Consider the following 72,089-nt stretch of genomic DNA (forward strand, 5'->3'; position numbering starts at 1 on the left):
GGAACCATTTAGAATGTCATTGTCAAATTTTGCTCCGGATGGTGTGATGTCTATGGATTCCGCCAAGAGTAGTGTCTTGAACGAAGAGATGAGAAGAAAAACTCAAGGTTCCTGTTCGTCAGATGTCCTGATAACTGGCCCCAGGGGGAGAAATAAAACTCGGGTTCTCAGTATAGAGAATAAAATAGGAGAAAATCCAAAGTCAGACTTAAGGATATTCAGTGCTATCATTGTGGCATGAAAGGGCACACAAAGAAGTTCTGTAGGAAGTTGAAGAGGGAGAACAAAAACAAAGAGAAAACTAAAGAAGATGGTAATGAAAATTGCCTAGCCACCGTCACCACCGGAGATCTTGTTACCATTCTTGATGCAAACATGATAAATATTGCTTGTGATGAGTCAAGTTGGGTTGTGGACACTGGTGCCGCATATTATGTGACATCAAGGAAGGATTTTTTCTCTTCCTACACTTCTGGTGATTTTGGAACCTTGAGTATGGGTAATGAGACTGTTTCTAGGGTGGTTGGTATTGGTACAATTTGTTTGGAAACTAGTTTTAGAACTAAACTAGTTTTGAACAATGTGAAACATGCTCCTGATGTTCGTCTGCACCTAATTTATGTTGGTGTTTTAGATGATGAAGGATATATTAGTACCAATGGTGATGGAAAATGGAAGCTCATTAAGGGTTCCTTGGTTGTGGCTTGTGGTAACAAACGTCGTGGTCTATACTAGACTACGACCTTTATTTGTGTTGATATGGTGAATGCGGTTGAGAGAGATAGCTCTTCAACATTATGGCACAAGAGGCTTAGCCACATTAGCGAGAAAGGACTTAATGTTCTAGCCAAGAAGAAATTATTGTCAAATTTTCAAGGTGCTAAATTAGAAAAATGTGAGCACTGCTTGGCTGGTAAACAAAACAGAGTTTCCTTTAAGTCCTACCCTCCTTCGAGAAAGATATAGTTGCTTGAGTTAGTGCACTCTGATTTATGTGGTCCAATGAAGACAAAGACATTGGGTAGTGCACTTTACTTTGTCACTTTCATTGATGATTTTTCGAGAAAACTTTGGGTCTATGTTTTGAATACTAAAGACAAAGTTTTAGGTGTCTTTGAGCAGTTTCAGGCTTCAGTTGAAAGAGAAACTGGAAAGAAAGTGAAATGTATTCGTACTGATAATGGTGGTGAATATTGTGAACCATTTGATGAATACTACAAGCATCAAGGTATTAGACACCAAAAGACTCCTCCCAAGACTCCTTAGCTTAATGGTTTAGCTAAGAGGATGAACAGGACCTTGATGGAAAGAGTTAGATGTTTGCTTTCTGAAGCAAAGTTATCAAACTCATTTTGGGATGAGGATTTATTGACCGATGCACATGTTATTAATCTATCTACTACTGTTGCTTTGCAAAGTGATGTACCAAATAGTGTTTGGTATGGAAAGGATGTTTCCTATGACCATTTGAGAGTATTTGGTTGCAAAGCTTTTGTACATGTGCTGAAACATGAGAGATCAAAGTTAGATGCCAAGACAAGGCAATGCATCTTCATTGGATATGGTCTAGATGAATTTGGCTACAGGCTATATGATCCAATTGAAATGAAGCTTGTGAGAAGCCGTGATATTATTTTTATGAAGAATCAAACAATTGAAGATATTGACAAAGCGAAGAAGGTAGAATCTTCATGTTTTGATGGTATAGTTCATCATGATAAAGTTCCTCACACAAGTGTGCATGATGTTATTGGGTTTGATAATCATGGTGACGCCCAAAATCATGTATCGAATCAACATGTTAATGTTGATAATAATAATGATATTGTTATTGATGATCATGTTGCTCATGAAGTTGTGGACGAATCAAATATTCCGGTTTGGAGGTCCACAAGACAGCAGTTTCCTTCCTTCCGTTATTCACCCAATGAGTATGTGTTACTCATTGACGGGGGAGAACCTGAATGTTATAAGGAGACCATGGAAGATGAGCACAAGAATCAATGGATTGAAGCCATGCAAGACGAGATGAAGTCTTTATATGAGAACCACACTTATGAGTTGGTAAAATTGCCCAAGGGCATGAGAGCTTTGAAGAACAAGTGGGTGTTCAAAGTTGAAGTTGAAGAACACAACTTGAATCCCAGGTATAAAGCTAGATTGGTTGTTAAGGGATTCGGTCAAAGGAAAGGTATCGACTTTGACGAAATATTTTCTCTTGTTGTGAAAATGTCCTCGATTCGCACAGTTCTAGGTTTGGATGCTACTCTTAATTTAGAGATTGAGCAGACGGATGTGAAGACGGCTTTCCTTCATGGTTGTTGACACCCAATTTTAACCCACGTCGCTATAAATTAATTATCGAGCTGCGTTAATTTTCCAAATAATTTAAATTAATCAGTTTTATAAATTTTGCAAAAATATAATAATATATGTATGAACTTTATGTTACTCCAGATACTTTTGTTATAATTTTAGGATAATATATATATTACATAGTTATGAATTAATTAGTATATTTTATGATTACTCAAAAAAAATATGTTAATTTTAATAAGTATTCTATCTTAGTTTTAAATTACGGTTATTTTTTTCGAATTACTATTTTACAATTTTTATGTTTAAATTACTAAATAAAGAAGCTCGTTAATTAATTAATACAAATTCATTTTATTTAAGGTTTAGCCAAAATTAATCGTTTTAATTCAATTGGTCATTTATTAAATATACCCTTTCCCCTAAACTCATTTAAAGGATCAAATTTGGGCCTCTTCCCATTCAGCAGCCCATTTCATTATTTTCAGCCCATTAAATCGTTTCTCCTTCTTCCCCCTACCAGGCCCAAACACCCCAACCCACTTCGTCCTTGCCCAATTTCTTACCCATTACCAGCCCACTTCAATCCAAATCCCCTCCATTTTTCTAGTCAACAGCCCACCCGTTTTCCAGCAGCCCGGTTAATTCCCAAGCCCAAACGTCATCCTAATTCTCCCAACACCAAATTATTTCTCAGGCCCAATCGTCATCCCAATTATCCCAACACCAAATTATTTCCCAGGCCCAACCCCCCTTTTATTCGTTAACCCGACCCAATTCCCCCTTTCCTCTCCCCCTCTCCCTCACGATTTTTTTCAGAAGCAGAAAACGTCAAAAAGAAATCCCCAGAAACCCTCCCTTCCCCCAAGCGACGACACGCGTGCTGATAATGCGAAAGAATCAACCTGTGGGGGGGTTAGCTGTCCATTTTGTGGTTCTCTCGCAATGGCTCTCCCCCCCCCCCCCCTTCGTTCCGCCTCGTACGTTGTCCAGCTGCGACCCTGCAAAAATTGTCCTTGCTCACTTGGAGATGATGACACGAAGCTCGTAAGGACACCTCAATCAATCTGGAACTTCCACCTCGCCGGCCAATCCGTTGGAATTTGGCATCCAAATAGCATGTTCCCTCGGATTGGATAAGGATAGGATTTGGAATTGCAAACTTGGGTTTGGGCTTGAAAGGGTGACTTCCAGCCCTTTTTCCTTGAAAAACCCTAACGAATTTTCTATATAAACCCCCAGCTTTCTTCAGAAAAAGGGTTGGGAAATCTTGTTTTGAATTTCGTTGTGAAGGGTTTGTGGGAGTCAGATTTGTCTAGTTTCAACAACAAAGTAGAGAAAGGATTTCATTTAAGGAGAAACCTTTTTTTTAGTTAAAAAATCTTTACCTAGCATTAAATCATTAAGAAATTCGATAGAGTACCCCAAATATTCTGAAAACGATAGGCAGACGGGAAAGTTGATATTATTTTGTGTTTGGTTCTAAGTTCTTGATCAGATTCCGTGGCTTTGTCAGAAAGTCGAGTCTTTGTGTGAGGTGGGGAAGTCATTAGCTCGTTGTTGTTCCAATTTGCTTCTCTCAAAAAGGTAATCCTGCCTACTTCATACTATTTGCTCGTTTTCTTTCGTTTCAAAATGGTTCTTTCTATTACTTTAGTGATCTGTGTGAGCATATTTATTTGTTGGTATTCTAGAAAGCTTCCGATTCCTTTTTACCTGCAGATTAGTGATTAATTCCATCTCTCAGTCTGTTTAGTTGTTTGCATTCATGTCGTCTTGATGCCTCCCCTTTGGGTCTCGATTTCTTGTTTTATGAGTGTTATAGTTTACTGTAAAAAATGTGGCTTCATCGTAAAATTTTGGATTCCTTTCCTGTAGTTGATTCTAACTTCATTCTCCTGCATATGTTTTGTCTTCTAAGCTATGACTCGATGAAATTATTTAAGTCGTAGTGGTTCAAATATCTATAGGGAAGGTTGTGCTGCTCTATTTTCTTCTACTTACTGCTTTCCAGATGTTTCTAAGCAGCTTTTGACTTGAATTCTGTCGATTTTCAGCATGTTTTAGTTAGATTTTCCTTTACACTTAGTATCCTTTGGTAGTATGTCTCCCTATTGTGCGTATTCGAATCTCGTTTCAGCCATTATGTACTTGTGTTCCCACTTATTTAGTACATGATTTAGAATTTATGTGACGACAATCTAGTTAAAATTTTCATCTCCACCCTCATCATCTAGGTTCGGCTAAGCTTGCACAGCTAGTTTCTTTTTTTTCTGATTTCTTACTAGTGTTGTTTCATTTGCATTTACATTTCATAGTCTCAAGATTCACCCATGCCTATTTTAGTTTTCGCTTCAGCTTTAATGTTGCGTATATTCCCATATGTTCTTGACCTAGGACACGATCTCTTTATTTTTTCCTACTTATGTTCTTCTTATTCCTTGTTATTTGTTAAGCTCTGTGTATTTGTATCTTGGTCTCCAATATTAGTTTGGTCACTTGGTGTTCTATTAAATCATGGAGACTAGCAAGTTTATGCTTAAATCATGTCTTCTCCATAGCATATTGAAATATCTTTATCTTGGCAAGCCTTTGTGCCCTTTGGTTTGTTTCTTATAAGTTGAAGTGCTTCTCATAAGGATATAGGACATTTAAGTTTCAATTTCTTTAAATGCCTTATCATGAGTAGACGCAGCGATCGGAATGGACTTAGTAATTCATTTATTTATGTCTATTTGCATTTGTGCACAACCTGTTAACGAGGAATAATAAGTTTGTTTGGATTGGATTAATTATAGTCGTGTTTATGTGCCTTTAGGTCGATCTAGCAAAATTCTGCTAATTTATCTCTCTTTTTTTAAAGAACCATTTGGTACCGATGAATTTTCTCCATCTTATTTAAAAAAAATACCGTTCTTACTTTGGCATAAAGAGTTTGGTTTGACGGGGATGCAACATTGTCCTCTTTATTTTACGTCATGAATATATGCTTAGTGTCACTTTACCAACAAGCTTTGTCGCTAATAATTTGGCCCATTTGATCTTTAAGAATTATATGCCGCGGCATAATTTGATTTTTTAATAGGTTTTATTTTAATTGAATTCCATTTGGTTTACAATATATCTCACTCATTCTAATATTTCGCATACTAATTCCTACTATCATTTTGTATGTGAAATCCCTCCGAGCCCTCGGGATTCCATTCTTTTCTATGCATTCGGAAGAGATATAAAGGCTCAAAATTCTTTTTGTTCAAGTCAAACCATCGAGACCGACGTGCAAAATTTGAAATTCCGTGAAGATTGAAGAAAGTTGAAGAAATGGCTTAGAAGGATCTTTTATTTTTATGTTTCCATATTTCTGTATTTTCCTTGTGTAATGGGAATAAGCCCTTGCCATTTTTACTTTCTTGTATTTATTTCTTGTATGCTTAGATTAGGACAAGTGAAGTGGGTCGAAAACCCAAACATGAAATGGGTTACAAAACCCAAAACGCAGGTGGGTCCAAATTTTGGTCAAGGCGGAAAGAACCCGAAATCGGACCAGAATCTCTCTCTCTCTCTCTCTCCTTATTTACTATTGTTTACGTGCTTTATTTGAGTGCTGTTAGCTTAGGGTTAGGAAAACTCTAATCCCCAACGAACGTTATGCTATTTTATCAAGCTTAAAACTAAATTAAATTTTAAAATGACGAATGTTTCAAATTCGCTTAGATTTAAATTTTAGGAAGTTTAATTTCAAAAATATAAAATTCGCAAGTCTTAAAAAATTAGTCAAATGCTTAGTTGCCGGAAAGCCGTATTAAGCGGAACGTCTTAGGTGGCATCAAAACCTTCCTAAGACGTTAATAAGAATCCCGAACCCTTAAAAAACGTTTTCAAACGATTTTCCTGTTTATAATATTTGGAAACAAGTTTTCTTAATTTTTCTTAAAAAATTAAGTGGCGACTCCTAAAAGTCGAAATCTTTCAAAATAAAATAAACTCTTTTCGATTATTTTTGATAGAACAGAATGGCGACTCCGCTGAGAAGTAGAGGATTCTAACCCTAAGATTAACTTTATTTGACTACTTGTGATTAAGTGTTTAATTGTTTAGTTACTTTAGTTTTCGAAAATGTTGCATTTCATGGCATATTTCCGCCAAACGGCAGATAGTTTGCATTAGAATACGGAAGTTACGCGGCTTACCGCGGCTTTCATCAGATATACCCAAGAAATCGTTTGGGAGTATCAACCAAATAGTTGGAATGCGGTCATCCGACATTGTTTGGTAACTCCACCCCGAAGTTTGTCCGACTCAGGTAACCATCAATTTGAAAACAACTCTAGAAAGCTTAAGATAGAGCGAAACCAAAACCAAATTAAGCATCAGCCTAAGACGGCTTAATACCCAAGGCGTATTAAGTCCATTTTAGTATAATAACCTCCAAAATTGTGTCTAAGGTCTTCGACCTCACGACACATCATATTGTTTGACATTCGAATAAATGTATGTGTGAAAACCAACCTAGGGGTGGGGGAAAATCTAACGGTTTTCAATTTTACAGACATGGATCATTTCTCGAAATTTGATATGGTCGTCTCAGCGCCACCTCAGCTTACGATGTGGTACAACGATTTGGATGGGGACCATAGAAGAGCCCTTAACAAGTACATAGGTGCCTTAACGGAGCTGATCAACATGAATGGTTGGCCAGAACTAATTGAGGTGCTTACGGGGTATTGGGACAGTCAGAAGATGGTTTTTTGTTTCAGAACAGCTGAAATTTCCCCGACGCTGGAAGAAATAAGGGATTGTATAAACACCGTAGGCACTGGGATAGAGAGAAGAGCCCGAAGACAAGAGGATGTTTTCATCCCCAACAAACCTTCCGTAGAGAATATTGCGGATTGGTTTGGACTAAGAAAAGACTTTGCTTATTGGTGCCAGGATTCCCACGTGGCGTTCAGAGATCTCTAAATTCGATTTGGACACGCAAGTTTCTACGCCGCGTACAATCGGGAGTTCAAGATTTCCTACAGAGAGTGGAACGATATCCGTCCCTTAGCGTTTGCCGTGGCATTGTTGGGAACAATGGTCTTCCCGCACGGTCCGAGTTTAAGCATCAACACCAGAGTCATAACGCTCGTCCACACTTTATTCAAAGGATACGAAAATAAAGGAACAACAAAATACTACCCAGTAGCTCCATTCATATTATCTGACATATATCGGGCCTTAGGGAAGTGCAATGAAGGACACCGATATTTCCAAGGGTGTAACCTACTCCTCCAGTGGTGGATCCTCAGCTATTTGGCGAAGGGTGCTGGGACTCAGGAATTACACACCCTCGACAACAAAAACACTCTCAAGGACTTAAATGACTTACTATACTGGCAAATATGGACAATTGGAGAACAAGAGGGAGATGGGCCCAAATTTTCTCCGAATTGAGAGGAGAGGACCTCCAATAGATGCTCAACCATTTTATATCCAAAGAAGTTGTCATGGAGAGTCGCAGATATGTCGTGATCCCTCTACCAGGCATTCGGAGAATTCACCCTTACGCATTATTTTGAGTCTTGCGACAATTCGGACGAAAACAAACCATGCCCAGAGAAGCGTACTATGGCACTTATGTGTATGACATTGAGGATGACAGAGTGCATGACGCTTCGAAAATGTCCAGGGAATGGAAACACGCCAAACGCATGGGTAAAGACACTATCGCCCCGGACTGATTCAATGCTGGATATGACGAAGGTTACAAAGAATGGGTGAAGAAGGACATACAAAATATCTCCTTTCAGACTCCGCATAGCTTTCGCAGTGAGACGGACAGAGAGGCCAAAACAGTGGCCGAACTGCAAGAGATAAAGGAAGAGGCCAAGGAGGTCTACGCTAAGTTTGTAGAGAATAAGGACGCTCTTGAGAGGGCAACTTGAGAGGTTGAAAGACTGAGGCAGGGGTATGATGATTTTGACAACTGGATCCAGCATAAAATCGAGAGGATGCGATACGAGAGTCTGGAAGACAAAGCACGTTTGGGTGAAGGTTTTCTACTGATGCTGAGGTATATGTTTCATCAACACAAAATCCAGAAAGCCGACAACGGAGCAGGATCATCCGGAACAGCATAGTGGACATCACCCCTGCGTGGGTTTTTACATGTATTTACACTGTTTTAGCCCCTGCGTGGGCCTGATTTTGTTGCACTTCCGAATGGCCCCTGCGTGGGTTTGTCTTTATGTATATTTCCCTTTTTTGAACATTTTATTCATTAGTAAATGTTATTTTGGGGGGTAATTGTTTATTTGGTTTAAATTCACACATACATCATTCGAATGCGCTAGGCCTACCCTTGGCACAAAAGGGTCCCCATGTATCTTTTAGGACGCGATATATATGTGTGCTTAAACGCTTGTGTGTTATGTTGCTATGAATGAGGATATCGTAAAACCCACTCCAAGCCAGAAAATTCCAAATAATATACTAAAGCCACTATTACAAATGTCCGACCAAATTCCCAAGTCTCAAGTTTCTCACTCAAAGGCTATCTCCCATACCACAAATCCTAAATACTACTCTATCGTCTTAGGAAAGGTGAATCGCCGCTATAGACAAAGGCAAGAACGTCCAGACGGAGCTCACTGAAGAGGAATTACGAAGAAAGATCGAACGAGTCACTCGAGAAATTCAAAAGGTTGAGGAGGAAGGACTCAAAGTTGACATGACCACGGCAATCTACAAAGCTGCAGCCGTGACATTGGATGAAGATCCGGCATCGCAGATAAAAGAAAGAAAGAGGTTGAGATGGAAACCGAAAGCTTAAGGAAAAGGCTGAACATGCTTCGTTTGAAGGTGCACGAAGGAAAGGCGAGAGAGGCAAAGATAGATGTTAAGACTGCCGTATTGTTGGCCAAAAGTGCGTCACTTGATAAAGAATTGACGACCCGTAGCAACTTGAAGGGCGGAAAATACCTCGCCTATAAATAGGGAGCAGACGACAATGGCCTCGACAACAAATTTACTGAGGAGGACGATGATGAGGAAATCGTCTATAAGCCTCCATTTCCGATTGGCTGAAAGGAACGGAGTGACGAAACCGCAGGACGAGAAATCACCAAAATGTTATCATCATCTTTTGGAAATTTTAATGTTGTCTTTCAATTTCCTTGTAATCGCAATGAAAGAACGAACGAAAATATTTCATCCTAACTCAAACTACGTTGGGCTTGAATTCCCTTGTGAGATACGTAGGCAGCCTTTCCGTCCTGGCCCCTATCTCTAAAAAATTTTCATTCTCCTTCATGTAACGAAGATATGAAGATAAGATCAACGGGCATCAAAAAGCAGCTGCAAGAAGACCATAGCTCAACGTGATTCAGCCTTCCCGAGATAGCATTAAACAAACAAATTCCTGTTTGTTCAAAATGTATTTCCGTCCTCATTCATAGGTTAAAGATATCCTCAGACAAAGCGACTTGTGTGTTTATCTGCTTCCTGTGTGATATTATGCATTTTGTACTCCGAATATGCGCTAACAAATTTGCCTTTGAGTTGTTTCGCTTCACAGGTACCTTTAACTGATCTGTGTCGATAAAAGTTGGCAGATCACCCTTACTTCACCAGATCGAAAGGTCCTACAATTCCTTCCCCGGACCAAACTCAGACTGAGGAAATACAGCTATGGGAGACAATAACGATGAAGTTAGTCTCACAGACGTTGTGGTGGCTCAGCCCACCATGGTAGAACAAAATGAAATAATCGCGCAACTAATGCAACAGATAGCCGAGATGAGAGTCGAGATGCAGCGGAGGAAGGACACACCCCCACCCGGATTTGGACCTAATTTTGTTGATGCAAGACCTTCGATGTACTTCCCCTCGTCAAACTTGGATCCAACTCATAATCAACCGTCAACACCCATGCATAATCCATGTGGTATAGATTAAACAACCCAAAACCCCCAGTATGCTTCCGCATCTTATCAAACACCCTCACCGCTTACAAATAACCCTCCTCAAATGCCACCACACCCCCAGAATACTTAAACAGCCCCACCACCCCAAAATTAAAATCAAAATCCGACCGCCTTCAAACCCCAAACACCGCATCCCCACCTAACCCAAAACACCAATCCTCAAAACTACCCGCAAAACTACCAAACTGCACAAAATGTCTCGAGTCCTTCTATAGCTTCACCCCTCCCAAAAATAACCACATTCCAAATTCCTGTTCCGGCCGAGCATGAGGTTCACGGTTTCGAGTTGGATCACTACGAGGAGTAGGAGAGAGAGTGGAAGGCAAGGGAAGAATCAAAGATCGACATAAAGGAGGAGATTAAAAGGGCAATGAAAGAGCTGCAGTGCGTTCCAAACATCACCGGATTGAGTTATGCAGAATTGTGTATCTACCCAGACTTGAACCTTCCCGAAGGGTTCAAAATCCCAAAGTTTGATACCTTTTGAGGGATAGGCAACCCCATGGCGCATTTGAGAGCGTACTGCGAGCAGCTCGTGGGAGTTGGCAAAGATGAGGCTTTACTGATGAGGTTGTTCAGCCAGAGTCTGCGCGGGGAGGCCCTAGAATGGTTCACGTCACACGAAAACAGGCAGTGGCCCAGTTGGAGCGCGCTAGCTAAAGACTTCATTGATCGATTCGCGTACAATGTCGAGATAGTCCCTGATCGATATTCCTTAGAGAAAATGAAGCAGAAATTGATAGAAAGCTATCCGGAATTCGCCTACAGATGGAGAAAGGAAGCAGTGAGGGTGAGGCATCCAATGACTGAAAAGGAGATTGTAGAAGTGTTTGCATGGGTGCAAGAGCCCGAGTACAATGACAGGATCATTTTGTTAATCGGAGCCAAATTCGCCGAGATAGTCAAAGTTGGTGAGACTATTGAAGACGGTCTGAAGTCGGGGAAGATAGCCCGAGTATCCGCATCGCCTGGATCTTCCGGATTGATGAGGAAGAAGAGAGAGGAAGTTGCCTCTATTTCATACGGGGGAAGAAAAATCCCCAGAAACTCATCGCGTCCTCGAGATCGCTCCAAGCCTCCTCCAAAGTCTCACCAAGCCTATCTCCCACAATCCAATCATTCCAGCAACTACACTGCTGCCCCCACTTATCCAGATGCCCAAATTTTGTCGTATCAAAATCCACCCCTAAAATCTCCAAAATTTTCCCTCCATATATCCAAATTACCCCCAATCTTATCAAATCCCACCCCCTTATCAGAATATCGCTCCCAACTGTGCCAATGTACAGTAGAGATATCGAGCACCTTCCCCCACATATCAAGTCCAAGCTCCAGCATATCAAAACCCCCTCCCAAATTACCAAACTCCAGTGCCAAATTACCAGACAAACCCCTACCCTAGAACGCAAGCTCCTCGCCCAAATGCCCACAATTATCAACACGTCCCTCCCCCTCCGCAAAGCGGGTATGATCCTTCTCCTCCCAGGTTGGAAAAGAGGCCTTCGAGAAACTTTACCACACTGGCTGAAAGCCTAACCAAGCTATTCGAAAGATTATCCGCGGCCGGATACATCCACCCTGTAGGGCCCAAGCCTGTGGATGTCAACTCTAAGTTCTACAAACCGGAGCAGAGATGTGCTTAACATTCCAAAAGTGTTGGACATGAAACAGAAGACTATATCAATCTTAAGCACAAGATCAAGGATCTGATCGACCAGGAAGTGGTCTCCCTCCAGCCTACGGCACCGAACGTCAATATAAATCTGTTGCCGAATTATGGGGGTGGAAACATTAATATGATAGAAATAGACGAAGATGAGTGTGAAACCAAGAGGATTACTCCTGTTGCGCAGGAAGACTTGGAAAATGTTGTCTCTTCTTTAAGCGTCAAGGGAATATGAGAGTTCATTATTCTGACACCTACGAAAGTTGTTGCCTTGGTGCCCTCAAAAACTCTCGCCAAACCCAAGTTTGTCATAGAAACGGTCGTGGCCCAAGTCATGACTAGGTCCGGAAGATGCTACACTTCTGATGAGCTTGCTCTCGGAGGACAAAAGAAACACCATGCCAAGAGACCCATAAGTGAAGCAGAAGCCGAGGAGTTCTGGAGGAGGATTAAACCTAAAGATTACTCCATTGTCAAACACTTGGAGAAGACTCTGGCTCAGATCTCTGTGTGGGCCCTACTGATGAGCTCCTGGTCCCACAGACAGGCTTTGATGAAAGCTCTGGATGACACATACGTGCCCTCAGGTAGAAGCAGCGATAACGTAGCTACCATGATTCATCAAGTCATTCGGGGACACCGCATCAGCTTCTGCGATGATGAATTGCCAGCTGAAGAGAGATCCCACAACAAAGCTCTACACGTCACTGTGATATGCCGCGGAAAGGTCGTCAATCGTGTTTTGGTAGATGATGGATCTGGTTTGAACATATGCCCCTTGTCAACATTGAAACAACTGAGGTTTGACCTCAGAAAATTGGAGCAAAACCAGGTTAATATAAGAGCGTTTGATGGTGTGCAAAGAGACACATTAGGGGCCAGTGAACTTGACCCTTCAAATGGGCCCCGCGGAGTTCAATGCAAAGTTCCAAGTGTTGGATATCGACATCAGCTATAACCTTCTTTTGGGAAGGCCGTTCATTCACATGGATGGAGTCTTCCCCTCCACTCTCCATCAAATGATGAAGTTGGTACGGAAAAATGAGGAGCTAGTTATTCACGGTGAAAGAAGCCAATCAGGCAAGCAGGTGCCAGTCTTTGACGCGACACCACAAGGTTTGGATTTTTACATGATGGAGTTGGTAAATGCCACCGATGAGGATTTGGCCCCGCAGACTCCCATGTCAGCCGTGTACAGAATGATCGCCACGGTAATGCTGTAGAATGGGTTCGAGCCAGGTTTCGGATTGGGAAGAAATTCCCAAGGGATTATCGAACTTGTTCCGGTCCTTGCTAAAGGATTCAAATATGATTTTGGGTATACCCCCACAGATGACAATGTGAAGACGAAGAAGAAAAAGGATCAAGAGTTGGCTAAACCGATCCCGCATCTGTATCAATCCTTTCCAATCCGGGAGTATGCTGAGCCTGAAGACTGTGGGAAAGGAATCCGTGACCTTTTCAAGGAGATCAATGCTATCATCGAGGAGGAGGTCGAGCCAGCTGTTATTCATAATGCTGAACCAGGGGAGATGCTGCAGAATTGGACTTCCACGCCAGTCCTGATATCCTGAGCTCTTTGGTAGAAAAGAGTTATTTTGAGCATACTAAAATGGTGGTTGTCCGGAAGAGGCCCGAGACCCACCATTTCTGCATTTTCTTAATCATTCGAATTTTGAATTTTCATTATTATGTTTAAATAGCGACATGGCCCTGTGCCATGACCAAAGTTTGTATTTTTGTTTTAAATGAAAGCCTCCTTATTTTTAACTTTGTTTTTTTAGTTGCTTGTTATACTATACTTTCCTAATTTTGTCTGTTTGTGATTTCAGTAACATAAGTTACAGACCTGCCAATGTCATGTCATGTCATTAGCTAAATGAACAAAATGAGACCGATGACGACAAGGTTGACGACTATGAAGAAGAAAATGGTGAGCCAGATTATATTGCAGAGGAATTTTGACAGTTCGAGAATCAGCATAAACCGAATCTGGAGGAGACAGAAATGGTGAATTTGGGAGATTCGGGATGTGTCAAAGAGGTTAAGATCAGCACCTACCTGAATCAAACTCAGAAGGAGAGCCTGGTTCATTTGCTTGTCGAATACAGTGATGTGTTTGTTTGGGAAGTCGGTGACATGCAGGGGTTGAGTACTGATGTCGTATCTCATAAGCTATCTATCAACCCAGGGTTCGAGCCAGTGAAACAAAAGACTCGAAAATTCAAGACTGAACTGAGTTTGAAGATTAAGGAAGAAATCACCAATCAAATAGAGTCTCGACTGGTGGAAGTAACGGAATACCCAACCTGGTTGGCCAATGTTGTTCCAGTCGCCAAGAAGGATGGAAAAATCAGGATTTGTGTTGATTATAGAGATCTGAACAAGGCTACTCCAAAGGATAATTTTCTACTGCCGAATATCCATATTTTGATTGAAAATTATGCCAAACATGAGATGCCGTCATTTGTGGACTGTTACGCAGGTTATCACCAAATTTTGATGGATGAGGAAGACGCAGAAAAAATGGCTTTCATCATACCTTGGGGTGTATATCATTACAGGGTGATGTCGTTCGGCCTCAAGAACGCCGGTGCCACTTACATGAGAGCCATGAAAACTATTTTCCATGACATGATTCATAAGGAAATTGAAGTGTACGTGGACGACGTCATAATCAAATCCCGCGAGAGTTCTAATCATTTGACACACCTGAGGAAATTTTTTGAGTGTTTGCGTCGCTACAACTTGAAGTTAAATCCCTCCAAATGCGTTTTTGGAGTCCCAGCTAGGAAGTTGTTAGGGTTTATAGTTAGCAGAAGAGGTATTGAGCTTGACCCCTCAAAGATTAAAGCAATTCAAGAGTTACCTCCGCCAAAAACGAGAAAAGAGGTAGTTTCTTAGGGAGGTTAAACTATATCAGTCGGTTTATAGCCTAATCAACAGTGGTGTGTGAGCCTATTTTCAAGTTGTTGAAGAAAGACGCCCCGACTAAGTGGACTGAGGAGTGCCAAACTGCTTTCGATGCTATCAAGAGCAACTTGTCTAACCCACCGGTATTGGTTCCTCCGCGAGAAGGGAGTCCTTTGTTGCTGTACTTGTCTGTTTCAGATAGTGCCTTCGGATGTGTACTTGGCCAACACGACGAGACAGGAAAGAAGGAAAGGGCTATTTACTATATAAGCAAGAAGTTTACTCCGTACGAGTCTCGTTACACGTTATTGAAGAGAACATGTTGTGCTCTGACGTGGCTTACCCAGAAATTGAGACACTATTTGTCTTCCTATACTACATATCTCATTTCCAGAATGGATCCATTGAAGTACATTTTCCAAATAGCGATGCCAACCGGAAAGTTATCTAAATGCCAAATGTTGTTGAGTGAGTTCGATATCGTGTACGTGACTCAGAAGGCAATAAAGGCACAAGCTTTGGCCAATCATCTTGCAGAAAATCCCATTGACGAAGAATATGAACCACTTAAGACGTATTTTCATGATGAAGAAGTGTCGTTTGTAGGTGAAGATATTTCTGAAACATACCAAGGTTGGAGATTATTCTTCGACGGGGCGGCATATCATCAAGGTAGGGGTATTGGAGCAGTCCTAGTATAAGAATCTGGTCAGCACTATCCTATGGCCGCTAAACTGCGATTCAATTGCACAAACAACATGGATGAATACGAAGCTTGAATTCTTGGTTTGAAAATGGCCATTGACATGAATGTCTACAAGTTATTGGTTATTGGAGATTCAGACCTTTTGATTCATTGGGTTCGAGGTGAATGGGCTGTGAAGAACCCAAAAATTATACCTTACGTACAGTATATGCAAAATCTGTGTAAAATGTTTCGCAAGATCGAGTTCAGACATACTCCCAGAATACATAATGAATTAGCTGATGCTCTTGCCACCATCGCTTTGATGATCAAACATCCGGATACTGATTACATCGACTTGCTGGATATAGAATTGAAGGAACATCCAGTCCATTGTTCATATGTTGAATCAGAACCAGACAGTTTGCCTTGGTATTTTGACATAAAGAGGTACTTGGAGTCTGTGACATATCCAGAAGACGCTACATCTAATAACAAGAAGTCGATACATCGTATGGCTCTCAATTTCTTTCTAAATACACAGGTCCTGTATAGGAGGACTCCTGATTTGGGTCTTTTAAGATGTGTGGATGCTGCTGAAGCTGTGAGGCTTATCGAACAGATACATACTTGATTTTGCGGTACACACATGAATGGGCTTACTTTGGCAAGAAAGGTTCTTCGAGCCGGTTATTTCTGGATGACTATGGAGAATAACTGTTGAAAATTTGTGCAAAAATGCCACAAATGTCAAGTGCACGGCGATTTGATATGGGTACCACCTCACGAACTTAACGCTATAAGTTCACCTTGGCCATTCGTAGCTTGGGGAATGTACGTCATCGTTCCTATAGAGCCAACCACTTCTAATGGACACAGATTCATTTTGGTTATCATTGATTATTTCACCAAGTGGGTGGAGGTATCCTCTTACAAGTCGGTAACCAAGAAAGTGGTGGCCGATTTTGTCCGTAACAATCTGATATGCAGATTTGGAGTTCCAGAATCCATCATTATTAATAACGGTGCGAATCTCAACAGTCATCTGATGAAAGAGATATGTGAACAATTTAAGATTATTCATCGAAAGTCAACTGCTTATCGCCCCCAAATGAACGGAGTTGTAGAGGCCGCCAACAAGAATATCAAAAAGATCTTGAGGAAAATGATTGACAAAAAACATCGAGGTTGGCATGAAATATTGCCATACGCTTTACTGGGTTATCGAACCACGGTCAGAACATCGACTGGTGCCACTCCATACTTGCTAGTATATGGAACAGAGGCAGTCATACCTGTTGAAGTCGAGATACCGTCATTGAGGATCATCCAAGAAACTAAGTTAAGTAACGCTGAGTGGGTTAGCAAATGGATTGATCAATTAGCTTTGATTGATGAAAAGAGAATGATTTTCGTTTGCCATGGCCAGTTGTATAGACACATAATGACTCGCGCCTTTCACAAAAGAGTAAGAGCCAGAAATTTTGAAGTTGGCCAGTTGGTTCTTAAGCGTATTTTTCCTCATCAAAACGAATACAAAGGAAAGTTCGCGCCAAACTGGCAGGGTCCTTACATGGTTCGTAAAGTATTATCTGGAGGTGCTTTGGTCTTGCCAGAGATGGATGGCGCTGTTTGCTTGTATTCGTTCCATTTGAATTCTTATCCCTCTTGTAATGAACTACGTCTGACCAGAATTCTCAAGAACGAGATATGTAGGCGACCCATGTCCTTTAATTATTTCTTTGTATCTGAACTACGTTCGACCTGAATTCTCAAGAATGGGATACGTAGGCGGCCTTTCTCTACCTCGGTCGGTTCCTTTGTAAATTTTGTTTTGTTAGCCTTTAAGGGGAACTACGTTGACCTGATTCCTGCCTCAACGGGATACGTAGGCGCCACAAGGGCTCGGTCATATTTACCATAAGTTCTACTCCTTCTAGTAGTGAAACTGGGACAGAATTTTTGAGAGGGACTCAAATATTCTCCAGAAGAAGTATCTTCCTCAACAAGTCAAACCAAAGACATTTCGAGATTTGCAACTGGGACAGAATTTTTGTGAAGATCTCAAAAATCTCGCGATTTGTTCAGTTACAGTTGAAAGATAAGCAAGACAGTAAACTGGGACAGAAATTTTGAGGATGGCCTCAAAATTTTGTTAGAATCTTCCCTACAAGTCTAGAGTGCCTCTGAAACCCATCAGCGAGTGTCATATTCAAAGGAGCTCGTTAAGCCTGATATGACATGACTTGGCAGTGACTTTTTCAATGTACTATTTCTTAAAGATTTCTTATTTATCTTAAAATTTTCCCTTTATTGTTTCATTGGTTTTGTTATAAAATATTTTTCTTTTCTATCAAGAGTAGGGAAATCAGGAAGTCAACCGGAGATATCAAGACGCGGAGCAAACAACGGAAGAAATTGATACAGATCAGTATGTTTTAAACCTGACAATTGTTCTGTGGCTGCAGGTTTATAGCCTTGCTTCGAAATCGGCCAAATTCTACCTACGAATAAATATGGATAGCTCCCAAAAGGAGAAAACTATCCCCAAAACCAGTAATCTTACTAAGAGCAAAAGGCAGTTCATATCGTTTGTGTCGGGATGCTTGGGAATGTTGTCTGTTTATTTCAAGCCATTTCCAACAATATGAAATTTACAAAAAAGTGTCTAGCCAGATTCAAAGGTGAATCAGACAGGAATCTCAACGAAGATTTCACGATTTCTATAAAGGACGTTATTTGCATTACATTATCAAAGCAAGATAATTATTGTCAGTCAAGACGATGCATTACCCTAGAAGAGATAGTTATTTTATTATTTATCGATCAAGTCGATATATTATTTGGAGGTCGTCTTGTTGTTATCATCAACACAGTCGATATAGATAGTCATGCATTACGAGTTAAAATCATGCATTGCGAAAAACCATGCATCATAGAGAATCATGCATTATGGGAAATAGTGCATTGCGGAAATCATGCATAGCGAGAAATCATGTGTCGGGAGAAGTCATGCATCGCGGAAAAATCACGCATTGTGGAAATCATGCATCGCGGGAAGTCATGCATCGCAGAAAAATCATGCATTGCAGAAATCATGCATAGCGAGAAATCATGCATCGCGGGAAGTCATGCATCGGCGGAAATCATGCATGGCGGAAAGTCATGCATTGAGGGAAACCATGCATCGCGAGGTTGGAATTTATGCATCACGAGAAGATTTCATGCCTCATCAAATTCAGACATCGCGAGAAGAGTTCATGCCTCGCTGGAATGTATGCATCACGAGAAGAATCATGCATCGCAGAAAAATCATGCATCGTGGAAATCATGCATCGCGGGTCAACAATTATGCGCGGCGAGAAGATTTCATGCCTCGTAGAATTTATACATCACGAGAATATTTCATACCTCGCTGAAATTTAGACATCGCGAGAGGAGTTCATACCTCGCCGAAGTTTGCGCATCACGAGAAGGATCCATGCCTCATTGAAATTTGCACATCGCGAGAAGATTTCATGCCTCGCTGAAAGTTATGCATTGCGAGAAGATTTCATACCTCGCAGGAATTTACATATCGTGGGAAGACATTCATGCCCCGCAAGAGGACATACACGGATAGAGAAAGGGAAATGTGTATCCCAAGAGCAACATTTATCCATCGGCCTCAACTGCATTCTTTTATTTTTTTGATAAAGTAAACATCAAGAAGAGCATCGAAGATAACGACAAAAGAAACATCAATATTTCATCAGCATTTATTTATTTATTTCGACATCAAGTATATAGTATATTGAAGATTATATTGCGAAACACAGGCATAAGCTTTATTTGACGGATGCCAGACTTATCGAGTCGACGTCGAATATTGAGGAGAACAATAAAGTGTCAACACGGTAAAAAACACACTGTCTCCCATCATAATTGCATTTTTTTAAAGCTGACGAGTTTTATCTCAATCTTTGTCGAGGCCATCCAAAAGGGTAAATTCTCCAAAAACCATAGGTGCGGACGACATCAAAAAGGATGAAGCACAACGTGGAACTTTTTCTTAGCAGCGAACTGGGACACAGTCCAAAGAGGAATGTCAAACTCTTAGGACGCGAGCAGAGGAGCGACTTCCACCACAATCGAACCACCCTTATCGAAGCATGCTGGTTTTTCTTTAGTTCTGTCAGTTTCAGTCTCGCATCTAGAAGTTTCGATTTATCGGAAGCAAGTTTCCAATCTGAGTGACAATGCGTCAAGAGCTTTGGAAATTATGTCCGTGTAAGTTCTTAATTATGGGTGTGAAGCACGCCACATTCATGGCTAAAAGGTTACAAACCTCCTTTTCATACTCGTTTAATTTGTCATTTGTCCAAAACCAAAGGTTATCTAGCATAATAGATTTCTTTTTTCACCGATCGAGTCAAACTACAAACAGTCTGATTCCGAAAAGGATATGTAGGCGGATTCGATGTTGAAAACTCGGCTGTATTCCAACATTCTCTCTCGAATTCTATTCTCGAGCATTTCGATACCTTCATAATTTGGTATCGAGATGGCTTTGATTCTTACAAAATCATGTCGTAAATCAAGCTTGTCGAACTACAAGTGGCCTGAATTATCATAGCCTGAGATATGTAGGAAACCCGTTTCAAGGGTTCGGCCATAATTCCTAAACCCTTTGTCGAATCCTTCCTTTAAAAATGAATGGGGTTGGTCCAAATTGGTTTGGTCAATTTCATTTTCCTCGAGTTGTTTGCATCAACCCAAGTAAAATGAGGGACAGTTGTTGACACCAAATTTTAACCCGCATCGGTATAAATTAATAACCGAGCTGCGTAAATTTTCCAAACAATTTGAATCAATTAGTTTAATAAATTTTGCGAAAATATAATAATATATGTATGAACTTTATGTTACTCCGATACTTTTGTTATAATGTTAGGATAATATATATATTTTACATAGTTATGCATTAAATAGTATATTTTATGATTACTCAAAAAAATATGTTAATTTTAATAAGTATTCTATCTTAGTTTTAAATTACGGTTATTTTTTTCGAATCACTATTTTACAATTTTTATGGTTATATTACTAAATAAAGAAGCTCGTTAATTAATTAATACAAATTCATTTTATTTAAGGTTTAGCCAAAATTAATCGTTTTAATTCAATTGGCCATTTATTAAATATACCCTTTCCCCTAAACTCAGTTAAAGGATCAAATTTGGGCCTCATCCCATTCAGCAGCCCATTTCATTATTTTCAACCCATTAAATCGTTTCTCCTTCTTCCACCTACTAGGCCCAAACACCCCAACCCACTTCGTCCTAGCCCAATTTCTTACCCATTATCAGCCCACTTCAATCCAAATCCCCTCCATTTTTCTAGTCAACAGCCCACCCGTTTTTCAGCAGCCCGGTTGATTCCCAGTCCCAAACGTCATCCCAATTCTCCGAACACCAAATTATTTCCCAGGACCAAACGTCATCCCAATTCTCCCAATACCAAATTATTTCCCAGGCCCAAACGTCATCTCAATTCTCCCAGCACCAAATTATTTCCCAGGCCCAACTCCCCTTTTATTCGTTAACCCGACCCAATTCCCCCTTTCCTCTCCCCCTCTCCCTCACAATTTTTTTCAGAAGCAGAAAATGTCAAAAAAATCCTCAGAAACCCTCCCTTCCCCCCAAGCGACGACATGCACGCTGATAATGCGAAGGAATAAACCTGTGGGGGGGTTAGCTGTCAGTTTTGTCGTTCTCTCGCAATGGCTCTTCCCCCCCCCCCTCCCTTTTCATTCCGTCTCGTACGTTGTCCTACTGCGACCCTGCAAAAATCGTCCTTGCTCGCTTGGAGATGATGACACGAAGCTCGTAAGGGCGCCCCAATCGATCTGGAATGTCCACCTCGCCTGCCAATCCATTGGAATTTGGCATCCAAATAGCATGTTCCCTCAGATTGGATAAGGATAGGATTTGGAATTGTAAACTCGGGTCTGGGCTTGAAAGGGTTCCTTCCAGCCCTTTTTCCTTCAAAAACCCTAACGAATTTTCTATATAAAACCCCAGCTTTCTTCAGAAAAAGGGTTGGGAAATTTTGTTTTGAATTTGTAAAGGGTTTGTGGGAGTCAGATTTCTCTAGTTTCATTGTAAAGAAGAGAAAGGATTTCATTTAAGGAGAAACCTTTTTTTTAGTTAAAAAATCTTTACCTAGCATTAAAGCATTAAGAAATTCGAGAGAGTACCCCAAATATTCTGAAAACGATAGGCAGACGGGAAAGTTGATATCGTTTTGTGTTTGGGTCTAAGTTCTTGATCAGATTCCGTGTCTTTGTCGAAAACTTGAGTCTTTATGTGAGGTGGGGAAGTCATTAGCTCATTGTTGTTCCAGTTTGCTTCTCTCAAAAAGGTAATCCCGCCTGCTTCATACTATTTGCTCATTTTCATTCATTTCAAAATGGTTCATTCTGTTACTTTAGTGATCTATGTGAGCATATTTATTTGTTAGTATTCTGGAAAGCTTCCGATTCCTTGTTACCTGCAGATTAGTGATTAATTCTATCTCTCAATCTGTTTAGTTGTTTATATTCATGTCGTCGTGATGCCTCCCCTTTGGGTCTCGATTTCTTGTTTTATGATTGTTATAGTTTACTGTAAAAAATGTGGCTCCGACGTAAAATTTGGGATTCCTTTTCTGTAGTTGATTCTAACTTCATTCGGCTACATATATTTTGTCTTCTGTGCTATGACTCGATGAAATTATTTAAGTCCTAGTGGTTCAAATGTCTATATGGAAGGTTGTGCTGCTCTATTTTCTTTGCTTACTGCTTTCCAGATGTTTCTAAGCATATTTTGACTTGAATTCTGTCGATTTTCAGCATGTTTTAGTTAGATTTTCCTTTACACTTAGTGTCCTTTGGTAGTATGTCTCCTTGTTGTGCGTATTCGAATCTCGTTTCAGCCATTATGTACTTGTGTTCCCGCTTATTTAGTACATGATTTCGAATTTATGTGACGACAATCTAATTAGAATTTTCATCTCCACCCTCATCATCTAGGTTCGGCTAGGCTTGCACAACTAATTTCTTTTTTTTCTGATTTCTTACTATTGTTGTTTCATTTGGATTTACATTTCATACCCTCATCATCTAGGTTCGGCTAAGCTTGCATAGCTAATTTCTTTCTTTTTCTGATTTCTTACTATTGTTGTTTCATTTGGATTTACATTTCATAGTCTCAAGATTTACCCATGCCTATTTTAGTTTTCGCTACAGCTTTAATGTGCGTATATTCCCATATGTTCTTGACCTAGGACACGATCTCTTTATTTTTTTCCTTCTTATGTTCTTCTTATTCCTTGTTATTTGTTAAGCTCTGTGTATTTCTATCTTGCTCTCCAATATTAGTTTGGTCACTTGGTGTTCTATTAAATCATGGAGACTAGCAAGTTTATGCTTAAATCATGTCTGCTCCATAGCATATCGAAATATCTTTATCTTGGCAAGCCTTTGTGCCCTTTGGTTTGTTTCTTATAAGTTGAAGTGCTTCTCATAAGGATATTTGACATTCAAGTTTCGATTTCTTTACATGCCTTATCATGAATAGATGCACGGCTTTGCCAGCTGCCTGTGATAGGAAAATAAAAACTTGATCAGATAGTTCTACGGGGCATTTCCCACCTCGCCTTTGATCTTTCCCTTGATCGGAATGGACTTAGTAATTCATTTATTTATGTCTATTTGCATTTGTGCACAACCTGTTAACGAGGAATAATAAGTTTGTTTGGATTGGATTAATTATAGTCGTGTTTATGTGCCTTTAGGTCGATCTAGCGAAATTCCGCTAATTTATCTCTCTTTGTTTAAAGACCCATTTGGTACAGATGAATTTTCTCCATCTTATTAAAAAAAATTATTGCTCTTACTTTGGCATGAAGAGTTTGGTTTGACGGGGATGCAACATTGTCCTCTTTATTTTATGTCATGAATATATGCTTAGTGTAACTTTACCAACAAGCTTTGTCACTAATAATTTGGCCCATTTGATCTTTTAAAATTATATGCCTCGGCACAATTTGATTTTTTAGTAGGTTTTGTTTTAATTGAATTCCATTTGGTTTACAATATATCTCACTCATTCTAATATTTCGCATACTAATTCCTACTATCATTTTGTATGTGAAATCCCTCCGAGCCCTCGGGATTCCATTCTTCTCTATGTATTCGGAAGATCCATAAAGGCTCAAAATTCTTTTCGTTCAAGTCAAACCATCGAGACCGACGTGCAAAATTTGAAATTCCGTGAAGATTGAAGAAAGTTGAAGAAATGGCTCAGAAGGCTCTTTTATTTTTATGTTTCCATATTTCTGTATTTTCCTTGTGTAATGGGCATAAGCCCTTGACATTTTTACTTTCTTGTATTTATTTCTTGTATGCTTAGATTAGGACAGGTAAAGTGGGTCAAAAACCCAAACATGAAATGGGTTAAAAAACCCAAAACGCAGGTGGGTCCAAATTTCGATCAAGGCGTACAGAACCCGAAATTGGACCTGAATCTCTCTCTCTCTCTCTCTCTTTCTTTACTATTGTTACGTGCTTTATTTGAGTGTCGTTAGCTTAGGGTTAGGAAAACTCTAATCCCCAACGAATGTTATGCTATTTTATCAAGCTTAAAACTAAATTAAATTTTAAAATGACGAATGTTTCAAATCCTCAAGTTCGCTTGGATTTAAATTTTAGGAAGTTTAATTTCAAAAAAATAAAATTCGCAAGTCTTAAAAAATTAGTCAAATGGTTAGTTGCCGGAAATCCGTATTAAGAGGAACGTCTTAGGTGCTGTCAAAACCTTCCTAAGACGTTAATTAGAATCCCGAACCCTTAAAAAATGTTTTCAAATGATTTTCCTTTTTAAATTATTTGGAAACAAGTTTTCTTAATTTTTCTTAAAAAATTAAGTGGCGACTCCTAAAAGTTGAAATCTTTCAAAATAAAATAAACTATTTTCAATTATTTTTGATAGAACAATGGTGACCTAGAAGAAAAGATTTATATGGAACAACTTGAGGGCTTCAAAGTAGATGGTAAAGAAAATTTTGTATGCAAACTCAAAAAGAGTCTCTATGGCCTAAAACAAGCTCCAAGACAGTGGTACAAAAAGTTTGAATCGGTTATGGGGGAGCACGGCTATAAGAAGACTTCTTCAGATCATTGTGTATTTGTACAAAAACTTTCTGACAAAGATATTATCATTCTTTTGTTGTATGTGGATGATATGTTGATTGTGGGCAAGAATACTTCCAAGATTGACGAGCTGAAGAAAGAGTTGTGTAAGTCTTTTTCTATGAAAAACTTAGTCAATCCAAGCAAATTTTGGGCATGTGAATTACTCGTCTTAGAGATAAAAGGAAGATTTATTTGTCCCAGAAGAAGTACATTGAACGTGTACTGGAGCGCTTCAATATGAAGAATGCTAAGCCTGTTAGTATACCTCTTGCTGGTCATATGAAGTTGATCAAGAAGATGTGTCCTACAGCTAGGGAGGAAAAAGAGAACATGAACAAAGTTCCATATTCCTCCGTCGTCGAAAGTCTAATGTATGCAATGGTGTGCACTAGACCTAATATTGCTCACGCAGTTGGTGTTGTCAGTAGATTTCTCGAAAATCCGCGAAAAGGGCATTGGGAAGCTGTGAAGTGGATACTCAGGTATCTTAGAGGAAGCTCAGATGAATGGTTGTGTTTTGGAGCATCAAATCCAATCTTGAAAGGCTATACAGATTCTGATATGGCAGGTGACCTTGATAACAGAAAATCCACTACTGGATATTTGTTTACTTTTTTCAGGGGAAGCTATATCATGGCAGTCAAAGTTGCAGAAGTGTGTTGCACTATCTACAACTGAAGTTGAGTATATTGCGGCTACTAAAGTCGGCAAGCAGATGAAATGGCTATAGCGATTTCTTCAAGAGTTTGGTTTGAATCAGATGGAGTATATTGTCTATTGTGACAGCCAGAGTGCAATAGACTTGAGTAAGATCTCCATGTACCATGCAAGAACAAAACACATTGACGTCGGATATCATTGGATTCGTGAGAAAGTGGAGAATGAATCATTTCACATCAAAAAGATTCACACAAGTGAAAATCCTGCAGATATGCTGACCAAGATGATACTTAAAGACAAGTTCGAGTTATGCAAAGAACTTGTGGGTATGAGCTCTCTCTAAAGAAGTTGAAGATACCTTCTTCCAGTAAATGGGACTGGAGGGGGAGATTTTTTGAATCCATCCCATTTTTTAGTCAACTTTAACTATTCAATTGGTACAAGCAATTGTTAAAAAGGAATAGTAATTGGAGTTGAAAATAAAAGATTCGGTGGTTGGCAAATTGGTAAGATTTGCAACCATTATTGACTTTGCTATATTTACATATGTCATTAGTGAAATAGGCATGATTTTATCCTTCTATAAATAGAGCATTCTTGCTCATTTGTAGAACACACCAAGTTAGAGAGAAAACCATTTTGAGAGCAAAGTGAGGTATTCCATAGACTATACAAGAAAATAGTCTGTGAAGAAAAATAGAGTGTGAGCGATATTTTAGTAAGAAGGAAACCAAAAGAGTGTTGTTCCTTTTGAGTGTGTAGTAGTCACTTTGAGTATTGTATTCGTGACTACACAGTGTAAAATTTCTTACTACAGTAATATCAGTTGCTCCTCTTGGCCCGTGGTTTTTTCCTTATTCAGAAGGGTTTCCACGTAAAATTCTTGCTGTCGTTATTTTGCCTATTTCCATTACTTTTACCATATATACTTTTGTGCTTGTCCGCGTTTCCCCAACAGGGTCAACTATAACGCTAAAGGAAAAGGGGTCCTAAATGAGTCTAGGTAACCGCTCGTTGTACCATCTAATCATAGATATTAGTAGGTTTACTTAAAGGTCACAACCTAGCCTAGAGAGTCGCATCTAAGCCAGATTCAATCCCGAAACAAGCTTCACGATATCTGCAAACCAACGTCTAAAGTAACTATTGTCAAACCTAAGCTAAGGCTTCTCAACAACAACACTAATACCATTTTCATTAGTTTCAACTCACGGGCACAAACATTATATTAGACAAGCCATAGAAATCTCAATGATTATCCAAAAGAGTCCAAAATGATACATATAAGGAACATAACATGGAATCATGATAGAAACTCCCCCTACACTTAGATTCATTATTGTTGTTATATGATCTTGAATTGATTGAAAGAGAGATTCATTAATGTCTATGTGGATCTAAACTTCTCGTTCTAGGATTGTGGTAGCTTCATGATTGTTGTTATATGAATTTGAATTGATTAGTAAGATAATTATCATCATGCCAGCTCGTGTGGTTACTTGCTTCTTCTTGAGCTTAATTATTTTAATTTTTTTTATCACCATTCTAATACAATATATGGCTCGTAAAATTGGACTCGAGAGAGAATTTTACAATGTAATAGTAAAAGTAGAGATTGGTTTGTGAACCTTATAGGCAAAGGGGAACTATTCACTAACGTTGATAGTTATATACTCAGTAGTCTTTTTTAGTTGATACACACGATAGACACATGCACTTCACTATTGATCGACGACCATAGGAATATAGGCATTAGGAATACTGAAGTAGTCTTAGGGTTATCAACACGATGCTCAATAATTGATATCTACATGCAATTAGTAACCCCATAAAAAAATCAAAGTCAGTTCAAGTGATTACTCAACGTCAATGCTATAAATTCTTATACCTAGATTGATTTCACTCATTGATTATGTAAAATATGTTCTTCGGTTGGTTAATTGTTCATTACTTATTTTTTTTTCTTTTTGATTTAGTTAAATCATAAGTATAACTTTTAAATTGTCTCTTGAATAAATAATCAACAATAGTTTAATTTAATAAATAATAAATTGACAAATTTCTGTACTACGATACTAGGATCCAAAATTATATTATTTGACAATTACGTACACTTACATAAACATTTTGTAACGACCTGTTTAGTCGTTTTGAGCAGCAGATTTTATTTCTGGAAAAACAGGCTGAGACGACGGAACCCACGACGGAACGTCATGGGCACGACGGACCGTCGAGGGTGTCTCGTCCCAAAACACTTAGAAATTCTGAAATTTGGGTGCTCAAATCGACTCTCTGAACCCTGTGACGGACCTGCAGGACGGACCGTCACAGGCACGACGAACCATCATGATCCACCGTTTCAAAACACTTCAACTCTTGAGAATTTGGTACAGGGAACAATTCTCTGAACGTCGTGAAGGAAGTGCAGGACAGACCGTCGTAGGTACGACGGGGCGTCACAGACTCCTTAAGGAAATCGAGTCTCTGACGAACCTGCATGACGAACCGTCGCAAGCGCGACGGGACGTCACAGGTTGCGTAATCCCAGTTGAAGTCGGAATTCTGGTTAAGTTTTAAAGGGGCGTTTTGGACTATTCCTGCTATAATTATATATTTCGTGGGTCTATTATAATAACTCAATTTCTTGGGGGATAAAAGAGGTAACCTTAAGTTAATTAGTGGGCTATTATTGTCATCTTTTATTCTTAATTATATACTAATTAGGGTAAAAGAAAGAGGGTTTGAATAAAGAAAATAGAAAGAACAAGAGAAAGAGAGAGAAGGGAATCGATAGAGAGAGAGACGATCGAGAAGGGGAAAAATACAAAGCTTTGGGAAAATTTGCTTGCTTGATCACGAATCTTCGGTGGAGGTAGGTTATGGTTTTCATGCTTTCATAGTAAACTCTTAATAGAGAATGATATGTATTGGTAGTATTGTAAACCCTGCTATGTGCTTAATTGTATGCATGCATGAACGTGATTATATAATTGTGATTATATTAAGCATGATGAAGTTATTGAATCCCAAATCTTGATAAAAACCTAATCTCTTCTTAATGATGATGCCTTGGTAAGGGAGAAGGCTTGATGAACTAAAGTAATGAGATTGATGATGCCTTGGTAAGAAAGAAGGCTTGATGAATTGATGGAAGGAGATTAGGGGATCGGGTGTCACGAACCGACACGTAGTATTAGGGGATCGTGTGTCACGAACCGACACGTAGTATTAGGGGATCGGGTGTCACGAACCGACACGTAGATTTAGGGGATCGGGTGTCACGGGTGTCACGAACCGACACGTAGAATTAGGGGATCGGGTGTCACGAACCGACACGTAGTATTAGGGGATCGGGTGTCACGAACCGACACGTAGTATTAGGGGATCGGGTGTCACGAACCGACACGTAGTATTAGGGGATCGGGTGTCACGAACCGACACGTAGATTTAGGGGATTGGGTGTCACGAACCGACACATAGATTTAGGAGATCGGGTGTCACGAACCGACACATAGATTTAGGGGATCGGAGTGTCACGTACCGACACAAGAGGATTAATGAATATTGAGAGAGCGGAGTGTCACGTACCGACACAAGAGAAATAAAGATAATGAATCTTGAAAGATGTTAATATACTCAATCTAATGAACTTGATTCCCAAATAAGTATGGTATCGAGGCTTGAGTCCTCATGTGTGAACTTGACGGTAATTGTTAATGATATAGTATTTGTTGTTTCTACGTGTTGAGTATCATAGTTGATTTTATGATATTACTTGGTATATATTGATTTCTATTTTTAGTTGGCCGATGATATCTACTCAGTACCCGTGTTTTGTACTGACCCCTACTTTTATGTTCTCTTCTTGTTTATTTGTGGAGTGCAGCGAACGTGCCATCGTCTTCAACTCAACAGTAATTCAAGCCAGTCTTACTACATCGGAAATTCAGGGTGAGCTAATGCTTCTAGCTTGGACTGGATCTTCTTCTTCAAGTCTTGATGCCTTGAACTTCCGGCATGGACTAGCTTCTTATGTATTTTTAGCTTTTAGAATACTCTTAGTTTAGTCGTTTGATCGTAGATCTTCTTGTGATGATGACTTCCAGATTTTGGGGATAATAATAGTTATTGATTTTATTAATGAGTTTAAGTCTTCCGCATTACTTTATGTTGATATTATATTGAAATGTTAAGGTTTAGATTGGTTGGTTCGCTCACATAGGAGGGTAAGTGTGGGTGCCAGTCGCGGCCCGGTTTGGGTCGTGACAAACTTGGTATCAGAGCATTAGGTTCGTTGGTCTCATCACACAAGAACGAGTCTAGTAGAGTCTTAAGGAACGGTAGGGGGACGCCTTTACTTTTCTTTGAGAGGCTATAAGACTTTAGGAAAATTCCATTCTTTCTTTTTTTCTTTCGTGCTACTACTTGAAACCAATTGGTATCTAGGTGATACAAATTGGTATCTGACCATCTTCACTCTATTTTGCAGATGGTTAGAACTAGAGCAACGACTACGCCAGCACCAACACCAGCACCGGCGGGACAGGGTGCGTCTGAGCCAGCCACTGGGGCTGTAGCTCGAGGAAGAGCAGCGGCAAGAGGCCGTGGTAGAGGTCGTGGGAGGACGTCCTCTAGGGGAATAGGACGAGCACCTAGCCCATCTGATACTAGGGCAGTGACTCCTCCACCGACTGAGGAAGTAATAAGAGAAGGGGAGGATGGGGAAAATGAACAAGTGCAGAATGAGGGATTGCCACCCCAACCTACCCCAGAGATGATCAATCAGGTTCTCGCTTATCTTAGTGTGTTGTCTGATCAGGGTCAGGCCCCTCCAGTGTTTTCTGCACCAACACCTTCGGTTTCAGAGGTACAACATGCAGCCACTATGGCTCCTCGTATAGATGCCTCATTGGACATAGGCACGTTTCCACGTCTGACTACTGGGCCCATAATGACAAGTGATTAGCATGAACTTTTCAGTAAGTTCTTGAAATTGAAACCTCCAGTCTTCAAGGGTGCGGAATCTGAGGATGCTTACGATTTTCTGGTTGACTGTCATGAGCTAATACACAAGATGGGTATAGTAGAACGGTTTGGTGTTGAGTTCGTGAGTTATCAGTTTCAAGGGAACGCCAAAATGTGGTGGCGGTCACATATTGAGTGTCAACCAACAGAGGCATCACCTATTACTTGGGCCTCATTCTCTAGCTTGTTTATGGAGAAGTATATCCCCTGAACTTTGAGGGATAGGAAAAGGGATGAGTTCTTGAGCCTAGAGCAAGGTAGGATGTCGGTCAATGCATATGAGGCTAAGTTTCGTGATTTATCCCGGTATGCCACCCAACTATGTTTCAGTCCACAATAGCGGATTCACCGTTTTGTTAAGGGGTTGAGGTCAGAGTTGCGAATTTCAGCCTTACAGATAGCGGCTACTGCAAAATCCTTCCAAGAGGTGGTAGATTTCGTGGTAGAGGTGGAAGGAGTGAAGCCAGATGAATTCACCATGGCATCGACATCAAAGAGGTTTTGAAAGGGACGTGAGTTTAATGGTTCTTACGCTAGAGGACAAGGTTTCGGAGGTTACTCAGGTCGACCCATTCAGTCTTCACTACAAACTGTAGTTGGGGGTCCACCTCAGACTGGTCAACACTTCTCTGAGAGACCTATGCTTGACTCTAGAGAGTGTTATGGATGTGGGGAGACTGGACATATTAGGAGGAATTGTCCAAAACAGAGTTATAGACCCCCAATGGCTAGAGGTAGAGGTGGTCATGGTAGAGGCTGTTATTCTGGAGGACGTGGTGGTCGAGGTAATGGTGGTCACCAAAATGGCCGAGGTGATGGGCAAACTGGAACCACTATATCACAACATGGTAGGGGCAATGGAAAGACAAATGATAGGGCCCATTGTTACGCTTTCCCTGGGCGGTCTGAAGCGAAGGCATCTGATGCTGTCATCACAGGTAATCTTCTGGTTTGTGATTGCATGGCTTCTGTATTGTTTGATCCTGGATCCACATTTTCTTATGTATCTTCCTCATTTGCTAATGGTCTAAATTTACATTGTGAATTACTTGATATGCCTATTCATGTTTCTACTCCGGTGGGTGAGTCTGTGGTAGTTGAAAAGGTATATAGGTCTTGTTTGGTGAAATTTGTGGGGAGCAACACTTATGTAGATTTGGTTATCTTGTAAATGGATGATTTTGATGTAATTCTGGGTATGACTTGGCTTTCTCCGCAATTTGCGATCTTGGATTGTAATGCTAAAACGTTGACGTTAGCCAAACCTGGGACAGATCCGTTAGTTTGGGAGGGTGACTACACTTCCAATCCGGTGCGTATCATCTCCTTTCTTCGTGCTAAGAAAATGGTTAGTAAAAGGTGTTTAGCTTTCTTGGCACATCTCAAGGACGACACTACCCAAGTACCTTCGATTGAGTCGGTTTCGGTGGTCCGTAAGTTTCTAGATGTGTTCCCTGCAGATCTTCCTGGTATGCCACCAGATAGGGATATTGATTTCTGTATTGACCTTGAACCGGGTACTCGCCCCATTTCTATACCCCCTTACAGAATGGCTCCCGCGGAGTTAAGAGAGTTAAAAGCCCAACTTCAAGAGTTGTTAAACAAAGGCTTTATTAGACCAAGTGCATCTCCTTGGGGTGCTCCGGTTTTGTTTGTGAAGAAGAAGGATGGGAGTTTTCGAATGTGTATAGACTACAGACAACTAAACAAGGTAACCATAAAGAACAAGTATCCTCTTCCCCGCATTGATGACTTGTTCGATCAGTTACAAGGTGCTTGTGTCTTCTCTAAGATTGACTTGAGATCCGGTTATCATCAATTGAAAATACGGGCAACGGATGTGCCAAAGACTTCTTTTCGAACGAGGTATGGGCATTACGAATTTGTATTGATGTCTTTTGGTCTTACGAATGCCCCTGCTGCGTTCATGAGCTTGATGAACGGGATTTTTAAGCCATATTTGGACCTCTTCGTGATCGTATTTATTGATGATATATTGGTATACTCAAAGAGCAAGAAGGAACATGAAGAGCATTTGAGAATGGTATTGGAAATGTTGGAGGAGAAAAAGCTTTATGCCAAGTTCTCTAAGTGTGAGTTTTGGCTAGATGCAGTGTTCTTTTTGGGGCACGTGGTTTCTAAGGATGGAGTGATGGTGGATCCTTCTAAGATTGAGACAGTGAAGAATTGGGTAAGACCTACTAATGTGTCAGAAATAAGGAGCTTTGTTGGGTTAGCTAGCTACTACCGCCGATTTGTCAAGGGATTCTCTTCTATTGCTTCCCAACTGACGAACTTGACTAAGCAAAATGTTCCATTTGTATGGTCGGATGAGTGTGAGGAAAGCTTTCAGAAGCTCAAGACTTTGTTGACTACCGCACCCATTCTCACCTTGCCAGTAGAAGGTAAGAATTTCATTGTCTATTGTGATGCATCTTATTCGGGTTTGGGTGCAGTGCTAATGCAAGAGAAGAATGTGATTGCTTATGCTTCAAGACAATTAAAAGTGCATGAACGTAACTATCCAACTCATGATTTAGAATTGGCCGCGGTAGTGTTTGCATTAAAGCAATGGAGACACTATCTATATGGGGTTAAGTGTGAGGTCTATACGGATCATCGTAGCCTGCAGTATGTCTTTACTCAGAAAGATTTGAACTTGAGACAGAGGAGATGGATGGAACTACTGAAGGACTACGACATCACTATTTTGTATCATCCGGGGAAGGCGAATGTTGTAGCGGATGCTTTAAGTAGAAAGGTGGGAAGCATGGGAAGTCTAGCTCACTTGCAAGCTTCTAGACGCCCATTGGCTAGAGAGGTTCAGACTCTAGCTAATGACTTGATGAGATTAGAAGTAAATGAGAAGGGAGGATTGTTGGCTAGTGTAGAGTCAAGATCTTCTTTTCTTGACAAAATTAAGGGAAAACAGTTTGATGATGAGAAACTAAGGCGAATCCAAGATAAAGTATTGTGAGGGGAGGCTAAGGAAGCAGAAATCGATGAGGAAGGTGTTTTGAGAATCAAGGGAAGGGTATGTGTACCCCGCGTCGATGATTTGATCAACACTATTCTGACAGAGGCTCATAGTTCAAGGTATTCTATACATCCGGGTGCAACCAAGATGTATCGTGACCTAAAACAACACTTTTGGTGGAGTATAATGAAGCGTGATATTGTTGACTTTATTGCCAAGTGTCCAAACTGTCAACAAGTAAAGTATGAACACCAAAGGCCCGGAGGAACACTTCAGAGAATGCCCATTCCGGAATGGAAGTGGGAAAGAATTGCAATGGACTTTGTGGTTGGTCTTCCAAGGACAATGGGTAAGTATGACTCCATTTGGTTGATTGTTGATAGGTTAACTAAGTCTGCTCATTTCATTCCGGTCAAGGTGACTTACAATGCAGAGAAGTTAGCCAAACTTTACATCTCGGAAGTGGTGCGATTGCATGGGGTTCCACTCTCCATTATATCAGATAGAGGTACGCAGTTTACTTCTAAGTTTTGGAAAACACTGCATGCGGAATTGGGTACTAGATTGGACCTTAGTACCACGTTCCATCCTCAGACCGATGGTCAGTCTGAGCGAACGATTCAAGTGTTGGAGGATATGCTTCGTGCATGTGTGATAGAGTTTGGTGGCCATTGGGATAGTTTCTTACCCTTAGCGGAATTTTCATACAATAATAGCTATCACTCGAGCATTGATATGGCTCCATTTGAAGCATTGTATGGCAGGAGATGTAGGTCCCCCATTGGTTGGTTTGATGCGTTCGAGGTTAGACCTTGGGGTACGGATCTTTTGAGGGATTCGATGGAGAAGGTGAAATCTATTCAAGAAAAGCTTCTAGCAGCGCAAAGTAGACAAAAAGAGTATGCAGATCGAAAGGTTAGAGACTTGGAGTTCATGGAGGGTGAACAAGTCTTGTTGAAGGTTTCGCCGATTAAAGGGGTGATGCGGTTTGGTAAGCGAGGTAAACTTAGCCCAAGGTATATTGGTCCATTTGAAGTACTTAAGCGAGTAGGGGAGGTGGCTTATGAGTTAGCCTTGCCTCCAGGGCTGTCCGGGGTACATCCGGTATTCCATGTGTCGATGTTGAAAAGATACCATGGAGATGGAAACTATATTATCCGTTGGGATTCAGTTTTGCTTGATGGGAATTTGTCCTATGAGGAGGAGCCTGTTGCTATTCTAGATAGAGAAATTCGCAAGTTGAGATCAAGGGAGATTGCATCCATCAAAGTTCAATGGAAGAATCGACCCGTTGAAGAAGCCACTTGGGAGAAGGAGGCGGATATGCGAGAAAAATACCCACATCTGTTTACAGATTCAGGTACTCCTTTTTGCCCTTGTTTTCCTCCTTGTGATCGTTCGGGGACGAACGATGGGTAAATTGGTATCTAATGTAACGACCTGTTTAGTCGTTTTGAGCAGCAGATTTTATTTCTGGAAAAACAGGCTGAGACGACGGAACCCACGACGGAACGTCATGGGCACGACGGACCGTCGAGGGTGTCTCGTCCCAAAACACTTAGAAATTCTGAAATTTGGGTGCTGAAATCGACTCTCTAACCCTGTGGCGGACCTGCAGGACGGACCGTCACAGGCACGACGAACCGTCGTGATCCACCGTTTCAAAACACTTCAACTCTTGAGAATTTGGTAGAGGGAACGATTCTCTGAACGTCGTGACGGAAGTGCAGGACGGACCGTCGTAGGTACGACGGGCCGTCACAGACTCCTTAAGGAAATCGAGTCTCTGACGAACCTGCATGACGAACCGTCGCAAGCGCGACGGGACGTCACAGGTTGCGTAGTCCCAGTTGAAGTTGGAATTCTAGTTAAGTTTTAAAGGGGCGTTTTGGACTATTCCTGCTATAATTATATATTTCGTGGGTCTATTATAATAACTCAATTTCTTGGGGGATAAAAGAGGTAACCTTAAGTTAATTAGTGGGCTATTATTGTCATCTTTTATTCTTAATTATATACTAATTAGGGTAAAAGAAAGAGGGTTTGAATAAAGAAAATAGAAAGAACAAGAGAAAGAGAGAGAAGGGAATCGATAGAGAGAGAGACGATCGAGAAGGGGAAAAACACAAATCTTTGGGAAAATTTGCTTGCTTGATCACGAATCTTCGGTGGAGGTAGGTTATGGTTTTCATGCTTTCATAGTAAACTCTTAATAGAGAATGATATGTATTGGTAGTATTGTAAACCCTGCTATGTGCTTAATTGTATGCATGCATGAACGTGATTATATAATTGTGATTATATTAAGCATGATGAAGTTATTGAATCCCAAATCTTGATAAAAACCTAATCTCTTTTTAATGATGATGCCTTGGTAAGGGAGAAGGCTTGATGAACTAAAGTAATGAGATTGATGATGCCTTGGTAAGAAAGAAGGCTTGATGAATTGATGGAAGGAGATTAGGGGATCGGGTGTCACGGACCGACACGTAGTATTAGGGGATCGGGTGTCACGAACCGACACGTAGTATTAGGGGATTGGGTGTCACGAACCGACACGTAGATTTAGGGGATCGGGTGTCACGAATTGACACATAGAATTAGGGGATCGGGTGTCACGAACCGACACGTAGTATTAGGGGATCGGGTGTCACGAACCGACACGTAGTATTAGGGGATCGGGTGTCACGAACCGACACGTAGTATTAGGGGATCGGGTGTCACGAACCGACACGTAGATTTAGGGGATCGAGTGTCACGAACCGACACATAGATTTAGGGGATCGGGTGTCACGAATCGACACATAGATTTAGGGGATCGGAGTGTCACGTACCGACACAAGAGGATTAATGAATATTGAGGGAGCGGAGTGTCACGTACCGACACAAGAGAAATAAAGATAATGAATCTTGAAAGATGTTAATATACTCAATCTAATGAACATGATTCCCAAATGAGTATGGTATCGAGGCTTGAGTCCTCATGTGTGAACTTGACGGTAATTGTTAATGATATAGTATTTGTTGTTGCTACATGTTGAGTATCATAGTTGATTTTATGATATTACTTGGTATATATTGATTTCTATTTTTAGTTGGCCGATGATATCTACTCAGTACCCGTGTTTTGTACTGACCCCTACTTTTATGTTCTCTTCTTGTTTATGTGTGGAGTGCAGCAAACGTGCCATCGTCTTCAACTCAACAGTAATTCAAGCCAGTCTTACTACATCGGAAATTCAGGGTGAGCTAATGCTTCTAGCTTGGACTGGATCTTCTTCTTCAAGTCTTGATGCCTTGAACTTTCGGCATGGACTAGCTTCTTATGTATTTTTAGCTTTTAGAATACTCTTAGTTTAGTCGTTTGATCGTAGATGTTCTTGTGATGATGACTTCCAGATTTTGGGGATAATAATAGTTATTGATTTTATTAATGAGTTTAAGTCTTCCGCATTACTTTATGTTGATATTATATTGAAATGTTAAGGTTTAGATTGGTTGGTTCGCTCACATAGGAGGGTAAGTGTGGGTGCCAGTCGCGGCCCGGTTTGGGTCGTGACACATTTAGAAGCAATATTTGCCTTTGCAGTGAGAGAGAGGAAGTGTACATGGAGAGAGAAAAAATATCAAATTTGTTCTTAAATTCCTTTTTGGATCAATAGATAATATGAACCTACCAAAAAATGGTTGTATGAATTAGAGTAAAAGGTTTTGGCTTCAACTTTAATGAATTAAAATACTTCTCTACTAAAGCATTATTGTGGGGTCCATCCTTCTAAACAACATGAATATAGAAGTAGCATATAAATGAACATATCCCGCACCCTATTTTTTCCTAGTTAAAGAGTGCTTAAAACAACATGAATATGTAAAGCTTCTTAATGACTTCACAAATTCTTTATATTAAAGCCCACATGCAAACTAATAAAATGTTTCACAGTATCTAATAAAACATCAGTATTTATTGCCATGAAGCTCCACTATCATCATTATCTCTTAGAATATAAGGATTCATTATTCCCAAAGCAATTAAAATATGGAGTACCACTAAAAAATCATCCAATCCCCAAAAGGATTGGTAGAATTCCAAATCAATAAAACATTTTTCTCCTTCTTCATGTCCACATCCTCCCCACAAACCCCAAATCCAATTTTTGGGATTCGAAATCCTCCACATACTCAGGGTTTCCCGTGCCTGGTAAATATGAATCCATCACTACTCAAAGACAGTCAAATTTTCTTAACTCATATTAAAGTTCAACTACATCTGATTTTGCCCTAGAAAGTCTTACAGAATAAAGTATTTCCTAATAAGTGCGATTTCCTAGACAGAGAAATTTGAATTTGAAACTTTTAATTAGAAATTAAAAAATACTTACCACTTCACTATCCAAGATAATTAGTATATATTTGCATCATGTAGTTGAACACATAAAGAATGATAAAGGTTTGTTTAAAAAATTTATCAGATCAAGGGATATGGATTCCAATTCCAATTACTTTCAACTTCACGTTAAGCTTTTTTCTTTGTTCACTTTTATATGTTCATTTTAAATTTTATACAAACCTTATAAATGAATGATTAGTATAACTATTTTAACATAATATTCACATTAATTAATGTATAGTCTTAAATTTTAAAAATGAATTGAATAATAACTAATTAATATTGAAGGTAAAACATGAAAAAAAAATTCTTAATGTATTAAAAATTCTATGTAAAAGTAAAAATCTCTTTTTTTGAAATATCAGACCAATGAACTAAGGGAGCACATCACATGGTTATTCTTCTCTGCCCTTTACTTCACATAACATTTTCAAGCACTAACATTATTCAAAGACAACATCAATATAAAGAAAAGAAAGTTATTTTGCAGCAAATGATAGCTTTTACTTGCATTAGATCTGTGTTTTTTTCCCTTGTTAAGATAAAGGTGGTGCAAAACTCAGAAAACATTAACAAAATTGAAAATGAAATAACTTCATCTCAATGTTGAACTGTCATAAAAGGCTAACAATCCTTTTTTCAGTACATTGAAATATCAGTCTAATGAAATAAAGGTAACAACTTTTTGACTAATTAAGAGACTACATCACCTAAACTCTGTCTCATTTCTCAACAACCCATTCTTATACTACCTGCTTTAAATAATTAATTAAAAAAATTAGGATGTTTTTACTGAGCCATTAGCTTATCAAGCTTCATTTGCTCCATCCATGCATTCAATTGATCGAATTGCTCAACCTGCGAATTTGAAGTAGAATCTTCATTAGAACCTAAGAGGCCTAAAACACGAGATACAGCTTTGTCTTCAATGTCCTGTGGCGATTCTTTGACGAGTGTTTGAACCCACGACAGATCAGGTTCTTCTCCATTGTTAGCAAGCTCAAACGAAGATGATCTCTTTAGCCTACCAAACTCATCGGTACTGGCAGCACAACCTGCATTACCAGAAGGGGATCCCCACTTGGACCAAGTATCTGTTGGAGAACCAATAACAGCAGAAGCAGTGGAGCCAAGATCACGAGAGCTAAGACTCCTAAATTGCTGCTGTTTCTCACGTTGACCAAGCATTGACATACGGGAACTCATAGGTGATATTGGCTCCATTCCTCGGGGTGACATTCTACCCGGCGTTTGAACACCAAAAGAAGCCTGAAATAGAGAATTATCTACATTTTTTGGTGAAAATTTTGTTTTAATGGGAGATAACATGCTCTGCTGCTGGAATTGATTGAGAACTGCAGACTTGTGGGTAGGGGAGAAAACTGCTTGAGCTAATGCCTGATCAGAATATCTAGGAGACGAGCTCTCAGCAGAAAATAAATCTTCAAGATTTGAAGGAGCTAGGGCCATAGGATGAGCTAAACGGTTCAAGGAATTAGTATTCACACTGGACTGTGAGATGCAGGAAAATTCATTTAGAAACTGCTGTTGATGCACATCAAAGTCTGGCAACATAGTCAAGTCTCTTGCATTTAGTGATGACCTCAAGCGGCTCGACTGGAGATTGCTGCCAGGAAGATGCAATGCTGGAACACTTGGTTGTGGCCAACCCATGTTTGAAATTCCATTAGCAGAGGGAGATATTGGAGGAGTGTAAGGTGCTGGGGACATGACACGGACTGATGAAGGAGAACCTGGAATTAGGCCCATGGTTGCTGCAAAATCCATGGAATTCACAGCAGAGTTATTTGAGCGAGGTGAAGGAACAGCAGAACCAGTAGAGACATACAGGGGTCTGAGTTCCTCCTGTGTGTGGGCAAAGAAGCAAACTCTTCTATTGCAATTTGTACCATCTTTGCAAAGTCGGGTTCGATATTGAGCAGGATGCAGCCAAGACTCAAACACTCCATGAGCATATTCACACATGTCCCCTCGTTGACAAACTAGCTTACGGAACTCGGGGCAAGGCACACAGCTGTAGTGATATTTCCTCGGATCCCTTCTTCGAGCATTTTCACCAGGATGGACAAATGGACATTCAGTCCAATCATGAGAGTATGCACGAGAGCAAGGCCTGATCTTAAACGAGAACATTCTGAATTCATCTGTAGAGTATATGCCATTTTTTATGTCAGGCAAAGAGGGGTCAATGGGGTATTCTTTCCTCTCAGATGTACAAGACACCGGGGTATCGTTGGACTTTGCACTCCTAGGAGAAGAGATTGAGTCTGAAGCAGAAGAAGGTGATCCATCAAGCCAAGGCAAAAGTGGTGGAGAACTTGAGTTCGAAGTGGCTGCTGACACCCTCAGGCTGCACTTCCCCATTGCATCACTTCTAAGAAGGGTCTCCAGGGATGATTTCGTTGACTGAAACTTTGGAAATACAACAATGACATCCTGAGGACGATTGCCATCGGCGTCTTCAGAGTTTGGGTCAGCACCAGCTTTTAAAAGCAATTTGACAGCTTCAACAGCATTCAGAGATCCACCAGATGCAGCACAGTGAAGAGCAGTGCTCTTATCTTGACCAGATGACTGATTGACATCAACTTCAGGTATTGACAGAATGAGTTTGAGGACATCAACACTGCCATATGTAGAAGCAATCATCAAAGGAGTTCTATGCTCCAATACCATTTTCCTTGAGCCCTTTTGGTGTCCATACCAGAGTCCTACCTCATGAATACTGGATGATAGATCATACTCCATCCATCTTTTACACGCCACAACGTCATTGTTGGCCGCTATTTCAAGCAAGCTAGCAAAAGTATCTTCCGTTTCAACAGTCAAATGATTCATGTTCATGGTGGTGATCATACTAAAACAAATGCTAAAGCAACAGTTTGATAAAATCTGGTTTCTAACAACTACAATGGATAGCACATCCTCTCATCTTGGATCCACTGAAAGAAATAGAATCAAAATATAAGGTATCTCGAATAATCAAAAGAGAGACAAAAGCCAGTCTTTTCTAAATGCAATTCCATAAGTGTTATATAAGTTCGAGCATAGATGCTATTATCTATTATCAAGGCAAAAACACAAATCACAGAGTTATAAACATAAACAAGAATAGATTTCCCATCAATTATGAAGAAGACTTTTGCTACTAAAAGGGTTCACACTCTCACGAAAAACAAATATTATTCTTCACCAAATAGACCTATTGCATAGGCCACGTTCTATTTTTCTATAAAAAAAAAATAAAAAATAAAAAAAGGAGAAATTTATTCATTCAAATGCTTAAAACAAAACAACTCCTTTTTAAAAGGGCAGCAAGAAACAAGGAAATTCTTCAGGAAGAAGCAAAGAAATAAAACCAAAAAGAAAAACAGAAACTTTATCCAATTAGACAAATTCATAACAAAACTCAATCTGCAAAAATACATGAAAATGCTTACCAGCAGCTCCTTGTTTCTATGAATGTTGAAAATGGTGAAAAGAACTAGTTGATTTTCTTTCTTGTACAGATCTAGAGAGAAAAAGGAGAAAGTTGAGAGTGAGAGACCTTCTTCTTGTTCATCATTTTCTCTTCGCCATTTCCTATGCTCTCTCTTTCTCTTCCTCTTCCTCTTCCTCTTTTCTTTTCTCTGCTCTTCAACTCTTTATTACTCTCATTATTTATATTATTTTAAGTTTTTGTCTTCTTTTACTTATCACACCTAGTTTTAAAAACATAATTAAATTTTGTCATTTCAAATTAATTATAGTCAAAATATGAATATGTTTTCCCATTTTAATTCTGTTTTGCACAATATTTAACAAAAAATAATAAATATGTCTGTTTGACCAATATATTTCTTATTAATTCTTTTTTTTTTGTCTATATGTTTCTTCTAATTCTAAAATAATTAATATTAAGGAATATATCGGTCAAGCACACTATTTATTGCTTTTTTCTTAAATATTTTAGAATAATTAATATTAAGGACAAAGTTGGAAAGATAATTTTTTTTAATTATTTGAATTGGCATTATCTTTTAATATACATGACAATTGAATGAATCCTTTTATCATCTTAAATAGATAATATGAAAAAAAAATTAAAAAAAATAGAACAAGTAATTTTTTAAAAAAATAATATTACAACCACAGTAATAATAGAAGTATGAAATCCGATTAGTAACCCTCCCTCCTTTTTTTCTCCTTTAAAATTATTTGGTTGAATTTAAAGGACTAGTAGCCAATAGAATTTTATGCTAAAACACATTGGGCAATCAATGTTCTTTACTGAATAACTAAAAGGGCTTGGGGTCAAATTTGTCTTGTTATGGAGCTTTCTTTTTAACGTATAGGAAAATGTCATTGAATTAATATATATCAAATTATAAAATATTATTATTCTATAGAACTATTATTTAATATATAAATTATAAATAAATATTTATTAATTTAAAGATCGTTTTAAAGAAGGTTCATTTTAATTACATCAAATTCATTATCTCTAATTAATTTAGTATAGCATATTTATTGAATTTCCAATAAAAAATTATATTATACATAAATTATGGTGAATATACCAAAATCATTACATCTTACTAAATTATGTATCATATTTTTTGTATTCACGTAAACAAACAAATTCCTTACACATTAAAGTGCAATATATGCGTATAATTCATTGCAAATATAAATTTATATATAATGTTCATTGTTTCTTAATGATTAATTATTATTCAACTAGGTAATTTGTTCAAGCTTTGCACGGTCATAAATAATAATTGCATTAAATATGTAAATAACTCTTTACTAATATCTATACAAAATAAATAATAGAAAATAGATTCTTAAAAAAATTATTAGCAATATTCCAACATAAATTTGATTACGTGTCATTATCACATAACTCAAGAATCTCTAGTGAATGAATTAATCAGGATAATAATAAATCATTGATTCTTTAATCCGCATTAAAAGGAAAATAAATAAGAAAGTAAGTGTGTATATATATATATAAACACATATGCGCAGACACAAAGGTACTTCGTAGGAAAATTAACACGTTTAAGTTGTATCGATTATACAATTGTGATATGTATTTCAGAGAAATATTTAAAAAAAAATAACAGATTTAAAAAATAAATTACACTTGCACATGAAAGTAACTATAACTTTTGAACACGCATAATCAATTTATTCAATTGATAATTGAGAAACTTCATATCTATGTTAAAATAGATAATATATAAGCTTATGTATAGTACTTTTAAGTTATAGAATTTTATATAGAATATCAAAACATGAATTCTTGGAAGTGCGTACAATAATTATTTTCTACACGATGAATATATCTACTATATGTGTATAAGTTCAATATAATCAGAAACAATAACTTTCCAGAACCATATACTATAGAGTTTAAAACATGTTTCCAAAAATAATAATTAATATCACTAGAATAAATTAATGATTGTAAAAAAAAATATCAGAATATGCATTAATAGAATGAAATACAAAGAAAAAAAATTGAATATACTAAATGTACAATGTCCCCGTAAGAAAAATTATTCCCCTCTAATATTTGTGGTTTAAAGAAGTAGATCCTCTCAGGATGAACGATTTTATTCACCAACATATTGATACAAAAATAACAATATCAGTCAGTCACTCAATAGGAGCAAAGTACATGAATATTTTTTTGTGCAGAAGAAGAAAAAGAAGTTCAGATTTTTTGTTGTTTTAAAATGAGAGAAAATTACTCTATTTATATATAACAAAGGGTAGTGTGAGCAAATGTTTATTGTGTCTTATCGGAAAGGTCACAATTGTTTGAAAAAGTCACAACCTTTAGGAAAAGTCATGACTTTTCATAAACGTCATAACCTTTCATAAAAGTTGCAACTCTTCATAAACGTAACAATTTTTCATAAAAGTCACTTTTTCTCATAATATTCACAACTTTTCCATAAAAGTCACAACTTTTCATGAAAGTCACAACTTTTCATAAAAGTAGTAACTCTTTATTAAATTCGAAACTTTTCATAAAAGTAGTAATTCTTTATTAAATTCGAAACTTTTCATAAAAGTGACATCTTTTCATCAAAGAGAAAGCTAGTTTTGAAAATAAATAGATTAAAAGAGAATTCTAGTTTGTGGTGGCGCCACGTAATCGGGCCTAAGGTTCTCTTTTTGTAACACCCAGAAAATGATAGGGTAAACTAGAGCCTAACGTAAATGTTAAAAAACATTAAAAATGACTCTTCATAGATTATTAGACCATCTAGAGTTGGAAAGAGTGTTATAACAGTCAAGGCCAAGGGGCAAGTGCCAAGCTAAAGTCGAAGGCCAAGGCTGTCCCTAGCTTGGAGCACACTGCCCACCTTTACGAATAGAACCACGGATCGTGGTCCACACCATGGATCGTAAATGTAGATCGTGAATCTTCCTTGTCCATGGAAAAAATAGCTACCAAAAACTTAGCTACTGTCTCAACTTCACGGAAGGAACCACAACTCGTGGTCTTAATAAGGACTCGTGAAACCCTTTGTGAAGATAACTTAGGCATGGTGGCTTGTAGCCCCAAAATCTTAGATACTACCTCACCTTCAGGAGAAGGATCACGGATCGTGGTCCACATCACACTCGTGAGGGGCTCGTGGTGCCTGGACGGGTTCACCAAGTGAGGATCATTTTAAGTCTTTTCCTATTTAAGTCCAATTAAAGTGAGGTCGTTTTGGATGTTTCTATGGGTACTATATAAGTTGATTCTAAGTCAAAATTTTCTAAACTAAGCCATAATACTCAAACACTAAAATAATTTCCAAAATCATCTCCTCTCCGATATTTCTCTTACTAGAAATCCTTCAGTAAAGAAGAACATGAAGATTAGGTCTCAAGAACTCATCTTCTCTACTCCTATTTGTGAGGAAATCTCTAACCGACGTATGATAGTCTTGATTCATGGTTAGATTTCTTCCATGAAGCCCTAAAACTCTCAATTTCAAATTTGTAGATTCTTCCAAACCTAGCGTTTCAATCTATGTAGTGGGTCCTCCTTGAAACGTTTTCAATTGTTTATTTATGGTTTATTATTGTTGGTTATGATGAATTATGATTGGATTGATGGATTATTATTGAATTATGATGAATTATTCCTATGGACCCATGATTTATCATATTGCTAAACTATGAATTGATGATGTGGGTTGAATGATATTAAAAGTACGTCAATTGATTATGCTTATGTTGATTAGGTATTTAATCATGAAATTTCCCTATTATTATGTAGTAATTGTATATGGTTAGGTTGATTGTGATTCATGTCCCTTGAAGGGCAATTTATGAGGATTTGTACCTCTTTATGAGAATCGTGTATGAGTTTATGATTCACTTAAAAGTGAAGATCCTATGATTATTGTGTAATTGTGGTATTGTTGTAAGATCATTCTTCCCTACCCTTACACATGACTATGTATGATATGTCTATGACTATGATAGAATTATAGTGTTGAATGAAAGACTATTCTCATAAACACACTATGATTATGAGGTGAAAGGTTTACTCACATATTGATGATTCTAGGGTTTAAAGGACACTCTCACCTAATGAATCTATGATCTATTATGATATCATGTTGAATTGAGTGCCCAATGCATTATTTTATGAACATGAATTTAAGTAAAGAATTAATATAAATTTTAAAGGGAACTATGCTTAGCACCAAGTGGTATGAAAATGAGATGGAAGCTTTTAAGTTAGAAAGTCCAGCTTCCAAAGTAAGTTATCTCATGAGATGGAAACCTTTTACGTTAGAAAGTCTGGGAATCTAGTAACAATCTCCTTATCCCATAACTATGTCCACATAGGTCTTTAGCTAGTGGATCTACCTAAAAGTTAATATGCTAGTTCTACCTTAGGTAAGTAGGACACCTCTTTTTGGTGTGGGGGCAAGACACCAAATTTAATGTAGCTCATATGGTCTATGTCGGTTAAGTATAAGTTTGCTTATATGATAATAATATGAATTATGATGATAATTATGACTTCTTAAAAGGTACTACTTATATGAGTGGGGGTATGATACTCCATTTATACATTGCACATGTAGGCTTCAAGGTGGTTGTGGTGAGTTTCTTCTATGCTACGAAGATTTATGAATTATGCATGTATCATATGTATTGTTGTCAAGAATGACTTTACTTGTTTCAAGTTAATGAACATGAATGTCCCCTTGTTTATGAGTATTGTCTATGGATAAGGATAAGTTATGATATGCATGATGATTGTGGCCTAAAAGTAATACTTAGCTTTAGATAGGATAATGGAATCTTGTCTATGCATTATACAAGTATGACTTATGGTTGCTTATGAATTAGTTTGACTTTTGTATTTACACTATTGTGCGTGATGACTCTTAAAAATGTTAAAGTGCATAATTTCAAATAAATTGCCCCTCTTTGCATGTTTTATGAATTTTATTCATGACTTCCATACATGGTACATTGTTTATGCTAATGCTTATTTTCTACCTTTTATCACAAAGTGTAGGTCCGAGTGGTTGAGGTTGCTTCTCTTTGGCCGAAGGTTTGGATTGATTCTCTCCTTGCATTGAGTCATTATGGTTCAAGGACACGATTTATTCTTTTTGGATTGATTCTCTCTTTGTCTTGAGTCCTTATGGTTCGAGGACACAATTTATTCTTTCTAGTTTCCTTTTGTATGTTCTATTTTGAGACTTTATTGTAAAAAAGACAGTGACCCTATCAATTCGATTGTAATAGCGACTATTGTCTAATGAGAGAAGGTCTAGACTTCTATTTCGATTTATAAATGAAAAGATTTAATTGTACAAAGTTTTAATTCCTCGTCAATTCTATTACCTATGTTTATTATTATGCTAAGGACTTGTATGAGACCCCTTCGGGATCCGGTACGTTGTGTTATATATATATATATATATATATATATATATATATATATATATAAAAGCATTTTATGTATGATGGTGAGACAATAAACTATTGGAAAAATACATCAAATCCCTCCTGAACTTGACAACAAAACTCACTTTAATACTTTAACTATACGTGCGTTTAAATACCCCCCTCCCCCTTAACAATTCTGAACTAATTAAATATCACCCTAAGAGATGACGTGGCAAAGTGAGTGTAGTCACTCTCCTCACAGCGCATGAAATAATTAAAAAATAAAATTTGAAAGGTAAAATCAATGACATTTTTTTATTAGCCAATATCTAATTAATATTTTTTTAAAATTCTTTTACAAGTTAAAGTTAAAAGAATGTGAAATTTCTTTTTAGAAGTAAATGAAATTTGTGGGTTCAATTATTTTTATGAAATATTTAATTTTTTTTTGTTCTCTCTTTATTTTGTTGTCTTCCCAAAATGTGTTCTTCACCATTGAAGCACTCCTTATACCTTTCTTCTTTCATATTAAATTTTTTCCTTCATCTTCATCATTCACCTCACACGTCCTTCACTAATCACAAAAATTCAACACCCAATTCATATTATTGAATGCAAACTTTCTTAATTTTAAGTACCCATTTGAATTCTATTAGTTGTGATGCAAAAAAAAAAAGGAATCTCTATCAATTTTTTTACACAATCATCATTTTTCATTTAAGTTATTAAGAAAAAAATAATTTTCAAAAATATTATTCTCCAATGAGAAAATTTGTGGGAGAGAGACGGTTCGAAAAAGAAAAAGTAAGTATCTGATGAATGTTAAAGAAGAAAACAACCATTGAAAGATGAAAATTCGAAAAAAAAAAAGAAGAAGAAGTTAGTGAAGGTTGAAAATGGTGAATATCAAGAAAGAATAAGGGGGGGGGGGGGGGGAATGGGGGTAGATGAGAAGGGGTTGAAGAAGATGTGACAATTTTGATTTTAGAATGTATTTTTAATTAATTAATTAGTGTAATGAGATTAAGAACACGAAAAGGTGAATACGCAAAACAAAATATAAATTAATGATATGGTGCTGACGTGGTGCTTACATGGCTACGATATGGCAGGTGAGAGTGGTATTCTACTCTCAGGATTGTATTTAATATAGTTCAAAGATGTTAAGGGGTATTTAAATGTCCATATAGTTAAAGTACTAAAGTGAGTTTTACTGCCAAGTTCTAGGGGGATTTGATGTATTTTCCCTTAACTATTTAAACAACATAAGCAATTTCTTGAAATCATATCCAAAAATGACTTCTTATTTAAAATGTGTCACAAAATTAATGATGACAGATCAAATACGTAAATCATTATATGAGTACAAAGTAAATCATTCCACATGTGTTCAAAAAGATTTACAGTCGTGGCAACATATGATTTTTTTGACGTGATAAAAAAAATTAAGGGATAAGCTTCAATTAGACTTAAATTTTAATTAAAAAAATACAATCATATTTCACTAAATTTATTTAAATATATTTATACTTTTCAAAAAATATTAATTTACAATATTAACTAGACCATATATCCATATTGGGGTCTCAAAAATATATATATATTTTATTATCTTATCGAAATGTCTGGTTTTTTCATTGATCAAAGTTGAGATCATATAAAAATATTATTTTAGAGAGATTATTAATTTATTGAATATTGATTTAGTAAAATGTTATTATGTGGTGCTATCTTTATTTTTTTCAACAACAATTTGTTTTTCTTATTAATTTAATGTGCCAATTCATATTTGTTTCTCTGGTAAGAAGCCACATAAATCTTTTTTAATTAGAAAAGAGTTTTTTTTTTCATTTTAGAGGATTTAAGAGGGTACCAAGTGCTATGGGAATAAGAATATGAATTTTTTTTTTTACCACTTAAAGAGAGTATAATTTTACTGTAGTTTTTTTTGGAATTTTTTACAAATAACTATTATAATAAATTTAATTATATTTTATATTTGTAGTTTATATATTTGTGAGTTGTAGTTATAGTTTAAATTGTATTGTTTGTATAATTTATGGAGTTATATAATTCGTGGGTGAGCTATATCATTGAAGGACATATTTATACAGTTAAGTTATTTTTGTATATACATGAAATAACAAATTTATATAAGTACAAATATCTGAACTTTACACAGATATACAAATATATTATACGAATTTCGAATTGTATAAATATGTCAATTACACAAATCCGAAACATCAATCTACATAATTATCACTGAATATTGATCGCAAATTATCATTAATTAATATGATGATAAATTAACTAATATATATATGCTTAACCACGTAATTTATTTTTCCAACGGAATATAATAAAAAGTTAATTTTTAACTGTTGTTTTGAATTTATAAACGCTATTTTGAGATTAATTCCATTTTCTTTCTTTAAAAAGAAAAGAGAAGCAAAATTAGAGGAAGAGAAGAAAATCACACACATAGATTTGTCATCGAAAATCTTGTATATATTCCGACAAAATTATTAAATTTTTAGTTCTACATGTACAAGTTCAAATTCAATATCTTAAGAATCACACATAAATTCGTATAATATTTAGAAAATCAAATTATTATCTTTTTGTAAGGTATTACTATCTCATTTTCAAAATAACTTTCATGTTTCGCTTTTTGAGAATAAATTTAACTAATTTTCAAAATTAAATTAAATTAAATATATTTAATATTTAAAAATAAAATTTAAATATTTTAAAAAGTATACAAAAATACACTATAAATTGCATTTTTTTCCTCCTATAAGATGCTGAAAAATAGATCTACTGATAAAGATCCATACAGTTTAACTACTAAAAAGAAAATTATAACAAATATTTTAAAACAAAAAACTATTTGATTGGAATCATCTTAATTCATACACTTGAAAATTATTATTTAATTATTATTCCATCCAATTTATTTTACTTATTATTCTTACTAAAAAAAATGATCTGAAATACTTTTTTTCTTGAGTTCATTTATTTCATCATCAATAAGAATGAATTACACTTCATATTTGTGGACAACTAAAAAGAAAGCAATTTTTAGCATAGAAATTATTATATGTTAAAGTAATACTCCCTCCATCCGAAATTGTTTGTCATGGTTTCTATTTTTAGAGTTAAATTATAAAATTTTTGACCAACATTTTAAGATGTAATTTTTCATCATATTAACATGCAAAAAATTGTAATTTATAGTACTTTTCATATAGTTTTAGAATATTTATTTTTTTGTCTAAAATATCGAATCAATATGATCTAATTTAATTTTAAAAATTAGTTAAATTAACTTTTGAAAAATACAACACAAATGATTCCGGAGGGAAGGAGTATCATTTTGCAAATTCTTATTTTTTTATCACTTCTCTCTCTCTCTCATCTTCCAAACATTTATAGTGCTTGTTGAGTTCACACCTCCACTATCCCATTAATTCTTTATCATTAGTGTATAATTAGTAAATAGGCAACACACATTAATTTCTTCTGTTTGAAGTACTCACCATTTATAGAAAACAATAAATATTGGCGTAAAGAAGTACGTAGTGAACTTCTCTTTTAATTAACTAGTGTAGCAACTTTATGTGGCTATATATTTTCAAGCTGAAATTAAAAGTTCAAAAATGAAAAATTAAAAAATTTGAGTTTTTAAAGTTGTGATTTTAAAATTTAAATTTGTCTTTGAATATTTATTTTACTTGGAAAAATGTTTTGTGAGTGTAAGTCTAAAAAATATTTGAAGGAGCAAGATTTTAAAATCTAATCAAATAAATATTTAAAGATAAATTTTCAAAATCTATGATGTAAATCTATGACCAAATGCTAGCTTTTCGCAAAAAGAAAAGAAATTCTATTAAATTGTTTTTTCCATGGTGTCCAAACTCAAAACTTCAAATTCAAGCCAGTTTCAGAGTATTTGTGGATTTTGGACAATGGTTTCTAGCTAATATAATATATAACAATCGTCAAATAAACGAATATATATATATATATATATATATATATATATATATATATATATGTTTTTTTTTAAAGTGACGAACTACTTACACTATATATATAATATATAAGCACTATAGTTAGATTTTTTTTTTAAAAATCCTCAATATTGATTTCAAGTGAAATTAAAATTATTAAACTCATCATTAATATTTTTGGGCTTCAAGCAAATGCTTTACTAGTTTTACCCTTGAACCTCTCACACTCTTTGAGCCTACACCTTAAACGTGTTTGATAGTCAGAACATTTTTGGTCCCAAGCAAATTTTTGAACCGACTAACTACTAAATCGAAGAATGAACAAATATGTGGAAGTTGTTTAAAGATGGACATGCAATTGCTGCAGAAATAACTTCAATCACTCATAAATAAGAAATCTTTAATAAGAGATGTTGATAAAACAACGAACAATAAGACTCTACTTACTCATCTATAAAGCCTCTAACATACTAAAACTGGTTACCGGGATAACACCCTAGGCTACTTGAATATTCTACTAACAACATCCAATAACTATTTATACTCTGGATAAACTAGAGCCCTTTGATAGCTAAGGGGTCTCACCAGAACTGGATGAAAGTGATTCTCTTGATACATTTGCTCTCGATTCTAAATACTTTCTCTATCGCTAATTACTTGTCCACTTTTGAATTGACACATTTATTAATAAAACGATGATTTACATAGTGAGTTTACCATTTTATCCCTATTAGTTATGAAGTGGATGAATTAAAAATTTAATTTTTTAAAAAAGTTCTACCTTTTTCAAAGTAATTAATTAAAGTTATAATAGGTAAAAAAATAGTGTCTTTTCTTAATTTATCAAAATATACAAGTAAAAAGGGACAAGTAATTAGGGACAGCAGGAGTACCTGAATCTGCATTCTTAAAAGATGCAGCTTTGAATGACGTCAATACATGTAATGTACGGTATGTAAAACACGTAAATGTAACTGGCTAAAGCTAAACATACTTAGCTAAATGAATTACTCTGACGATAGACTGAAATAATATCAACTAAATAGTAAAATATATACTTTAACACAAAACACTGACTAAAAATATGAATAACAAAAAATACCTAAAATAATATAATTACTTTTCTTGGAAAGTTTCTCTAACAGACAACTATCACATGAACCTGATACATCTTGCCCATGTTCTTAGAGTCATCTAGTACTTTGTTGGGATAAAGGACAAACTTAACTATGGACTCAATCTCTAAGCCGTTATTAGGGGCTCTTTGAGGAGTCACCTAAGCTAATGACACAATTATATCCTATTCCAGTGGAGCAGTTTTGAAATTTAGATTATCTGAACTCTTATCCAACTCTGCGTTCAATACTACTCCTAAAATTATGCATTATGATTAATAACTATAAAGATATTTCACTTTATAGAAAGTATCCCACTTTAGAGATTTTTTTCCGATAATGTGATACTATCAGTCTATGCTCAATACTTTTTTAACACTAAATTGATGTGGACTTAACTATATTTTTCTAAAAAATACAAGACTGTGATTTCTAAAGACTGAAGTATGCTTCTTTTTTTTTATTAAGAACAAGATAAATTTCTTATCTAAAAGTGCTTCTCAACACATGATAAATTTCTCATCTAAGGAAGCACCACTTTGAAAATTTGAATAAGAATAAGTTAGGATGACTTTAGTTGAGATGATAATTGTGGATGAACTATCTTTTAGCTTCGCTGAAAAGGAAGGTCTCAAAAATTTCATAAATCAAGCCCAACTTCTATTTCAGATTCTTTCACGTAGAACAATAGCTAAGGAATTGTTATAAACTTTATGGTGAACTAAGATACAATCTAAAAAAGTCCTTCAAAGAAACACAATTAAATATTTGTCATACCACTAACACATGGGCATGATGCAAACTATTAATTATGTGTTTCACTGCACACTTTATTGATAGAAATTGGGTGTTACAAAAAGAGTACTAAAATTTTTTCCCTATATATTGTCATAAGGGTTAGAAAATGATAGAGGCTAGCGGTAATTTCTTGGTTGATTGGAATTTAGACAAAGTATTTTGTGTTACTATTGACAACGTTGCTTCTAATAGTGTTATGGTTACATAATTATCTAAGTAGTTAGATATGTGGGAACTAATATAATGGATGGTAAACATATTTATGTGAGATGTATAACTCACATACTTAGCTTAATTGTGAAAGAAGGTTTTAAGGAAATTGATATTCTCGTTAAACGGATTAGGTAAATTGTGAGATAAGTTAGACCATCTTCGACAAGAACAAGAAACTTTGTGAAATGTTGTGAAGTTAAAACGATAAAGTGTTATAAATCATTATCACCCAATGTTCCTATAAGGTTGAATTCCACCTACTTGATGTTGGAAACTGTTACGACCTACACCATCGTAAGTGGCACCCAAACTAACACCTCACAACTAGTAAAGAGTTTAAAATTTAAAAATACTTAATTTCGGAAAGAATACGAAAATCTGGAAAATTTGTCTAAGTTAGGAAAGTGAGTTTTGGTCATTTTCAAATGACCATAGCTCCTAGCTAATGATGAGTTATGTGAAGTTCCAGATATAGTTAGAATAATCTTTTCAATTTCGCGAGTTTGCACGATTTCGAGTTAGGAAAAGTGAGTTATTCCCTTTGAAAGTTGGGATGTTGAATTACTGAAATGTCCAATTCTAAGATTTTAAATGGTATTTTAGTCTTTGAACTACCCTATTGATTTAATCCATTTTTAGGAGTTTAATAAGGGTCAACACTGAATTTAGCCAGCTTTTGAAGTTGGGATTTTTCGCACTAGGGCTGAGGAGAAAGGAAAAGAGAAGAGAAGAAAAGAAAAAAAAGGCCGAGATTTGCCAAGAATCATCGAAGTTAACTTGTGGATTTATTCAGAGGTGATCCCTAGAAAGGTATGTGAGTCTATCTCAACATTGGTTTCGTTCACCCACGTTCCAAGCATGTTTGTTACAACGTGTTTTCATCACAAAAAGAATGGATTTTGAATGTTCTTAAATGTGATTTTCTTGAATTACTTTTATTCTTGAATATGAGTTGAGATTTAGGAGTTCTTTCTTGATCTAAGTATTTTTATTGAATTCATTGGGTCAGATCCTTCTATATATGATGCGAGTACTTGAAATCTAAGTGAATTTTAAAAAAGAATTCAAAAAAGAACGATTTAAGTTCAGAAAACGAGTTGAGAAATTCGTCAGGCGTCACCTGGAAAAAGGCCAGCACGCCCCCCATATGAGCTAGAGGGCCTAGGGCGGCGCGCCTGCAGTGCACCATTCCCAAGACGTGCTTAAATTGACATTTTTCCCAATTTTCATATTTCAGTCTGGTTAAACCTTTCTAAAGTGTTTTAACACTTCATAATGATTCTAACTACTCAAGATGACTTCTAATCATATAGAAATCATCAAGAACAGGAATTACAACCTTGAATCCATAACTTCAAACTCAAGGAAAGTTTAGAGACAAGTCTAGAAAGTTTGTAGATCCCTTTCAAGAAGTCTTTTAAAAATATTTTAAAACTTGTCTTAAGACTTAAAGATCAGGTTTAGTTTAATGTAAAGATAAGGAGCATAAGTTCATTCCAAGTTTCATATGTCTTTTACAAACGCTTTAACTTCGTTCTAAGACTTAAGTTTGAGTTCAGTTCAGAGTGTAGTGAAGTATTTTCTTCAAAGAAGTATATGTGAACTAACTATTCCCAAAGAAGTATAAAATATTTTCAATATGACTGGAAATTGAGATTTCTAAAGAGCCTTCGGGCTAGTTTTCAGAAAAGAGTAATAGCTTTGTAAATGAAGAAAGCAGAGGAAACTGAGTTTTTCAAAGTAGCCTTTGAGCTAAGTTTTGAGCACTAATCACAAATCACATAAGTAAGTATGTTTTAAAAACATAAGGTCTAATGTAATTCTTAGAGTAGTATTGAGTACCGATATGGGGAAGTTCAGATAACTCCAAGCCCCCATAAACCATGTAGACACCATGGATAGATCAGGGTCATAATTTTTAGATGATTCCTTTATTGCTTTTTAGCATATACTAGTAGATCCATTAGACATTTGAGGTTCTATATTCGATGGTAAGGTGTAGGACAGCCCTGGCAGCGTGTGGCAAAAATGTTGTATCATCATTCTAGCTCTTAAGTGATGGTTGTCAGTTAAAGAAACTCCCACAGAAGTTAAATGTATTTATATATATACACATCAGTTTATTTATATTTTTACATATATCTCAGAGTTAGTTTATTATAGTATACATTCAGAGTTTACCAGACGTTCTCAAACATCCTTTCTTTCTATTGCACTTGTTTGCTTTATATTGATATGAGTCAGTTATATTACTCATGAGTTGAGCAAACCCAAGGTAAGTGTTTCTTGTTAATCTTTTCAAGCTTAAGTTTGTTCAGCATTACAACTCGCATACTCGTATATTCAATGTACTGATACCAGTTGGCCTGCATCGTATCATGATGTAGACACACGTAACGAGGATCGACATCCAGCTCACCATTGATACAACTTGAGCATTCAAAGATTAATGAGACTCCTTGCATTCCAGAGGACATCTTTTATTGCTTTCTATTTACTCATTAGGATGTTGTGGGGTTTGTCCCAATATCCATGACGGTCATTTTAGAGGCTTCATAGACAGTTAGTAGTTCAGTTGTCTTTACTTTATTATTTCAATTCTAGCTTAAAGACTTGTGTTTGTGTGTATGTTTGTGTGTGTGTGTGTGTATATATATATATATAGACACATCTTTTAGCTATAGTTCTTATGTTTAAGTCTTCCATTGAGTAAGTAAGCTTGGCTAACGATTTGGGGATAATAATGATTCTTGAGTGCTGGCCACCCCTAGGGCATAGGCTCGGGGTATGATAAACTTGGTATGAGAGTACAAAGTTCAAGAGTCTTATAGAGTCTATGAAGTTGTGTCTATAGTGTCATACTTATCAGTGTGAAGAGCGCTACATCTGTATTTATTAGGATTCAACAGTTAAAATAATTCACTTGTTTCATATTTCTTTCGTGCGTTAGAGTTTATCTCTAATTCGTGCTTGCGCATGTTTCAGATATCCATGTCTCCAGAATAGCAACAAGAGATCGTCCAATTAGAGGGAACATTGAGAAGCAAGGGGTACCTAATGTACTTGAAGTGCAACACTAGGGAGAAGTCACAAATGCTAAATTCAGAGAGGTAATTAGGATGCTGAGTCAGGCTATGGAAAATAAGTTGGTCAAAAAAGAGGATCTCAACAAGAAGGGGCCGACACTTCAAGGATCCGTGAGTTCTTGAGGATGAATCCCCCAAGTTTCACTAGTTCGAGAACTATTCAGGATCTAGAGAACTTAACTAAGGAAATGATAAAGGTATTCGAGGTGATTCATGTTGTTGACACTGAATGAGTTGGGGTAACTTCTTATCAACTCAAGAGTATTGGTAGAACTTGGTTTGATTAGTGGAAAGAGTGTGGAGATGAAGACACACCACTTGCGAGTTGGTCTTGTTTTTTAGGACGACTTCTTGGAGAGTTTCTTTCTCCGAGAAATGAAAAAGTCCAAGATACGTGAGTTTCTCAAACTCAAGTAGGATTCTCTAAGTGTTCTTAAATATGGGTTAAAGTTCACCCAACTATCCTGTTATGCTCCGGAGATGGTTAAGGACATGAGGAGTAGAATGAGCCTGTTTGTTGCTGGCTTGGGCCGTCTATCAAGAAAAGAGGGCAGAGCAACAATGCTCATTAGGTACATGGACATTTCGTGGTTGATGATATATGTGCAACAGGTGGAGTAAGAAAATATAAGATATAGACAGTAGTTTAAGAATAAGAAGGCTAAGACAGGGAATAAATTTGGGCAGCAGAAGAGCAATGACAACCGATCATCGTACTATAAGAAACAGAAGGGACATGCTTCATCATCTGCTAGTGCAACGGAACCTAAGAACAAAGGTGAGTACAACAATCAGAGTTTCATAGTTAAACCTACTTATTCTCAGGGTAGCGTGGCATAATGGGATAGTAAGCCTCATGCATGCGCCAAATTTCGCAAAAACCATTCTGATTCTTGTTGTGATGGCTCCACTGGTTGTTTGAGGTGTGATCAGAATGGGAATTTTATGCGAAAGTGTCCAAAGAACAGGAACAAAAATAGTAATGGGGGCAACATGTCCCAATTTTCATCAGCTGCTCCAGCAGACATGGCTATACATAAGGGAGCTACTTCTCGTGTCGGCGTAGGGGAAAACTAGTTGTATGCTCTTAAAAGTTGCCAAGAGCAAGAGGATTCTCCAGATGTTGTCACTGGTATGATTCAAGTTTTTGAATTTATTGTTTTTGCATTGCTAGACCCAGGAGCGAGTTTATCTTTTGTAACTCTATATGTTGCTATGAACTTTGATATATTCTTGAGCAACTTAATGAATCATTCAGTGTTTCTACACCTATCGGTGAGTCCATTCTAGAAGAAAAAGTCTATCGTAATTGTCCCTTTTCCGTCAATCACAAGAGTAGCATGACTGATTTAATTGAATAATACATGGTAGATTTCAATGTCATTCTTGGTAAAGAATGGATTTATGTTTTTTATGCCTTAGTTGATTGTATAACTCAAATAGTCAAGTTTCAGTTTCCAAATGAGCCAGTCTTAGAATGGAAAAATAGTTCATTAGTGCCTAAGGGTTGTTTCATTTCGTACCTTTAGGCAAATAAGTTAGTTTCTAAGGGGTGTGTCTATCACTTGGTCCAAGTAAATGACTCAAGCGTTGAGGTACCTCCTATTTAGTCAGTTCAAGTAGTAAAAGTAACCTGAAGTCTTTCAAAATGATCTTCACGGAGTCCCTTTTGAGAGAGAGAGATAGACTTCAATATAAACATCATTCCGAATACTTATGATATCTCCATTCTCCCATATAGAATGGAACCAGGAGAGTTGAAAGAACAATTGAATGATTTGTTAGATAAGGATATCATTCGACCAAGTGTCTCACCTTGGGGTGCTCCAGTCTTGTTTGTGATGAAGAAATATGGTTACTTGAATGTGTATAGATTATCGTCAATTAAACAAGGTTACCATCAAGAAATAGTATCTTCTTCCAAAGATTGATGATTTATTCAATCAACTTTAGGGTGCCACCTATTTTTGAAAAATAGACCATAGGTCGGGCTACTATCAGTTAGGAGTGAAGGAATATGATATTCCAAAGACAACTTTCAGAACCTGATATGGTTATTATGAGTTCTTGGTCATGTTCTTTGGGTTGACCAATGCGTCTGCAACATTTATAGATCTTATGAATAAAGTCTTCAAACCTTATTTAGATATGTTTGTTATTTTCTTGATTAATGACATACTAATCTATTAAAGGAATGAAAAATATCATGCTAGTCATCTCAGAATAGTTTATCAGACTTTGAAAGATAAAGAGTTGTATGCCAACTTCTCTAAATGTGATTTTGGCTTAAGTCTGTTTGCACCACATAGTCTCCGGTGATAGAATTAGAGTTGATGCCCAAAAGATTGAAGGAGTTCAGAGTTGGCCTAGACCCACGTCTCTAACAGATATTAGGAGTTTCTTGGGTTTGGCTGGCTACTGTAGGAGATTTGTCGAAGGTGTCTCGTCCATTTCATCTCCTTTGATGAAGTTGACTAAAAAAATAGTGAAGTTTCAATGGTCTGAAACTTGTGAGAAAAATTTTAAGGAATTAAAAAAGAGATTGACTATTTCCCCAATTTTGGCTTTACCTGAGGGTACACAAGGTTTTATGGTCTATTGTAATGCATCTAGAGTTGGTTTGGGTTGTGTCCTAATGTAGAATTGCAAGGTTATATCATATGCCTCTAGACAGTCGAAGTTTCATGAAAAAAACTACCAACCCATGACTTAGAGTTGGCGGTTGTGATATTCGCCTCGAAGATATGGTGTTCATATTGATGTATTCACTGACCACAACAACTATAATATGCGTTCACTCATAGAGAGCTTAATTTCAGACAAAGGAGGTGGTTAGAATTACTCAAGGATTAAGACATAAGAATTCTTTACCACCCAGGTAAGGCTAATGTGGTTTCTACTTCCCTGTAGTATCTTTCACCCTATTTTTGACCCCTTTAAACTCTGGATGTTTAGCTATACAGTTAAAAAACATGAAAATCCTGTAGGTACCTCTGATTATTCTATCTATTTCCAAGCTCAAAGGGGAAAGATCAGATGTTCCTTGATTCATAATGTCAATATCCATTTGAGCCATCTTCAGCATCAATTTTGCATTCACCAGAAACTTATCTATCTTGCTATAAGTGTACCCATGGGACCAAGTATAAGATCTGCCCATTGATTTCAGTTCAGTCATGCCATTATAAATCATGAATTTACTGAAGTCTATTATTTCTACCTCCTGGATTGGTCATCCTTGATGTCTTTTTTCATATGATAATACAACATTAATGTTTCCTATGCATATCATAGGTTCATGAATGTTGGCTATGTAGCAAGAATTGATGGAAAATGGAGGGAAGATGAAAAAAGATAAACTTAAGAATTGGGAACTTGAAAAGTTTTCTTATGCTTTAATAAAAAGACAGTTGTCCCTCATCGGTGGTGGATATAAAAATAGGATAGTTTAAATATAGATCACTCCTATTAATTGTCAAAAGAATTGAAAATAGGGTCCCGCTTGCGCCGTCGTCGTTCGACTTGGCTTTGGCTCTGAAAAATGATCAAGAGATTATTTTTTGGACAAAATTATTTTAATTATTTATTTATTATTTATTTAATTAATTAAATGGACAAAACTTTTTCAATTAATTAGTTGATAACAAAAACGTTTTCAATTATTTAGTTAGATTAACCCAAATATTTCAACTTTTTAGTTGATTAACCCGACCAGACTCTAATACTTGTGACTTATTTTATTTAAAATCTTTTCAGGTTTTATTTAAATTTCCCACCGTTTGGAAATGACTGTTCTTAAAGTTTGCAACTTTCAGGAACAACTAAGACCATTTAAAAGGTTGCAATCTTTCATTAATGATCGTGTGGATTTTTAAAGGGTTGCAAACTTTCGGAACCTCTTCCTTTTGCCTATAAGTACCATTCATTCTTTAGAATTTTTCCTAATGAATTTTTCCGATTTCTTCTTCTTTTGCACAAAAATTTCTTCGTGTACTTTGCTGCTATTGAGTGGTTCGCTGACACCAGAGTTTTTGATATCAATATGCTGGTGATTGAGATCATTTTATTGTGGGAGGACATATTCCATATATAACTTCAGATAGTAGAGGAAAATAATTTCCTTAAGGGACATTGTGAATTCAGTGGACTTGATCTTTTTCTGTTATAATTTTTCATATTTTGGTACATATACAAATTTTAGTTTTTTCTGAATTAATTTTTGTTCATTTCCCTTATTGATTCGTTAAACTTTATTAACTTTGTGTTTCTACAAAGTTTTGTTGGAACCATTAATTCTTTATTCAAACAGAGATTATTAACAATCTTAAGAAAATTATTATTTAAATTTTAATTTGTGTTTCTGGTGGAGACAAAAATCTTCGTGATTTTATACTCCTTTAAGTATGCAATTTTAAGTTATTACTTACTAAGACTGTATCACTTTTTCTTTATCAAAAATTGAAAATAACAATGTTACAGTGGCTGTTGCTGCACCAACCCGAACTATTGTACCACAATTAGAGAAACTGGTATATTCTGTGGTGTGAATTTCAAATATGGAAGCAACGAGTATTTTTCTAGCTTACTACTCTTGGTCTGCCGAAATTTATCAGCAAAGAAACTCCAGTGCCTGCTGCTGAAATGCCAGATAGAAAAAAAATCATGATTATTGAAACATGGAAACATGCAAACTTCCTATGTAAGGGCTACATTTTGAGTGCTTTAGAGGATGACTTGTATAATCTCTATAGTGCAATGACAACTTCAAAAGAGTAATACAGAAGATGCATATTTGAAAAAGTTTGTGGCTGTAATGTTTTTAGACTATAAAATGCTAGATTGTAAAACTGTTGGATCACATGTGCAGGATTTTCAACTTATTCTCCATGATCTGATTGCTGAAGATATAGTAGTAAATGAAGCATTTCAAGTGGTTGCAATGATCGAGAAGTTACGTCATTCGTAAAACAATTTCAAGAATTATCTAAAGCACAAGCGTAAGGAAATAAAGCTTGAACATCTTGTGATCCGGCTCAAGATTGAGGATGATAATACAACAACCGAAAATAAGTCTCGTAAGAGTTTGACAATAGTTTAAGTTAATATTGTTGAAGAAGCTCCTACCAAATACAAAAAGAGAAAGAAGTCCAACGGAGAGAATTCAGAACAGGCCAAGAAGAAACTCAAGGGCAACTATTACAATTGTGGTAAGGCTGGTCATAAGTATTTTCACTGTCGTGCTCCAAGAAAGAACAAATACAAAGACAAAGGCAAAGGGAAAAGTCAAACAAACATCGTGGAAGAGATGGAAGATGCAGATGACTTGTGTGCGATGAGATGGGAGTGTAACTTAGTTGGAAATCCCAATGAGTGGTTTCTCGACTCAGGTGCCACACGACATATTTGCTTTGTGAAAGAAGCCTTTGCAAAGTACACTCCTCTTGAGTACGATGGGATGGGAAACACAATAACAAGGATAGTAGAAACTGGGAAAGTAATGTTTAAAATGACATCCAACAAGGTGTTGACTTTGAAAAATGTTCTACATGTCCCTACTATTAGGAAAATTTTAGTTTTTGTTGCATTACTCCTTAAGAACCGGTTTAAGCATGTCTGACTTAGTTATAAAACTGTATTAAGTAAGAATGACATGTTCATAGGATCAACGTGGATCTTTAAAAGGAAAATGAAACCTTTAGGATCAACGTGGATCTTTAAAAGGAAAATGAAAGTTGATGGAACTAATGAGAAATATTAGACTAGACTTGTAGTCAAATGGTATAGACAAAAAGAAGGTCTGAACTACTTTGACACATACTCTCCAGTAAGAAGGATAACATCAATTAGGATGTTAATAGCACTAGCTGCAGTGTATGATTTTAAAGTCCATCAAATGAATGTAAAGACATCCTTCTTAAATGGAGAGTTGGAGGAAGAAATTTACATGGAACAACCTAAAGGGTTTATAGTTCCTGGTAAAGAAGAGAAAGTGTGTAGACTTGTGAAGTCGCTTTATGGGCTCAAGCAAACACCCAAACCATGGCATGCTAAATTTGACCAAACAATGTTGACATATGGATTCAAGATTAATAAATGTGATAAGTTGGTGTACATTAAAAACATTTCAAATCATTAATTCATTGTTTGTTTGTATGTGATGACATGTTAATAATGAGTAAAGATATTGACGATATAAATGCTACTAAAGCGCATGCTGTCCAGCAATTTCAATATGAAGGACTTAGGAGTTGCTGATTTGATCTTATAGATCAGGATTGTCAAAACTCCTGAGGGACTAGCATTATCTCAACCTCATTATATTGAAAGAGTATTGAATAAGTTTAAGTACTTGAATTTTAATGTTGTCAAAACTCCAATTGATTTAAGCTTTACATTTCAAAAGAATGAAGGTGAAAGTGACTCTCAAATGGAATATGCAGAGTGTTGAGAAGTTTGATGTATATTATGAATTGTACGCAACTAAATATAGCATGTGCTATTAGCAAACTGAGTTGGTTCACTAGTAATCTGAATCAAACTCACTGGATGGCAACGAAACGTGTGTTGGCCTATTTGAAACACACACAACACTATGCTTTGCATTATAATAAATATCCTGTTGTGGTTGAAGGATATAGTGATGCGAATTGGATAACCTGGTCAAATGAAGTAAAATTCACAAGTGATTATGTGTTTTCACTTGGTGGAGGAGCAGTCTCTTGGAAATCGTCCAAACAGACATGTATAGCTTGCTCCACAATGGAATATGTATTTACTGCTTTAGATAAGGGTGGTGAAGAAGTTGAATGGCTCCAAAATTTCCTATAGGATATTCCATCTTGGCCCAAACCTGTGGGACCTATTTGCGTATATTGCGATAGTCAAGAAGCAATAGTTAGGGCAGGGAGCGTCATATACAATGGTAAGTCTCGTCATATACGACGGAGACATAACACCATAAGGAAACTGCTCTCTAGTGGAATTATCACAATTGACTATGTAAAGTCAAGTGATAATCTTTCAGATCCACCAACGAAAGGCCTAGTAAGAGAGGTAGTTGAAAGATCATCTAAGGGATGAGTTTACGACTTAGGACAATTCAAGATGGAGGTAACCCTATCTAGCAGACTGGAGATCCCATGAGCTAGATTCAAGGAGAAAAACAAAGTTGTGACTGACGGTTTGACATCGTCAATCAATTCAATCCATTCTCATGATGAAGACAATGTTCAGGAACAAGGTTAAGACTTTAAGGCTTTTTAATGAGTTAATAAAGCTTAAGGTTTTTAATGATTTGCTATGTTTGGCAGATTTGACAAAATAGTGTATCTACGAGATAACATGGTTAGAAATTACATATGTGAGTGTCAAGTGTAAGCCGCTTCAAAGAGAATTTTATGTCAAAAGCCTATTTTCTATACACTCATAAAATCAGGAGGTGTTCATGGATGAAACGAACACAACCGTAAGAACCATAAACACTAAATGGTTAATTGTGTGACATATGATTGTCTAGATATATACACCAAAGCTCGACGATTCAAAGATATCGCATCAATCGATTGGCCGAGTATCTCTGACATTTGTTCACTACGAAAAAGTCCAAGGAAACCTTATTTATCCAGATGCAATTAATTCTTGCCTGGAAAGTAGACATTGTCCGTGCATTCCTATGTTATAATCATTCCTCATTAATGTGGGTAATTGTTGGGTATGTAGCAAGAATTAATAGGAAATGTAGGGAAGATGGAAAAAGAGGAGCTTGAAAAGTCTTCTTATGTTTTAATAAAAAGGAATTTGTCCCTCATCGGTGGTGGAAAGAAAACCAAGAGAATTTAAATATAGAAATACTCCTATTAATGTTAAAAGGGTTGGAAAGAGGGACCCCTTCGCACCGTCATCATCGCTCGCTCGTCTCGGCTTTGAAAAATAAACGATCGAGAGATTATTTTTTGGACAAAGTTTGTTTTAATTATTTATTTAATTAATTAAATTAAATAGCCAAAATATTTTTAATTAATTAGTTGATAACATAAACATTTTTAACTATTTAGTTGAGATTACCCGAAACATTTCAACTTTCAGGAACAGACACGACCGTTTGAAAGGTTGCAAACTTTCATTAATGGTCGTGTGGATTCTTAAAAGGTTGCAACCTTTCGGAACCTGTTCCTCTTGCCTATAAATACCATTCATTTTTCAGAATTTTTTCAAACGAATTATTCTGATATCTTCTTCTTCTTCACAAAAATTTCTTCGTGTACTTTACTTATGTTGAGTGGTTGGCTGACACCAGAATTTTGGGTATAATACGTTGGTGATTGAGATCAGTCTATGTTGGGATGAAATATTTCAACTCAAACCTCGGATAATAGATAGAAATAATTTCTTTAAGGGGACACTGTGAATTCAATGGGCTTGTTCTTTTTCTGTTCTATTTTCCATATTCTGATACGTGTACAAATTTTAGTTTTTTCTGAATTAGTTTCTGTTCATCTCCCTTACTGATTCGTTAAACTTTGATAACTTCGTGTTTCTGCAAAATTTTGTTGGAATCAATAATTCTGTTTTCAAACACATATTGGTAACAATGAGTCCCTCTAACCATGCATGCCAAATCTGCATAATATGTTGGATATTATGCAGACCATAGATTACTGCTAAGTAAAACACCATGTCAGTCCTTTTTTTAACTACTACACCATGGATATACTGATCATATTTTTTCATAGTGATGCATTCAATCACATGAGGATCCCACATCAATCGGATTCTACCCTCATCAGTGTGCTCATAATTTGCTTAACATTTCTAACCTTGTGCTATCTTCAGAGTTACTTTTTTTTGCTAATTGCTCCTTTATTTTATGCTCCAGTGTTGCTATTATGCCTACACTATTTTCTTTCATAAACAACTTGAGCTTCTTCTATTTATGAAATTTATTTATTCCCCTTGTATTCCAAGTAACCAACTTCATTGCACCATTATAGGATTTCTTTTTCCTCCAGTGCCATCTCTTCTACTCCCCTGATCACCATATGAGCTAGTTGTGCCATGTTCCTGAACTACTAGAGATTCGAACCCATTTTGCATTGTCATTTGCTGTGATTGTACTCCTGGAGCCCTTTTTTTAATTGTTTTTGAGCTTACTTGTGTCCATGTCTTAGCTTCTTCAATGCATGCTTCCTTATTAGTCTCAACATTGTCCTTCTATATGCTGGATCCACCCTTCCATCTGCAATAGTTGCTTGCTATTGTACCCACTTATTGACCATCTTGGGAGTTGTTCTGTTTCGAGGACCTTCCCTTACATGACACCTATGCGCCACTTTCATACATGTTCTTCCATTCACACTGCACTACCTGCTGAAATATTCTTCCATTTGAATATTCTACCTTGAATATTTTGGTAGTTCCCTTGCAACATCATTTCCACAAACACTCTACCATAAGTTCGGAGGTAAGCTTGGTTATTTCAACCAAAAGGTGTAGTCTGTAATACCTCTTTGTTGAAATCAAAATTAGCATTCCAGTCAACACCTTAATAATTACGGGCTTGGTATTCAACATTTGTGGCCCTGAGTACAACACTTCATTCCTATCATCTAGATTAACAGATCTGACTAAGAAATAGCCATCATTATGATAGTATACCTTAGGCTTACTTAGTGTTCACCTGGAGTGCAATATACCTTTCAGCTACAACAATTGTTAGGGAATCTCCCACTTATTTTCATTGATTTGAGGGGTCACCACTTTCATTGGTAGAGGATGCCACTGTTCCATTGCTTGCTTTCTATGTTTGTCCTCATATCCTTTTTGTTTGTCTAGATCTAGTGTCTCCTGTCCTTTTGGTGTTACCTCCATCCTAGCTACTTCCCTATTCTACTTTCCTCTCGCCTTTTTTGGTGCAGTGGTTCACTTTAGCATGCACCACTAAACTATTATAGTTTATTTATTTGTACTAAAATAAATCATAAACAATTTATTGTTAGTTAATTTGAATTCACTCTTTTAATTATATTAGATAGTATCTTGGAAACAATCTTTTAAAGAGTATGACAACATGTCACATAGGAGGGGGGAAGGAACCTTAGGCACCATTGTTATAATAGTACAACTACATGTCCTTATCAACTTCCCATTTCTGAAAAAATTATTGCACGTCTGCATATACATCTTCCTTGCCACAAGAGCTCTCTTTGACTTTGCTCATTCTATTCATACACAATAGCTGAGAAGTTATTACCTAGATCATCCAGAAGATAGTGGATAAGCTGTTTGTGGAGATGCAGAATATGAACATTAACATATACTCTCCATAATACCCAAATTCAGTCTCTAACAAATTTCATCAAGATTGGTTTAACCTTCCCCTCTTTTACTCTAGTTCCTAAGCACCCAAATAGATATATTTTGTTCTTTTTTAGAAAGAGCATCAACTCTTTCTGTTTATAGGGCTGGTTTAGCCTTCTAACATTCCAGGAGCTAATGATCAAGGAGGTTGAAATGTAGAGGACTTACCAAGGTCTTGCATTCTTGGAATTCCAGCACCATGTTCAGCCAACTGCTCAAAACCTATTATTTCCACTCATCATTGTATGATGAGTGACTGGCGCTAGTTGTTCAACCCTCATAATACCCCCCCCCCCCACCCCGTTTTCCCTTGTATTCTGTATCACTTGTGGAGGCATAACCTTGGTTCGACAATGTTTAAAAAAAAAAAAGAATGTGACTTAGGCCCCCAAATTTAAGGAGCCTTATTTTTTTTTTATAATAATAGGTTATAAATTATTATTTTTTAACAACTATCTAATATTATTTGTAGAAAAAAATATTTTGTGAAAAATGAAGGGATTATTAAAAGAAATTTGACATATTTGGAGTACTATATTTAATGAAAAATAATTTAAAATAAGAATGATTACATTATCAAATGAAAAAGTAAACAGTTAAGTTTTTCTTTCTCTACAAATTTTCTTGAAAGTTCATCAAGTCCACCTAAATCAGAGAATCTTTTATCAGTATCGAGTACGTCGATAATGTAATTGACAAGTTGATTCTGAAAGACGCCCATACTAAATTAATCAAAGTCATCAGGATATAATTCAGTCATTCTCATTATTTTTCCGATGTCAAAACTAGAAAATGAATTAATTGGATTCAAGCAAGCTACACCATGAAACAAATCATTTGTCACCTCATTGAAACGATCATTAAGTTCTTGAAATTTTCAATCAATAATCTTATAAAATACTTCCACACGAAAATGATGTAAAACAGTATGATCAACAATTTTAGGTCGTGATCTTACAGAGTTAACATAAAGCTCATCAAAATATGATGTCAAGATGTCATGTTTGATACAAAATATAGATATTTTATTGATAAGTGGTTCCCATTCATCATCTATTAGTTTTTGAATCCTTTGTTTGGCTACTTCAACAAGTATCATGGCGTTTGCAATATCTTGTTCCCTTTTTGATACTGATATATTAAGATCATAAGTGATTCCTAAAATATCTTTCATCAAATACAACATGAAAGCAACCTCATAAAGTTTGAAAACTTCAAAGATATCTTGATGTTTTAGCTCTTTCATCTAAAGTATTTGCATCTTCAACAAGTGTATCAAGTACATTAATAATAGAGTTGAACAAAAGTATAAAGTTTTGAAATGATTTGTAGTGAGATCTCCAACGAGTATCACCGTCTCTAATAAGACCAAGTTCTTGATTCAAGCCTCAACCTGTTTCTATTTCATCCATATCTAATGCCTTTTGAATATTATTTTTTTGAGATTGTCGTAATTCATCCATTCACTTAAAAGAAGCTGCCAATACATTCAAAATATTTGAAACCAATAACACACATTCTCCCACTGGAGTACTTCTTTTTTGAAACCGCGACAAGAGTTAGTTGAAGTTGATTAGCAAAACGATGAATAGAATGAGCCGATTTACTTTCTTTCTTAATCAACATTTTTAGACTGTTGATATCACCTTGCATATTGCTTGCTCCATCATAACATTGTCCGCGTACATAAGATAAACTTAATGAATGTTGAGCAAGCACATTAACAATTGTTTTCTTTAGATATAAAACACTAGTATCTTTAACATGAACAAGTCCAATAAATGCTTTCACTACAAATCCTTTTTATCAACATATCGTAAAACAATAGTCATTTGCTCCTAATGTGGCCCATCAAAAGATTCATCAACTAATAGAGCAAAATAATCACCATTTAGATCCTCCATTATAGACTTCAATGTTGCTATCTCACATGCAGTCACAAGTTCTTTTTGAATATTTGGAGAAGTCAATTTATTATTTGTTGGAGCATTTTCTAACACGAAAGGTTTGATGTTTTCACACCTATTTCTGTACCATGAAAGAACTTCAAAAAAATTACCTTTGTTCAATGATGATTCACTTTCATCATGACCGCAAATTGGCAATCCTTGATTCAAGAGAGTCTTATCGCATCAATTGGAGCATTTAAGCGAGTCTAACATTCAAGTTTAATCTTATCAAATTTCCTATCAAATGCAGCATGAATGGACTGTCGGTGTTGCATTAGATCATCATATTTTCTATTTGCTTGATTATGAACGCTATTCGGTTCACCACCTTGATGAATATTATTGCCTTTAAATATATAATAAGTTAAAGAATATGTTGCATCTGCACCCTCACTATACTCTAACCAATCATACGCTTGATATAAATCAGAATTGAAACGATGCATTGCTTTAGCAACATATGATTGAGGGTATTTTATAATATTTGATCAACAAGAACCAAGTTTAAGATATGACTTCTTATTCATCACGAAGATTTGGATCATGATTTAAAAAAGAAATTCCTTTTGCTGGATAAATTTCTACATTATTTAAATCAATGCTTTATTTTGAGAAGAATGTGCCAATGTCTCTGATTGATCTATCGTTATTTCTGTATTTGGTTGATTAATTTGGTGATATAATTTGGGTAAATTTATCTCATATTTATAGAGAAAGAAAACCTTATTTCACAAGGAAAAAGTATTAAAATTTAAGGAAATTTTATTCACAAGGAAAAGGTATTCAAATTTAAGGATATAATTCAATTTTATTGAAAAAATTCCACTAGAAAAAATACTAAATTTAATGAAATCTTATTCCACAAGGAAAAAGTATTAAAACTTAAGGGAATAGTTTTAATTTTAATTGAAAAAAATAATTAGTGGAAGAGGGATTTGAACTTGGGTATCTAGAGCAATTAATGACACAATTAACTACCCAACCACTAAATGTTATGTTAAAATTATGCATGTATATTACTTAATTAATTCCAGATGTCAAAGTAATTGCAGAAAAAAGAAATACCCCTCCAGGGAATCAAATTGGGCAAAGAGTAGAATTGTGCAGGCTATTGCCAAATATGTTGCACATTACTTGTTTATTCTATGGGGTCCAAAATCTATGTATACCAATATTAAGTCAAAATATTATGTGTATATTTAACGTAATTTTTCGACAAAGGGTGTCCAATCCCCTGCCTCCAACCTATCAAGCTCTAACTCCTTTGGTCTAGCCTTCTATTGATGAGCAACCTGCTTTCTTCTTCTTCCAAGTGTTTTGGAAGGCCAAAGGTGAAAAGGGTCTGCCTCGCCTAGCGGCGAGGTGCTCACCTTTTTGAATTGAGGCGCTAATTAACACCAAAAATTAAAAATATTTAATTTCATATATAAATATTCAAAATCTCAATATTAATAAAATATATTATAAAATATTTCAATTCAAAAACTGAAAGTAGATATTAAAAGTCTAGAACTTTAAAGACCAATAATTCAAAAGACAATTGAGAAGCAATACTAGAACTCTAAAAATCTATTCTTCCTCCTCGGATTCTTCATCAATTAGTGTTTGTGTCCTACTTGAAGTTTAACTTGTAGATGTAGTTTCTACTGCTTTGCCCTTGTCAAGTGTTCTTGATCTTGAAGAAAGTCACCTAAGATGATAAATTTTCTCGTCAGCTCTAATTATCGTCACAACACTACCCCAAGTAAGATGACCTTCCACATATACTAGTTCATCTTCTTGATCTTCGGGGTATCCAACTAACCATTCATTTGAATTATCGATGTTATACAAGAGAATTGGATCAATGTTATCACAAGCATCATTATGACGTTTCAATATTTTATTGTACTTAATCTACACTAGATCATTGAGACGCAATAGTGCAATTCTATTCCTCTTTTTGGAATCAATTTGTGCATAAGTTATAGATATTAAGTAATAGATACTAATAATAAAATAATATATAAATTAGGATATAAAGTCTTTTTTCTTACGTGTTCAAACACACTCCTATTTCGCTTTCACTTGGATGAGCTATAAGTTACGGTTAATGCTTTCATGGAAACTTTTACAAGTTTGGTGTTTGAGTACCAAATAGTGACCACCATTCAACTATAATAAAATATATTTGAAGGTTAGTGAGTATAAATAAGTCAAATAATTTAAGTAAGAGCTAAATCAACTCACATACCTGGCGGTCTTATGTATTTGGCTCTTTTAGCCTGACCACAATCAAATTGTTGATCCACCATTTTGTACTTAGAAACTCAACGACTAGTAAATCTTGTATTGATGTATTGGGGTTCATCTTCTCAACACATGCATGATACTCCTGCCACATACTATTTAGTAAAGTGTCCTCATTTTGAGCTTTATAAATCAATCCTGGGTTCAAAATATGGTATGCAACATACAAAGGCTGATGGAGTATGTCTGACCACCTTGCATCAATAATTTCACACACTTTTTCATATTGCTTCTTAACTCCGCCAAAACCCCGTGCAATAGTTTCTTTAGCTACATTGCTTCATAAATATAGCCCATTAGTAATTTTTTTTCCGCATCCACCAATGAAGCACTGTTGTGAAAGGGCCACAAACTGCAAATGCGCGAACAACATCACTCCAAAACTGGACAGAAATAAAAAGGTTAACAACTTCTTTCCCCAACTTCCCTTTGCAAAGTACTTGAAGTCCATTTGGTTCTGAGGACTAAAATTCTCAAGTTTTTCTTTTGTATGTACATAACTCTAAAAGTTAAGAAGGTCGTTGCAAATCTTGTCTTTGTCGGTTTCACCAAATTCTTTGGTTGGTGAAATTTCTCGTCAAATTTAACAACAACGACCTTTGACTAATATAAGAAGTAATTAGTAGTTAATGAGTATTATAAAGAAAGTTAGAGGATAGGAGAGTGATACTACTGGAAGCACATGGATTAATCTTGAATATGTCACCAAATATCAAGTTGACGCAATGAGCAGCACATGGAGTCCAATAAATGTGTGTGTACGCAACCATCATCATGATTCCCGCTTTAACATTCTCATTAGCATTATCGGTGACAATTTATACAACATTTCCAAATCCAATTTTTTCAATAGTGCTTTAAAAAAAAGTTGTGCATTTTGGTGGAATCGGTAGATTCAGTGCTAGCATCAACAGAACCAAGAAATACACTACCGATTAGAGAATTCAACAAAATATTAATGATCATTTTACCATTTCATGTCGTCCATTTGTCCATCATAATAGAATATCCAAACTTTTTTTCGTTGCACTTGATGCTCATCAATAATTTTTTTTCCTTTTTTCACCTCTTTTTTAGGTGAGTAACTCTAATTAGTTCATAAATTGGACTTATGTAGGGCTTTATTTTGATAGAAAGAGTGTCCACAAATGCTTATTTAGTCTTAATATCTGAAAATCACTCTTAAGTTTCAGGTATTTGAAGTTTTAGTGTAAGAATGGACATTTACGCGCAAAAAGGAACAAAAAGGATGAAAAGAACAAAGAAAATGAAGTCTGAGCATTGCCAAGTACACTTGGCGAATCGTCGAAGGTTCATACTCTGTCTTTTTCTCCAGCATGTGAATCCATAAAGGAAGAGGATAAAAAGGTGATGAATGGAGCAGTCGGTGCTTCACCGAACATTTTTGTGAAGCAATGTTATGCCACCCAATGGTCCAAAACATGAAGATGTTGAAGGCAAGCACAAAACGGCGAAGAAACAAAAGAAGGGCGTTTTGTGCTTCCCTTTATTATTTTTAGGGAATCTGAACA

General features: G+C 36.5%; 2 protein-coding genes and 1 long non-coding RNA gene across 3 annotated transcripts; 2 read left to right on the forward strand and 1 right to left on the reverse strand.

Moving 5' to 3' along the window:
• Nucleotides 1–15,656: 15,656 nt before the first annotated feature.
• LOC138347554 (uncharacterized) lies at nt 15,657–16,181 on the forward strand. Its single transcript, XM_069295850.1, has one exon. The coding sequence runs from the start codon at nt 15,657–15,659 to the stop codon at nt 16,179–16,181; it is 525 nt and encodes a 174-aa protein (XP_069151951.1).
• A 22,223-nt stretch (nt 16,182–38,404) lies between these two features.
• On the reverse strand, nt 38,405–41,548 carry LOC101247591 (zinc finger CCCH domain-containing protein 30). Its single transcript, XM_004234786.5, has 2 exons — nt 41,272–41,548; nt 38,405–40,773 (listed from the first exon to the last, which is right to left on the reverse strand). Exon 2 carries the CDS (start codon nt 40,685–40,687, stop codon nt 38,600–38,602), a length of 2,088 nt encoding a protein of 695 aa, XP_004234834.2. The 5' UTR covers nt 40,688–40,773; nt 41,272–41,548; the 3' UTR covers nt 38,405–38,599.
• Nucleotides 41,549–44,599: 3,051 nt separating this feature from the next.
• LOC109119777 (uncharacterized) lies at nt 44,600–46,657 on the forward strand. The gene is made up of 2 exons (XR_002027201.3): nt 44,600–44,773; nt 46,359–46,657. It is a non-coding gene; the product is annotated as an uncharacterized lncRNA (long non-coding RNA).
• Nucleotides 46,658–72,089: the final 25,432 nt, after the last annotated feature.

Source organism: Solanum lycopersicum, chromosome 3 (genome assembly GCF_036512215.1).
Source record: "Solanum lycopersicum chromosome 3, SLM_r2.1".
Lineage (NCBI taxonomy): Eukaryota > Viridiplantae > Streptophyta > Magnoliopsida > Solanales > Solanaceae > Solanum > Solanum lycopersicum.

Coding starts and splice junctions, on each gene's coding strand:
- LOC138347554 (XM_069295850.1), top strand. CDS start 15,657: ATGGCCATTGACATGAATGTCTACAAGTTATTGGTTATTGGAGATTCA.
- LOC101247591 (XM_004234786.5), bottom strand. CDS start 40,687: ATGATCACCACCATGAACATGAATCATTTGACTGTTGAAACGGAAGAT.